Consider the following 72,089-nt stretch of genomic DNA (forward strand, 5'->3'; position numbering starts at 1 on the left):
ACACATTACACCCATGGAGGGAGGTGTGGATTGTGAATATTGTATTCAATCCCGATGCAATTTATGTGTTTCATCAACACCCTGATAGTCCACAGATTACAGAATGCCACCAGATGTGCATCGGAAACTACTACTGGTCTTCCATGGAACGATCAAAGCGTAGACTGTTTGAGACATTACTCCCGTGGAGGAAAGTGTGCATGGTGACTGTTGTATTCAATCCCGATGCATTTTCTGTTTTTCATCAACACTCTGTAAGTCCATAGATTACAGAATGCCACCAGTTGTGCATCGGAAACCACTACTGGTCTTCCAGGGTACGACCAAAGCGTAGACTGTTTGAGACATTACTCCCATATAGAAAAGTGGGGATTGTGACTGTTGTATTCAATCCCGATGCAATTTCTGTGATTCATCAACACTCTGATCGTCCACAGATTACTGAATGCCACCAGATGTGCATCAGAAACTACTACTGATCTTCCAGGGAACGATCAAAGCGTAGACTCTTTGAGACATTACTCCCATGGAAGAAAGTGTGGATGGTGACTGTTGTATTCAATCCCGATGCAATTGATGTGTTTCATCAACCCTCTGATAGTCCACAGATTACAGAATGCCACCAGATGTGCATCGGAAACTACTATTGGTTTTCCAGGGAACGATCAAAGCGTGGACTTTTTCACACTTTACACCCATGGAGGGAGGTGTGGATTGTGAATATTGTATTCAATCCCGATGCAATTTCTCTGTTTCATCAACACTCAGATAGTCCACAGATTACAGAATGCCACCAGATGTGTATCGGAAACTACTACTGGTCTTCCACGGAACGATCAAAGTGTAGACTGTTTCAGACGTTACTCCCATGGAGAAAAGTGCGGATGGTGACTGTTGTATTCAATCCCAATCCAATTTCTGTGTTTCATCAATACTCTGATGGTCCACAGATTACAGAATGCCGCCAGATGTGCATCGGAAACTACTACTGGTCTTCCAGTGAGCGATCAAATGGTAGACTGTTTGAGAATTACTCCCATGGAGGAAAGTGCGCATGGTGACTGTTGTATTCAATCCCGATGGAATTTCTGTGTTTCATCGACACTCTGATAGTTTACAGATTTCAGAATGCCTCCAGATGTGCATCGGAAACTACTACTGGTCTCCCTGGGAACGATCAAAGCATAGACTGTTTGAGACATTACTCACATGGAGGAAAGTGCGCATGGTGACTGTTGTATTCAATCCCGATGCAATTTCTGTGTTTCATCAACAGTTTGAAGGTCCACAGATTACATAATGCCTCCAGATGTGCATTGGAAACTACTACTGGTCCTCCAGGGAACTATCAAAGCGTAGACTGTTTGAGATACTACTCCCATGGAGGAAAGTGCGCATGGTGACTGTTGTATTCAAACCCGATGCAATTTCTGTGTTTCATCAACACTCTGACAGTCCACAGATTACAGATTGCCTCCAGATGTGCATCGGAAACTACTACTGGTCTTCCAGGGAACGATCAAAGCGTGGACTGTTTGAGAATTTACTCACATGGAGGAAAGTGGGCGTGGTGACTGTTGTATTCAATCCCGATGCAATTTCTGTGTGTCATCAACAGTCTGATAGTCCACAGATTAAAGATAGCCTCCAGATGTGCATCGGAAACTACTACTCGTCTTCCTGGGAACGATCGAAGCGTAGACTGTTTGAGACAATACTCACATGGAGGAAAGTGCGGATGGTGACTGTTGTATTCAATCCCGATGCAATTTCTGTGTTTCATCAATACTCAGGTAGTCCACAGATTACAGAATGCCTTCAGATGTGCATCGGAAACTACTACTGGTCTTCCAGGGAACGATCAAAATCGTAGACTGTTTGAGACATTACTCCCATGGAGGAAAGTTCGCATGGTGACTGTTGTATTCAATCCCGATGTAATTTCTGTGTTTCATCAACACTCTGATAGTCCACAGATTACAGAATGCCACCAGATGTGTACCGGAAACTACTACTGGTCTTCCAGGGAACGATCAAAGCGTAGACTGTTTCAGACGTTACTCCCATGGAGGAAAGTGCGGATGGTGACTGTTGTATTCAATCACGATGCAATTTCTGTGTTTCATCAACACTCAGGTAGTCCACAGATTACAGAATGCCTCCAGATGTGCATCGGAATCTACTACTGGTCTTCCAGGGAACGATCAAGGCGTAAACTGTTTAAGACACTACTCCCGTGGAGGAAAGTGCGCATAATGACTGTTGTTACAATCCCGATGCAAATTCTGTGTTTCATCAACACTCTGATAGTCCACAGATTACAGAATGCCACCAGATGTGCATCGGAAACTACTTCTGGTCTTCCAGTGAACGATCAAAGGATAGACTGTTTGAGAATTACTCCCACGGGGGAAAGTGAGCATGGTGACTGTTGTATTCATTCCCGATGGAATTTCTGTGTTTCATCAACACTCTGATAGTCCACAGATTACAGAATGCCTCCAGATATGCATCGGAAACTACTACTGGTCTTCCAGGGAACGATCAAAACCGTAGACTGTTTGAGACATTACTCCCATGGAGGAAAGTTCGCATGGTGACTGTTGTATTCAATCCCGATGTAATTTCTGTGTTTCATCGACACTCTGATAGTTTACAGATTTCAGAATGCCTCCAGATGTGCATCGGAAACTACTACTGGTCTTCCTGGGAACGATCAAAGCATAGACTGTTTGAGACATTACTCACATGGAGGAAAGTGCGCATGGTGACTGTTGTATTCAATCCCGATGCAATTTCTGTGTTTCATCAACAGTTTGAAGGTCCACAGATTACAGAATGCCTCCAGATGTGCATTGGAAACTACTACTGGTCCTCCAGGGAACTATCAAAGCGTAGACTGTTTGAGATACTACTCCCATGGAGGAAAGTGCGCATGGTGACTGTTGTATTCAAACCCGATGCAATTTCTGTGTTTCATCAACACTCTGACAGTCCACAGATTACAGATTGCCTCCAGATGTGCATCGGAAACTACTACTGGTCTTCCAGGGAACGATCAAAGCGTGGACTGTTTGAGAATTTACTCACATGGAGGAAAGTGGGCGTGGTGACTGTTGTATTCAATCCCGATGCAATTTCTGTGTTTCATCAACAGTCTGATAGTCCACAGATTAAAGATAGCCTCCAGATGTGCATCGGAAACTACTACTCGTCTTCCTGGGAACGATCGAAGCGTAGACTGTTTGAGACAATACTCACATGGAGGAAAGTGCGAATGGTGACTGTTGTATTCAATCCCGATGCAATTTCTGTGTTTCATCAATACTCAGGTAGTCCACAGATTACAGAATGCCTTCAGATGTGCATCGGAAACTACTACTGGTCTTCCAGGGAACGATCAAAATCGTAGACTGTTTTGGACATTACTCCCATGGAGGAAAGTGCGCATGGTGACTGTTGTATTCAATCCCGATGTAATTTCTGTGTTTCATCAACACTCTGATAGTCCACAGAGTACAGAATGCTACCAGATGTGCATCGGAAACTACTACTGGTCTTCCAGGGAACGATCAAAGCGTAGACTGTTTGAGACATTACTCCCGTGGAGGAAAGTGCCCATGGTGACTGATGTATACAATCCCGATGCAATTTTTTGTTTCGTCAACACTCTGACAGTCCACAGATTACAGAATGCCACCAGATGTGTACCGGAAACTACTACTGGTCTTCCAGGGGACGATCAAAGCGTAGACTGTTTCAGACGTTACTCCCATGGAGGAAAGTGCGGATGGTGACTGTTGTATTCAATCACGATGCAATTTCTGTGTTTCATCAACACTCAGGTAGTCCACAGATTACAGAATGCCTCCAGATGTGCATCGGAATCTACTACTGGTCTTCCAGGGAACGATCAAGGCGTAAACTGTTTAAGACATTACTCCCGTGGAGGAAAGTGCGCATAATGACTGTTGTTACAATCCCGATGCAAATTCTGTGTTTCATCAACACTCTGATAGTCCACAGATTACAGAATGCCACCAGATGTGCATCGGAAACTACTTCTGGTCTTCCAGTGAACGATCAAAGGATAGACTGTTTGAGAATTACTCCCACGGAGGAAAGTGAGCATGGTGACTGTTGTATTCATTCCCGATGGAATTTCTGTGTTTCATCAACACTCTGATAGTCCACAGATTACAGTATGCCTCCAGATATGCATCGGAAACTACTACTGGTCTTCCAGGGAACGATCAAAACCGTAGACTGTTTGAGACATTACTCCCATGGAAGAAAGTGTGGATGGTGACTGTTGTATTCAATCCCGATGCAATTTATGTGTTTCATCAACACTCTGATAGTCCACAGATTACAGGATGCCACCAGATGTGCATCGGAGACTACTACTGGTCTTCCAGGGAACGATCTAACCGTAGACTGTTTGAGACATTACTCCCGTGGAGGAAAGTGCGCATGGTGACCGTTGTATTCAATCCTCATGCATTTTCTGTTTTCCATCAAAACTCTTATAGTCCACAGATAACAGAATGCCACCAGTTGTGCATCGGATACCACTCCTGGTCTTCCATTGAACGATCAAAGCGTAGACTGTATGAGATATTACTCCTGTGGAGGAAAGTGCGCATGGTGACTGTTGTATTCAATCCCGATGCAATTTCTGTGTTTCATCAACACTCTGATAGTCCACAGATTACAGAATGCCACCAGATGTGCATCGGAAACAATACTGGTCTTCCAGGGAGAGATCAAGGCGTGGAGTGTTTCAGATATTACTCCCATGGAGGAAAGTGCGGATGGTGACTGTTGTATTATATCCCGATGCAATTTCTGTTTTTCATCAACACTCTATAGTCCACAGATTACAGAATGCCTCCAGATGTGCATCGGAAGCTACTACTGGTCTTCCAGGGAGCGATCAAAGCGTAGACTGTTTGAGACATTACTCCCATGAAGGAAAGTGCGCATGGTGACTGTTGTATTCAATCCCGATGCAATTTCCGTGTTTTTGTCAACACTCTGATAGTCCACAGATTACAGAATGCCACCAGATGTGCATCGGAAACTACTACTGGTTTTCCAGGGAACGATCAAAGCGTGGACTTTTTCACACATTACACCGATGGAGGGAGGTGTGGATTGTGAATATTGTATTCAATCCCGATGCAATTTATGTGTTTCATCAACACCCTGATAGTCCACACATTACAGAATGCCACCAGATGTGCATCGGAAACTACTACTGGTGTTCCATGGAACGATCAAAGCGTAGACTGTTTGAGACATTACTCCCATGAAGGAAAGTGCGCATGGTGACTGTTGTATTCAATCCCGATGCAATTTCTGTGTTTTTGTCAACACTCTGATAGTCCACAGATTACAGAATGCCACCAGATGTGCATCGGAAACTACTACTGGTTTTCCAGGGAACGATCAAAGCGTGGACTTTTTCACACATTACACCCATGGAGGGAGGTGTGGATTGTGAATATTGTATTCAATCCCGATGCAATTTATGTGTTTCATCAACACTCTGTAAGTCCATAGATTATAGAATGCCACCAGTTGTGCATCGGAAACCACTACTGGTCTTCCAGGGTACGACCAAAGCGTAGACTGTTTGAGACATTACTCCCATGGAGAAAAGTGGGGATTGTGACTGTTGTATTCAATCCCGATGCAATTTCTGTGATTCATCAACACTCTGATCGTCCACAGATTACTGAATGCCACCAGATGTGCATCAGAAACTACTACTGATCTTCCAGGGAACGATCAAAGCGTAGACTCTTCGAGACAATACTCCCATGGAGGAATGTGAGGATGGTGACTGTTGTATTCAATCGCGATGCAATTTCTCTGTTTCATCAACACTCAGATAGTCCACAGATTACAGAATGCCACCAGATGTGTATCGGAAACTACTACTGGTCTTCCACGGAACGATCAAATTGTAGACTGTTTCAGACGTTACTCCCATGGAGAAAAGTGCGGATAGTGACTGTTGTATTCAATCCCGATGCAATTTCTGTGTTTCATCAATACTCTGATAGTCCACAGATTACAGAATGCCGCCAGATGTGCATAGGAAACTACTACTGGTCTTCCAGTGAGCGATCAAATGGTAGACTGTTTGAGAATTACTCCCAAGGAGGAAAGTGCGCATGGTGACTGTTGTATTCCATCCCGATGGAATTTCTGTGTTTCATCGACACTCTGATAGTTTACAGATTTCAGAATGCCTCCAGATGTGCATCGGAAACTACTACTGGTCTTCCACGGAACGATCAAATTGTAGACTGTTTCAGACGTTACTCCCATGGAGAAAAGTGCGGATAGTGACTGTTGTATTCAATCCCGATGCAATTTCTGTGTTTCATCAATACTCTGATAGTCCACAGATTACAGAATGCCTCCAGATGTGCATTGGAAACTACTACTGGTCCTCCAGGGAACGATCAAAGCGTGGACTGTTTGAGAATTTACTCACATGGAGGAAAGTGGGCGTGGTGACTGTTGTATTCAATCCCGATGCAATTTCTGTGTTTCATCAACACTCTGATAGTCCACAGATTACAGAATGCCTTCAGATGTGCATCGGAAACTACTACTGGTCTTCCAGGGAACGATCAAAATCGTAGACTGTTTGAGACATTACTCCCATGGAGGAAAGTTCGCATGGTGACTGTTGTATTCAATCCCGATGTAATTTCTGTGTTTTATCAACACTCTGATAGTATACAGATTAAAGAATGCTACCAGATGTGCATCGGAAACTACTACTGGTCGTCCAGGGAACGATCAAAGCGTAGACTGTTTGAGACATTACTCCCGTGGAGGAAAGTGCCCATGGTGACTGATGTATACAATCCCGATGCAATTTTTTGTTTCGTCAACACTCTGACAGTCCACAGATTACAGAATGCCACCAGGTGTGTATCGGAAACTACTACTGGTCTTGCAGGGAACGATCAAAGCGTAGACTGTTTCAGACGTTACTCCCATGGAGAAAAGTGCGGATGGTGACTGTTGTATTCACTCATGATGCAATTTCTGTGTTTCATCAACACTCTGATAGTCCACAGATTACAGGATGCCACCAGATGTGCATCGGAAACTACTACTGGTCTTCCAGGGGACGATCAAAGCGTAGACTGTATGAGACATTACTCCCATGGAGGAAAGTGCGCATGGTGACTGTTGTATTCAATCCCGATGCTATTTCTGTGTTTCATCAACACTCTGATAGTCCACAGATTGCAAGATGGTGCCAGATGTGCATCGGAAACTACTACTGGTCTTCCTGGGAACGATCAAAGCATAGACTGTTTGAGACATTACTCCCATGGAGGAAATTGCGCATGGTGACTGTTGTATTCAATCCCGATGGAATTTCTGTGTTTCATCAACACTCTGTTAGTTTACAGATTTCAGAATGCCTCCAGATGTGCATCGGAAACTACTACTGGTCTTCCTGGGAACGATCAAAGCATAACCTCATTTAGACATTACGCACATGGAGGAAAGTGCGCATGGTGACTGTTGTATTCAATCCCGATGCAATTTCTGTGTTTCAACAACACTTTGAAGGTCCACAGACTACACATTGCCTACAGATGTGCATCGGAAACTACTACTGGTCTTCCTGGGAACGATCGAATCGTAGATTGTTTGAGACAATACTCCGATGGAGGAAAGTGCGGATGGTGACTGTTGTATTCAATCCCGATGCAATTTCTGTGTTTCATCAACACTCAGGTAGTCCACAGATTACAGAATGCCTCCAGATGTGCATCGGAATCTACTACTGGTCTTCCAGGGAACGATCAAGGCGTAAACTGTTTGAGACATTACTCCCGTGGAGGAATGTGCGCATAATGACTGTTGTTACAATCCCGATGCAAATTCTGTGCTTCATCAACACTCTGATAGTCCACAGATTACAGAATGCCACCAGATGTGCATCGGAAACTACTTCTGGTCTTCCTGTGAACGATCAAAGGGTAGACTGTTTGAGAATTACTCCCACGGAGGAATGTGCGCATGGTAACTGTTGTATTCATTCCCGATGGAATTTCTGTGTTTCATCAACACTCTGATAGTCCACAGATTACAGAATGGCACAAGATGTGCATCGGAGACTACTACTGGTCTCCCAGGGAACGATCTAACGGTAGACTGTTTGAGACATTACTCCCGTGGAGGAAAGTGCGCATGGTGACTGTTGTATTCAATCCCGATGCATTTTCTGTTTTCCATCAACACTCCGATAGTCCACAGATAACAGAATGCCACCAGTTGTGCATCGAATACCACTACTTGTCTTCCATTGAACGATCAAAGCGTAGACTGTATGAGATATTAGTCCTGTGGAGGAAAGTGCGCATGGTGACTGTTGTATTCAATCCCGATGCAATTGCTGTGTTTCATCAACACTTTGAGGTCCACAGATTACAGAATGGCTCCAGATGGTCATCGGAAACTACTACTGGTCTTCCAGGGAACGATCAAAGCATAGACTGTTTGAGACATTACTCCCGTGGAGGAAAGTGCGAATGGTGAATTTTGTATTCAATCCCGATGCAATTTTTGTGTTTCATCAACAATCTGATAGTCCACAGATTGCAGATTGCCTCCAGATTTGCATCGGAAACTACTACTGGCCTTCCAGGGAACGATCAAAGCATAGACTGTTTGAGACATTACTCTCATTTAGGAAAGTGCGCATGGTGACTGTTGTATTCAATCCCGATGCAATTTCTGTGTTTTTGTCAACACTCTGATAGTCCACAGATTACAGAATGCCACCAGATGTGCATCGGAAACTACTACTGGTTTTCCAGGGAACGATCAAAGCGTGGACTGTTTCACACATTACACCCATGGAGGGAAGTGTGGATTGTGAATATTGTATTCAATCCCGATGCAATTTGTGTATTTCATCAACACCCTGATAGTCCACAGATTACAGAATGCCACCAGATGTGCATCGGATACTACTACTGGTCTTCCATGGAACGATCAAAGCGTAGACTGTTTGAGACATTACTCCCGTGGAGGAAAGTGCGCATGGTGACTGTTGTATTCAATCCCGATGCATTTTCTGTTTTTCATCAACACTCTGATAGTCCATAGATTACAGAATGCCACCAGTTGTGCATCGGAAACCACTACTGGTCTTCCAGGGTACGACCAAAGCGTAGACTGTTTGAGACATTACTCCCATGGAGAAAAGTGGGGATGGTGACTGTTGTATTCAATCACGATGCAATTTCTGTGATTCATCAACACTCTGATCGTCCACAGATTACAGAATGCCACCAGATGTGCATCAGAAACTACTACTGATCTTCCAGGGAACGATCAAAGCGTAGACTCTTTGAGACAATACTCCCATGGAGGAAAGTTAGGATGGTGACTGTTGTATTCAATCGCGATGCAATTTCTCTTTTTCATCAACACTCAGATAGTCCACAGATTACAGAATGCCACCAGATGTGTATCGGAAACTACTACTGGTCTTCCACGGAACGATCAAAATGTAGACTGTTTCAGACGTTACTCCCATGGAGAAAATTGCGGATGGTGACTGTTGTATTCAATCCCGATGGAATTTCTGTGTTTCATCAACACTCTGATAGTTTACAGATTTCAGAATGCCTCCAGATGTGCATTGGAAACTACTACAGGTCTTCCTGGGAACGATCAAAGCATAAACTGACTGAGACATTACTCACATGGAGGAAAGTGCGCATGGTGACTGTTGTATTCAATCCCGATGCAATTTCTGTGTTTCATCAACACTTTGAAGGTCCACAGATTACAGAATGCCTCCAAATGTGCATTGGAAACTACTACTGGTCCTCCAGGGAACTATCAAAGCGTAGACTGTTTGAGACATTACTCCCATGGAGGAAAGTGCGCATGGTAACTGTTGTATTCAAACCCGATGCAATATCTGTGTTTCATCAACACTCTGACAGTCCACAGATTACAGATTGCCTCCAGATGTGCATCGGAAACTACTACTGGTCTTCCAGGGAACGATCAAAATCGTAGACTGTTTGAGACATTACTCCTATGGAGGAAAGTTCGCATGGTGACTGTTGTATTCAATCCCGATGTAATTTCTGTGTTTCATCAACACTCTGATAGTCCACAGATTACAGAATGCTACCATATGTGCATCGGAAACTACTACTGGTCTTCCAGGGAACGATCAAAGCGTAGACTGTTTGAGACATTACTCCCGTGGAGGAAAGTGCCCATGGTGACTGTTGTATACAATCCCGATGCAATTTTTTGTTTCGTCAACACTCTGATGGTCCACAGATTTCAGAATGCCACCAGATGTGCATCGGAAACTACTGCTGGTCTTCCAGGGAACGATCAAAGCCTGGACTGTTTCAGACATTACTCCCATGGAGGAAAGTGCGCATGGTGACTGTTGTATTCAATCCCGATGCATTTTCTGTTTTCCATCAACACCCTGATAGTCCACAGATTACAGAATGCCACCAGTTCTGCAACGGAAACCACTACTGGTCTTCCAATGAACGATCAAAGCGTAGACTGTATGAGATATTACTCCTGTGGAGGAAAGTGCGCATGGTGACTGTTGTATTCAATCCCGATGCAATTTCTGTATTTCATCAACACTCAGGTAGTCCACAGATTACAGAATGCCTTTAGATGTGCATCGGAAACTACTACTGGTTTTCCAGGGAACGATCAAAGCGTGGACTGTTTCACACATGACACCCATTGAGGAAAGTGTGGATTGTGAATATTGTATTCAATCCCGATGCAATTTATGTGTTTCGTCAACACCCTGATAGTCCACAGATTACAGAATGCCACCAGATGTGCATCGGAAACTACTACTGGTCTTCTAGGGAACGATCAAAGCGTAGACTGTTTGAGACATTACTCCCGTGGAGGAAAGTGCGCATGGTGACTGTTGTATTCAATCCTGATGCATTTTCTGTTTTTCATCAACACTCTGATAGTCCATAGATTACAGAATGCCACTAGTTGTGCATCAGAAACTACTACTGGTCATCCAGGGAACGATCAAAGCGTAGACTCTTTGAGACAATACTCCCATGGAGGAAAGTGACGATGGTGACTGTTGTATTCAATCGCGATGCAATTTCTCTGTTTCATCAACACTCAGATAGTCCACAGATTACAGAATGCAACCAGATGTGTATCGGAAACTACTTCTGGTCTTCCACGGAACGATCAAAGCGTAGACTGTTTCAGACGTTACTCACATGGAGAAAAGTGCGGATGGTGACTGTTGTATTCAATCCCAATGCAATTTCTGTGTTTCATCAACACTCAGGTAGTAAACAGATTACAGAATGCCTTCAGATGTGCATCGGAAGCTACTACTGGTCTTCCAGTGAGCGATCAAATGGTAGACTGTTTGAGACTTACTCCCATGGAGGAAAGTGGGGATGGTGACTGTTGTATTCAATCCCGATGCAATTTCTGTGATTCATCAACACTCTGATCGTCCACAGATTACAGAATGCCACCAGATGTTCATCAGAAGCTACTACTGGTCTTCCTGGGAACGATCGAAGCGTATTCTGTTTGAGACAATACTCACATGGAGGAAAGTGCGGATGGTGACTGTTGTATTCAATCCCGATGCAATTTCTGTGTTTCATCAACACTCAGGTAGTCCACAGATTACAGAATGCCTCCTGATGTGCATCGGAAACTACTACTGGTCTTCCAGGGAACGATCAAGGCGTAAACTGTTTGAGACATTACTCCCGTGGAGGAAAGTGCGCATAATGACTGTTGTTACAATCCCGATGCAAATTCTGTGTTACATAAACACTCTGATAGACAACAGATTACAGAATGCCACCAGATGTGCATCGGAAACTACTTCTGGTCTTCCAAGGAACGTTCAAAGGGCAGACTGTTTGAGAATTACTCCCACGGAGGAAAGTGAGCATGGTGACTGTTGTATTTATTCCCGATGGAATTTCTGTGTTTCATCAACACTCTGATAGTCTACAGATTACAGAATGCCTCCAGATGTGCATCGGAAACTACTACTGGTCTTCCAGGGAACGATCAAAATCGTAGACTGTTTGAGACATTACTCCCATGGAGGAAAGTTCGCATGGTGACTGTTGTATTCAATCCCGATGTAATTTCTGTGTTTCATCAACACTCTGATAGTCCACAGATTACAGAATTCTACCAGATGTGCGTTGGAAACTACTACTGGTCTTCCAGGGAACGATCAAAGCGTGGACTGTTTCAGACATTACTCCCATGATGGAAAGTGCGCATGGTGACTGTTGTATTCAATCCCGATACAATTTCTGTGTTTTTGTCAACACTCTGATAGTCCATAGATTACAGAATGCCACCAGTTGTGAGTCGGAAACCACTACTGGTCTTCCAGGGTACGACCAAAGCGTAGACTGTTAGAGACATTACTCCCATGGAGAAAAGTGGGGATAGTGACTGTTTTATTCAATCCCGATGCAATTTCTGTGATTCATCAACACTCTGATCGTCCACAGATTACAGAATGCCACCAGATGTGCATCAGAAACTACTACTGGTCTTCCATGGAACGATCAAAGCGTAGACTGTTAGAGACATTACTCCCGTGGAGGAAAGTGCGCATGGTGACTGTTGTATTCAATCCCGATGCATTTTCTGTTTTTCATCAACACTCTGATAGTATATAGATTACAGAATGCCACCAGTTGTGCATCGGTAACCACTACTGGTCTTCCAGGGTACGACCAAAGCGTAGACTGTTTGAGACATTACTCCCATGGAGAAAAGTGGGGATGGTGACTGTTGTATTCAATCCCGATGCAATTTCTGTGTTTCATCAATACTCAGGTAGTCCACAGATTACAGAATGCCTTCAGATGTGCATCGGAAACTACTACTGGTCTTCCAGGGAACGATCAAAATCGTAGACTGTTTGAGACATTACTCCCATGGAGGAAAGTTCGCATGGTGACTGTTGTATTCAATCGCGATGCAATTTCTCTGTTTCATCAACACTCAGATAGTCCACAGATTACAGAATGCTACCATATGTGCATCGGAAACTACTACTGGTCTTCCAGTGAACGATCAAAGCGTAGACTGTTTGAGACACTACTCCCGCGGAGGAAAGTGCCCATGGTGACTGATGTATGCAATCCCGATGCAATTTTTTGTTTCGTCAACACCCTGATGGTCCACAGATTTCAGAATGCCACCAGATGTGCATCGGAAACTACTGCTGGTCTTCCAGGGAACGATCAAAGCCTGGACTGTTTCAGACATTACTCCCATGGAGGAAAGTGTGGATGGTGACTGTTGTATTCAATCCCGATGCAATTTATGTGTTTTATCAACACTCTGATCGTCCACAGATTACAGAATGCCACCAGATGTTCATCAGAAACTACTACTGGTCTTCCAGGGAACGATCAAAGCGTAGACTCTTTGAGAGAATACTCCCATGGAGGAAAGTGAGGATGGTGACTGTTGTATTCAATCCCGATGCAATTTCTGTGTTTCATCAATACTCAGGTAGTCCACAGATTACAGAATGCCTTCAGATGTGCATCGGAAACTACTACTGGTCTTCCAGGGAACGATCAAAATCGTAGACTGTTTGAGACATTACTCCCATGGAGGAAAGTTCGCATGGTGACTGTTGTATTCAATCGCGATGCAATTTCTCTGTTTCATCAACACTCAGATAGTCCACAGATTACAGAACGCTACCATATGTGCATCGGAAACTACTACTGGTCTTCCAGGGAACGATCAAAGCGTAGACTGTTTGAGACACTACTCCCGTGGAGGAAAGTGCCCATGGTGACTGATGTATGCAATCCCGATGCAATTTTTTGTTTCGTCAACACCCTGATGGTCCACAGATTTCAGAATGCCACCAGATGTGCATCGGAAACTACTGCTGGTCTTCCAGGGAACGATCAAAGCCTGGACTGTTTCAGACATTACTCCCATGGAGGAAAGTGTGGATGGTGACTGTTGTATTCAATCCCGATGCAATTTATGTGTTTTATCAACACTCTGATCGTCCACAGATTACAGAATGCCACCAGATGTTCATCAGAAACTACTACTGGTCTTCCAGGGAACGATCAAAGCGTAGACTCTTTGAGAGAATACTCCCATGGAGGAAAGTGAGGATGGTGACTGTTGTATTCAATCGCGATGCAATTTCTCTGTTTCATCAACACTCAGATAGTCCACAGATTACAGAATGCAACCAGAAGTGTATCGGAAACTACTTCTGGTCTTCCACGGAACGATCAAAGCGTAGACTGTTTCAGACGTTACTCACATGGAGAAAAGTGCGGATGGTGACTGTTGTATTCAATCCGGATGCAATTTCTGTGTTTCATCAACACTCAGGTAGTAAACAGATTACAGAATGCCTTCAGATGTGCATCGGAAGCTACTACTGGTCTCCCAGTGAGCGATCAAATGGTAGACTGTTTGAGAATTACTCCCATGGAGGAGAGTGGGGATGGTGACTGTTGTATTCAATCCCGATGCAATTTCTGTGATTCATCAACACTCTGATCGTCCACAGATTACAGAATGCCACCAGATGTTCATCAGAAACTACTACTGGTCTTCCTGGGAACGATCGAAGCGTATTCTGTTTGAGACAATACTCACATGGAGGAAAGTGCGGATGGTGACTGTTGTATTCAATCCCGATGCAATTTCTGTGTTTCATCAACACTCAGGTAGTCCACAGATTACAGAATGCCTCCAGATGTGCATCGGAAACTACTACTGGCCTTCCAGGGAACGATCAAGGCATAAACTGTTTGAGACATTACTCCCGTGGAGGAAAGTGCGCATAATGACTGTTGTTACAATCCCGATGCAAATTCTGTGTTTCATAAACACTCTGATAGTCCACAGATTACAGAATGCCACCAGATGTGCATCGGAAACTACTTCTGGTCTTCCAGTGAACGTTCAAAGGGTAGACTGTTTGAGAATTACTCCCACAAAGGAAAGTGAGCATGGTGACTGTTGTATTTATTCCCGATGGAATTTCTGTGTTTCATCAACACTCTGATAGTCTACAGATTACAGAATGCCTCCAGATGTGCATCGGAAACTACTACTGGTCTTCCAGGGAACGATCAAAATCGTAGACTGTTTGAGACATTACTCCCATGGAGGAAAGTTCGCATGGTGACTGTTGTATTCAATCCCGATGTAATTTCTGTGTTTCATCAACACTCTGATAGTCCACAGATTACAGAATGCCACCAGATGTGCATCGGAGACTACTACTGGTCTCTCAGGGAACGATCTAACCGTAGACTGTTTGAGACATTACTCCCGTGGAGGAAAGTGCGCATGGTGACCGTTGTATTCAATCCTGATGCATTTTCTGTTTTCCATCAACACTCTGATAGTCCACAGATAACAGAATGCCACCAGTTGTGCATCGGATACCACTACTGGTCTTCCATTGAACGATCAAAGCGTAGACTGTATGAGATATTACTCCTGTGGAGGAAAGTGCGCATGGTGACTGTTGGGTTCAATCCCGATGCAATTTCTGTGTTTCATCAACACTCTGATAGTCCACAGAATACAGAATGCCACCAGATGTGCATCGGAAGCAAATACTGGTCTTTTAGGGAGAGATCAAGGCGTGGAGTGTTTCAGATATTACTCCCATGGAGGAAAGTGCGGATGGTGACTGTTGTATTCAATCCCGATGCAATTTCTGTGTTTCATCAAAACTCTGATAGTCCACAGATTACAGATTGATTCCAGATATGCATCGGAAACTACTACTGGTCTTCCAGGGAACGATCAAAGCGTAGACTGTTTGAGACATTACTCCCATGATGGAAAGTGCGCATGGTGACTGTTGTATTCAATACCGATGCAATTTCTGTGTTTTTGTCAACACTCTGATAGTCCATAGATTACAGAATGCCACCAGTTGTGAGTCGGAAACCACTACTGGTCTTCCACGGTACGACCAAAGCGTAGACTGTTTGAGACATTACTCCCATGGAGAAAAGTGGGGATGGTGACTGTTGTATTCAATCCCGATGCAATTTCTGTGATTCATCAACACTCTGATCGTCCACAGATTACAGAATGCCTCCAGATGTGCATCAGAAACTACTACTGGTCTTCCATGGAACGATCAAAGCGTAGACTGTTTGAGACGTTACTCCCATGGAGGAAAGTTCGCATGGTGACTGTTGTATTCAATCCCGATGTAATTTCTGTGTTTCATCAACACTCTGATAGTCCACAGATTACAGAATTCTACCAGATGTGCGTTGGAAACTACTACTGGTCTTCCAGGGAACGATCAAAGCGTGGACTGTTTCAGACATAACTCCCATGATGGAAAGTGCGCATGGTGACTGTTGTATTCAATCCCGATACAATTTCTGTGTTTTTGTCAACACTCTGATAGTCCATAGATTACAGAATGCCACCAGTTGTGAGTCGGAAACCACTACTGGTCTTCCAGGGTACGACCAAAGCGTAGACTGTTAGAGACATTACTCCCATGGAGAAAAGTGGGGATAGTGACTGTTTTATTCAATCCCGATGCAATTTCTGTGATTCATCAACACTCTGATCGTCCACAGATTACAGAATGCCACCAGATGTGCATCAGAAACTACTACTGGTCTTCCATGGAACGATCAAAGCGTAGACTGTTAGAGACATTACTCCCGTGGAGGAAAGTGCGCATGGTGACTGTTGTATTCAATCCCGATGCATTTTCTGTTTTTCATCAACACTCTGATAGTCCATAGATTACAGAATGCCACCAGTTGTGCATCGGTAACCACTACTGGTCTTCCAGGGTACGACCAAAGCGTAGACTGTTTGAGACATTACTCCCATGGAGAAAAGTGGGGATGGTGACTGTTGTATTCAATCCCGATGCAATTTCTGTGATTCATCAACACTCTGATCGTCCACAGATTACAGAATGCCACCAGATGTGCATTAGAAACTACTACTGATCTTCCAGGGAACGATCAAAGCGTAGACTCTTTAAGACAATACTCCCATGGAGGAAAGTGAGGATGGTGACTGTTGTATTCAATCGCGATGCAATTTCTCTGTTTCATCAACACTCAGATAGTCCACAGATTACAGAATGCTACCATATGTGCATTGGAAACTACTACTGGTCTTCCAGGGAACGATCAAAGCGTAGACTGTTTGAGACACTACTCCCGTGGAGGAAAGTGCCCATGGTGACTGATGTATGCAATCCCGATGCAATTTTTTGTTTCGTCAACACCCTGATGGTCCACAGATTACAGAATGCCACCAGATGTGCATCGGAAACTACTACTGGTTTTCCAGGGAACGATCAAAGCGTGGACTGTTTCACACATTACACCCATGGAGGGAAGTGTGGATTGTGAATATTGTATTCAATCCCGATGCAATTTATGTGTTTCATCAACACCCTGATAGTCCACAGATTACAGAATGCCACCAGATGTGCATCGGATACTACTACTGGTCTTCCATGGAACGATCAAAGCGTAGACTGTTTGAGACATTACTCCCGTGGAGGAAAGTGCGCATGGTGACTGTTGTATTCAATCCCGATGCATTTTCTGTTTTTCATCAACACTCTGATAGTCCATAGATTACAGAATGCCACCAGTTGTGCATCGGTAACCACTACTGGTCTTCCAGGGTACGACCAAAGCGTAGACTGTTTGAGACATTACTCCCATGGAGAAAAGTGGGGATGGTGACTGTTGTATTCAATCCCGATGCAATTTCTGTGATTCATCAACACTCTGATCGTCCACAGATTACAGAATGCCACCAGATGTGCATTAGAAACTACTACTGATCTTCCAGGGAACGATCAAAGCGTAGACTCTTTAAGACAATACTCCCATGGAGGAAAGTGAGGATGGTGACTGTTGTATTCAATCGCGATGCAATTTCTCTGTTTCATCAACACTCAGATAGTCCACAGATTACAGAATGCTACCATATGTGCATCGGAAACTACTACTGGTCTTCCAGGGAACGATCAAAGCGTAGACTGATTGAGACACTACTCCCGTGGAGGAAAGTGCCCATGGTGACTGATGTATGCAATCCCGATGCAATTTTTTGTTTCGTCAACACCCTGATGGTCCACAGATTTCAAAATGCCACCAGATGTGCATCGGAAACTACTGCTGGTCTTCCAGGGAACGATCAAAGCCTGGACTGTTTCAGACATTACTCCCATGGAGGAAAGTGTGGATGGTGACTGTTGTATTCAATCCCGATGCAATTTATGTGTTTCATCAACACTCTGATCGTCCACAGATTACAGAATGCCACCAGATGTTCATCAGAAACTACTACTGGTCTTCCAGGGAACGATCAAAGCGTAGACTCTTTGAGAGAATACTCCCATGGAGGAAAGTGAGGATGGTGACTGTTGTATTCAATCGCGATGCAATTTCTCTGTTTCATCAACACTCAGATAGTCCACAGATTACAGAATGCAACCAGAAGTGTATCGGAAACTACTTCTGGTCTTCCACGGAACGATCAAAGCGTAGACTGTTTCAGACGTTACTCACATGGAGAAAAGTGCGGATGGTGACTGTTGTATTCAATCCGGATGCAATTTCTGTGTTTCATCAACACTCAGGTAGTAAACAGATTACAGAATGCCTTCAGATGTGCATCGGAAGCTACTACTGGTCTTCCAGTGAGCGATCAAATGGTAGACTGTTTGAGAATTACTCCCATGGAGGAGAGTGGGGATGGTGACTGTTGTATTCAATCCCGACGCAATTTCTGTGATTCATCAACACTCTGATCGTCCACAGATTACAGAATGCCACCAGATGTTCATCAGAAACTACTACTGGTCTTCCTGGGAACGATCGAAGCGTATTCTGTTTGAGACAATACTCACATGGAGGAAAGTGCGGATGGTGACTGTTGTATTCAATCCCGATGCAATTTCTGTGTTTCATCAACACTCAGGTAGTCCACAGATTACAGAATGCCTCCAGATGTGCATCGGAAACTACTACTGGTCTTCCAGGGAACGATCAAGGCATAAACTGTTTGAGACATTACTCCCGTGGAGGAAAGTGCGCATAATGACTGTTGTTACAATCCCGATGCAAATTCTGTGTTTCATAAACACTCTGATAGTCCACAGATTACAGAATGCCACCAGATGTGCATCGGAAACTACTTCTGGTCTTCCAGTGAACGTTCAAAGGGTAGACTGTTTGAGAATTACTCCCACAAAGGAAAGTGAGCATGGTGACTGTTGTATTTATTCCCGATGGAATTTCTGTGTTTCATCAACACTCTGATAGTCTACAGATTACAGAATGCCTCCAGATGTGCATCGGAAACTACTACTGGTCTTCCAGGGAACGATCAAAATCGTAGACTGTTTGAGACATTACTCCCATGGAGGAAAGTTCGCATGGTGACTGTTGTATTCAATCCCGATGTAATTTCTGTGTTTCATCAACACTCTGATAGTCCACAGATTACAGAATGCCACCAGATGTGCATCGGAGACTACTACTGGTCTCTCAGGGAACGATCTAACCGTAGACTGTTTGAGACATTACTCCCGTGGAGGAAAGTGCGCATGGTGACCGTTGTATTCAATCCTGATGCATTTTCTGTTTTCCATCAACACTCTGATAGTCCACAGATAACAGAATGCCACCAGTTGTGCATCGGATACCACTACTGGTCTTCCATTGAACGATCAAAGCGTAGACTGTATGAGAAATTACTCCTGTGGAGGAAAGTGCGCATGGTGACTGTTGTATTCCATCCCGATGCAATTTCTGTGTTTCATCAACACTCTGATAGTCCACAGAATACAGAATGCCACCAGATGTGCATCGGAAGCAAATACTGGTCTTTTAGGGAGAGATCAAGGCGTGGAGTGTTTCAGATATTACTCCCATGGAGGAAAGTGCGGATGGTGACTGTTGTATTCAATCCCGATGCAATTTCTGTGTTTCATCAAAACTCTGATAGTCCACAGATTACAGATTAATTCCAGATATGCATCGGAAACTACTACTGGTCTTCCAGGGAACGATCAAAGCGTAGACTGTTTGAGACATTACTCCCATGATGGAAAGTGCGCATGGTGACTGTTGTATTCAATACCGATGCAATTTCTGTGTTTTTGTCAACACTCTGATAGTCCATAGATTACAGAATGCCACCAGTTGTGAGTCGGAAACCACTACTGGTCTTCCACGGTACGACCAAAGCGTAGACTGTTTGAGACATTACTCCCATGGAGAAAAGTGGGGATGGTGACTGTTGTATTCAATCCCGATGCAATTTCTGTGATTCATCAACACTCTGATCGTCCACAGATTACAGAATGCCACCAGATGTGCATCAGAAACTACTACTGGTCTTCCATGGAACGATCAAAGCGTAGACTCTTTGAGACATTACTTCCATGGAGGAAAGTTCGCATGGTGACTGTTGTATTCAATCCCGATGTAATTTCTGTGTTTCATCAACACTCTGATAGTCCACAGATTACAGAATTCTACCAGATGTGCGTTGGAAACTACTACTGGTCTTCCAGGGAACGATCAAAGCGTGGACTGTTTCAGACATTACTCCCATGATGGAAAGTGCGCATGGTGACTGTTGTATTCAATCCCGATACAATTTCTGTGTTTTTGTCAACACTCTGATAGTCCATAGATTACAGAATGCCACCAGTTGTGAGTCGGAAACCACTACTGGTCTTCCAGGGTACGACCAAAGCGTAGCCTGTTAGAGACATTACTCCCATGGAGAAAAGTGGGGATAGTGACTGTTTTATTCAATCCCGATGCAATTTCTGTGATTCATCAACACTCTGATCGTCCACAGATTACAGAATGCTACCAGATGTGCATCAGAAACTACTACTGGTCTTCCATGGAACGATCAAAGCGTAGACTGTTAGAGACATTACTCCCGTGGAGGAAAGTGCGCATGGTGACTGTTGTATTCAATCCCGATGCATTTTCTGTTTTTCATCAACACTCTGATAGTCCATAGATTACAGAATGCCACCAGTTGTGCATCGGTAACCACTACTGGTCTTCCAGGGTACGACCAAAGCGTAGACTGTTTGAGACATTACTCCCATGGAGAAAAGTGGGGATGGTGACTGTTGTATTCAATCCCGATGCAATTTCTGTGATTCATAAACACTCTGATCGTCCACAGATTACAGAATGCCACCAGATGTGCATTAGAAACTACTACTGATCTTCCAGGGAACGATCAAAGCGTAGACTCTTTAAGACAATACTCCCATGGAGGAAAGTGAGGATGGTGACTGTTGTATTCAATCGCGATGCAATTTCTCTGTTTCATCAACACTCAGATAGTCCACAGATTACAGAATGCTACCATATGTGCATCGGAAACTACTACTGGTCTTCCAGGGAACGATCAAAGCGTAGACTGTTTGAGACACTACTCCCGTGGAGGAAAGTGCCCATGGTGACTGATGTATGCAATCCCGATGCAATTTTTTGTTTCGTCAACACCCTGATGATCCACAGATTTCAGAATGCCACCAGATGTGCATCGGAAACTACTGCTGGTCTTCCAGGGAACGATCAAAACCTGGACTGTTTCAGACATTACTCCCATGGAGGAAAGTGTGGATGGTGACTGTTGTATTCAATCCCGATGCAATTTATGTGTTTCATCAACACTCTGATCGTCCACAGATTACAGAATGCCACCAGATGTTCATCAGAAACTACTACTGGTCTTCCAGGGAACGATCAAAGCGTAGACTCTTTGAGACAATACTCCCATGGAGGAAAGTGAGGATGGTGACTGTTGTATTCAATCGCGATGCAATTTCTCTGTTTCATCAACACTCAGATAGTCCACAGATTACAGAATGCAACCAGAAGTGTATCGGAAACTACTTCTGGTCTTCCACGGAACGATCAAAGCGTAGACTGTTTCAGACGTTACTCACATGGAGAAAAGTGCGGATGGTGACTGTTGTATTCAATCCGGATGCAATTTCTGTGTTTCATCAACACTCAGGTAGTAAACAGATTACTGAATGCCTTCAGATGTGCATCGGAAGCTACTACTGGTCTTCCAGTGAGCGATCAAATGGTAGACTGTTTGAGAATTACTCCCATGGAGGAAAGTGGGAATGGTGACTGTTGTATTCAATCCCGATGCAATTTCTGTGATTCATCAACACTCTGATCGTCCACAGATTACAGAATGCCACCAGATGTTCATCAGAAACTACTACTGGTCTTCCTGGGAACGATCGAAGCGTATTCTGTTTGAGACAATACTCACATGGAGGAAAGTGCGGATGGTGACTGTTGTATTCAATCCCGATGCAATTTCTGTGTTTCATCAACACTCAGGTAGTCCACAGATTACAGAATGCCTCCAGATGTGCATCGGAAACTACTACTGGTCTTCCAGGGAACGATCAAGGCATAAACTGTTTGAGACATTACTCCCGTGGAGGAAAGTGCGCATAATGACTGTTGTTACAATCCCGATGGAATTTCTGTGTTTCATCAACACTCTGATAGTCTACAGATTACGGAATGCCTCCAGATGTGCATCGGAAACTACTACTGGTCTTCCAGGGAACGATCAAAATCGTAGACTGTTTGAGACATTACTCCCATGGAGGAAAGTTCGCATGGTGACTGTTGTATTCAATCCCGATGTAATTTCTGTGTTTCATCAACACTCTGATAGTCCACAGATTACAGAATGCTACCAGATGTGCATCGGAAACTACTACTGGTCTTCCAGGGAACGATCAAAGCGTGGACTGTTTCAGACATTACTCCCATGGAAGAAAGTGTGGATGTTGACTGTTGTATTCAATCCCGATGCAATTTATGTGTTTCATCAACACTCTGATAGTCCACAGATTACAGAATGCCACCAGATGTGCATCGGAGACTACTACTGGTCTACCAGGGAACGATCTAACCGTAGACTGTTTGAGACATTACTCCCGTGGAGGAAAGTGCGCATGGTGACCGTTGTATTCAATCCTGATGCATTTTCTGTTTTCCATCAACACTCTGATAGTCCACAGATAACAGAATGCCACCAGTTGTGCATCGGATACCACTACTGGTCTTCCATTGAACGATCAAAGCGTAGACTTTATGAGATATTACTCCTGTGGAGGAAAGTGCGCATGGTGACTGTTGTATTCAATCCCGATGCAATTTCTGTGTTTCATCAACACTCTGATAGTCCACAGAATACAGAATGCCACCAGATGTGCATCGGAAGCAAATACTGGTCTTTTAGGGAGAGATCAAGGCGTGGAGTGTTTCAGATATTACTCCCATGGAGGAAAGTGCGGATGGTGACTGTTGTATTCAATCCCGATGCAATTTCTGTGTTTCATCAAAACTCTGATAGTCCACAGATTACAGATTGATTCCAGATATGCATCGGAAACTACTACTGGTCTTCCAGGGAACGATCAAAGCGTAGACTGTTTGAGACATTACTCCCATGATGGAAAGTGCGCATGGTGACTGTTGTATTCAATACCGATGCAATTTCTGTGTTTTTGTCAACACTCTGTTAGTCCATAGATTACAGAATGCCACCAGTTGTGAGTCGGAAACCACTACTGGTATTCCAGGGTACGACCAAAGCGTAGACTGTTTGAGACATTACTCCCATGGAGAAAAGTGGGGATGGTGACTGTTGTATTCAATCCCGATGCAATTTCTGTGATTCATCAACACTCTGATCGTCCACAGATTACAGAATGCCACCAGATGTGCATCAGAAAGTACTACTGGTCTTCCATGGAACGATCAAAGCGTAGACTGTTTGAGACATTACTCCCGTGGAGGAAAGTGCGCATGGTGGCTGTTGTATTCAATCCCGATGCATTTTCTGTTTTTCATCAACACTCTGATAGTCCATAGATTACAGAATGCCACCAGTTGTGCATCGGAAACCACTACTGGTCTTCCAGGGCACGACCAAAGCGTAGACTGTTTGAGACATTACTCCCATGGAGAAAAGTGGGGATGGTGACTGTTGTATTCAATCCCGATGCAATTTCTGTGATTCATCAACACTCTGATCGTCCACAGATTACAGAATGCCACCAGATTTGCATTAGAAACTACTACTGATCTTCTAGGGAACGATCAAAGCGTAGACTCTTTGAGACAATACTCCCATGGAGGAAAGTGAGGATGGTGACTGTTGTATTCAATCGCGATGCAATTTCTCTGTTTCATCAACACTCAGATAGTCCACAGATTACAGGATGCTACCATATGTGCATCGGAAACTGCTACTGGTCTTCCAGGGAACGATCAAATCGTAGACTGTTTGAGACATTACTCCCGTGGAGGAAAGTGCCCATGGTGACAGATGTATACAATCCCGATGCAATTTTTTGTTTCGTCAGCACTCTGATGGTCCACAGATTTCAGAATGCCACCAGATGTGCATCGGAAACTACTGCTGGTCTTCCAGGGAACGATCAAAGCCTGGACTGTTTCAGACATTACTCCCATGGAGGAAAGTGTGGATGGTGACTGTTGTATTCAATCCCGATGCAATTTCTGTATTTCATCAACACTCAGGTAGTCCACAGATTACAGAATGTCTTTAGATGTGCATCGGAAACTACTACTGGTTTTCCAGGGAACGATCAAAGCGTGGACTGTTTCACACATGACACCCATGGAGGAAAGTGTGGATTGTGAATATTGTATTCAATCCCGATGCAATTTATGTGTTTCGTCAACACCCTGATAGTCCACAGATTACAGAATGCCACCGGATGTGCATCGGAAACTACTACTGGTCTTCCAGGGAACGATCAAATCGTAGACTGTTTGAGACATTACTCCCGTGGAGGAATGTGCGCATGGTGACTGTTGTATTCAATCCCGATGCATTTTCTGTTTTTCATCAACACTCTGCTAGTCCATAGATTACAGAATGCCACCAGTTGTGCATCGGAAACCACTACTGGTCTTCCAGGGTACGACCAAAGCGTAGACTGTTTGAGACCTTACTCCCATGGAGAAAAGTGGGGATGGTGACTGTTGTATTCAATCCCGATGCAATTTCTGTAATTCTTCAACACTCTGATCGTCCACAGATTACAGAATGCCACCAGATGTTCATCAGAAACTACTACTGGTCTTCCAGGGAACGATCAAAGCGTAGACTCTTTGAGACAATACTCCCATGGAGGAAAGTGAGGATGGTGACTGTTGTATTCAATCGCGATGCAATTTCTCTGTTTCATCAACACTCAGACAGTCCACAGATTACAGAATGCAACCAGATGTGTATCGGAAACTACTTCTGGTCTTCCACGGAACGATCAAAGCGTAGACTGTTTCAGACGTTACTCACATGGAGAAAAGTGCGGATGGTGACTGTTGTATTGAATCCCGATGCAATTTCTGTGTTTCATCAACACTCAGGTAGTAAACAGATTACAGAATGCCTTCAGATGTGCATCGGAAGCTACCACTGGTCTTCCAGTGAGCAATCAAATGGTAGACTGTTTGAGAATTACTCCCATGGAGGAAAGTGCGCATGGTGACTGTTGTATTCAATCCCGATGCATTTTCTGTTTTTCATCAACACTCTGCTAGTCCACAGATTACAGAATGCCACCAGATGTGCATTAGAAACTACTACTGGTCTTCCATGGAACGATCAAAGCGTAGACTGTTTGAGACATTACTCCCATGGAGGAAAGTTCGCATGGTGACTGTTGTATTCAATCCCGATGTAATTTCTGTGTTTCATCAACACTCTGATAGTCCACAGATTACAGAATTCTACCAGATGTGCGTTGGAAACTACTACTGGTCTTCCAGGGAACGATCAAAGCGTGGACTGTTTCAGACATTACTCCCATGATGGAAAGTGCGCATGGTGACTGTTGTATTCAATCCCGATACAATTTCTGTGTTTTTGTCAACACTCTGATAGTCCATAGATTACAGAATGCCACCAGTTGTGAGTCGGAAACCACTACTGGTCTTCCAGGGTACGACCAAAGCGTAGACTGTTAGAGACATTACTCCCATGGAGAAAAGTGGGGATAGTGACTGTTTTATTAAATCCCGATGCAATTTCTGTGATTCATCAACACTCTGATCGTCCACAGATTACAGAATGCCACCAGATGTGCATCAGAAACTACTACTGGTCTTCCATGGAACGATCAAAGCGTAGACTGTTAGAGACATTACTCCCGTGGAGGAAAGTGCGCATGGTGACTGTTGTATTCAATCCCGATGCATTTTCTGTTTTTCATCAACACTCTGATAGTCCATAGATTACAGAATGCCACCAGTTGTGCATCGGTAACCACTACTGGTCTTCCAGGGTACGACCAAAGCGTAGACTGTTTGAGACATTACTCCCATGGAGAAAAGTGGGGATGGTGACTGTTGTATTCAATCCCGATGCAATTTCTGTGATTCATCAACACTCTGATCGTCCACAGATTACAGAATGCCACCAGATGTGCATTAGAAACTACTACTGATCTTCCAGGGAACGATCAAAGCGTAGACTCTTTAAGACAATACTCCCATGGAGGAAAGTGAGGATGGTGACTGTTGTATTCAATCGCGATGCAATTTCTCTGTTTCATCAACACTCAGATAGTCCACAGATTACAGAATGCTACCATATGTGCATCGGAAACTACTACTGGTCTTCCAGGGAACGATCAAAGCGTAGACTGTTTGAGACACTACTCCCGTGGAGGAAAGTGCCCATGGTGACTGATGTATGAATCCCGATGCAATTTTTTGTTTCGTCAACACCCTGATGGTCCACAGATTACAGAATGCCACCAGATGTGCATCGGAAACTACTACTGGTTTTCCAGGGAACGATCAAAGCGTGGACTGTTTCACACATTACACCCATGGAGGGAAGTGTGGATTGTGAATATTGTATTCAATCCCGATGCAATTTATGTGTTTCATCAACACCCTGATAGTCCACAGATTACAGAATGCCACCAGATGTGCATCGGATACTACTACTGGTCTTCCATGGAACGATCAAAGCGTAGACTGTTTGAGACATTACTCCCGTGGAGGAAAGTGCGCATGGTGACTGTTGTATTCAATCCCGATGCATTTTCTGTTTTTCATCAACACTCTGATAGTCCATAGATTACAGAATGCCACCAGTTGTGCATCGGAAACCACTACTGGTCTTCCAGGGTACGACCAAAGCGTAGACTGTTTGAGACATTACTCCCATGGAGAAAAGTGGGGATGGTGACTGTTGTATTCAATCACGATGCAATTTCTGTGATTCATCAACACTCTGATCGTCCACAGATTTCAGAATGCCACCAGATGTGCATCAGAAACTACTACTGATCTTCCAGGGAACGATCAAAGCGTAGACTCTTTGAGACAATACTCCCATGGAGGAAAGTTAGGATGGTGACTGTTGTATGAAATCGCGATGCAATTTCTCTTTTTCATCAACACTCAGATAGTCCACAGATTACAGAATGCCACCAGATGTGTATCGGAAACTACTACTGGTCTTCCACGGAACGATCAAAATGTAGACTGTTTCAGACGTTACTCATATGGAGAAAATTGCGGATGGTGACTGTTGTATTCAATCCCGATGGAATTTCTGTGTTTCATCAACACTCTGATAGTTTACAGATTTCAGAATGCCTCCAGATGTGCATTGGAAACTACTACAGGTCTTCCTGGGAACGATCAAAGCATAAACTGATTGAGACATTACTCACATTCAGGAAAGTGCGCATGGTGACTGTTGTATTCAATCCCGATGCAATTTCTGTGTTTCATCAACACTTTGAAGGTCCACAGATTACAGAATGCCTCCAAATGTGCATTGGAAACTACTACTGGTCCTCCAGGGAACTATCAAAGCGTAGACTGTTTGAGACATTACTCCCATGGAGGTAAGTGCGCATGGTAACTATTGTATTCAAACCCGATGCAATTTCTGTGTTTCATCAACACTCTGACAGTCCACAGATTACAGATTGCCTCCAGATGTGCATCGGAAACTACTACTGGTCTTCCAGGGAACGATCAAAATCGTAGACTGTTTGAGACATTACTCCTATGGAGGAAAGTTCGCATGGTGACTGTTGTATTCAATCCCGATGTAATTTCTGTGTTTCATCAACACTCTGATAGTCCACAGATTACAGAATGCTACCATATGTGCATCGGAAACTACTACTGGTCTTCCAGGGAACGATCAAAGCGTAGACTGTTTGAGACATTACTCCCGTGGAGGAAAGTGCCCATGGTGACTGTTGTATACAATCCCGATGCAATTTTTTGTTTCGTCAACACTCTGATGGTCCACAGATTTCAGAATGCCACCAGATGTGCATCGGAAACTACTGCTGGTCTTCCAGGGAACGATCAAAGCGTAGACTCTTTGAGACAATACTCCCATGGAGGAAAGTGCGCATGGTGACTGTTGTATTCAATCCCGATGCATTTTCTGTTTTCCATCAACACCCTGATAGTCCACAGATTACAGAATGCCACCAGTTCTGCAACGGAAACCACTACTGGTCTTCCAATGAACGATCAAAGCGTAGACTGTATGAGATATTACTCCTGTGGAGGAAAGTGCGCATGGTGACTGTTGTATTCAATCCCGATGCAATTTCTGTATTTCATCAACACTCAGGTAGTCGACAGATTACAGAATGCCTTTAGATGTGCATCGGAAACTACTACTGGTTTTCCAGGGAACGATCAAAGCGTGGACTGTTTCACACATGACACCCATGGAGGAAAGTGTGGATTTTGAATATTGTATTCAATCCCGATGCAATTTATGTGTTTCGTCAACACCCTGATAGTCCACAGATTACAGAATGCCACCAGATGTGCATCGGAAACTACTACTGGTCTTCCAGGGAACGATCAAAGCGTAGACTGTTTGAGACATTACTCCCGTGGAGGAAAGTGACGATGGTGACTGTTGTATTCAATCCCGATGCAATTTCTGTGATCCATCAACACTCTGATCGTCCACAGATTACAGAATGCCACCAGATGTTCATCAGAAACTACTACTGGTCTTCCTGGGAACGATCGAAGCGTATTCTGTTTGAGACAATACTCACATGGAGGAAAGTGCGGATGGTGACTGTTGTATTCAATCCCGATGCAATTTCTGTGTTTCATCAACACTCAGGTAGTCCACAGATTACAGAATGCCTCCTGATGTGCATCGGAAACTACTACTGGTCTTCCAGGGAACGATCAAGGCGTAAACTGTTTGAGACATTACTCCCGTGGAGGAAAGTGCGCATAATGACTGTTGTTACAATCCCGATGCAAATTCTGTGTTACATAAACACTCTGATAGGCCACAGATTACAGAATGCCACCAGATGTGCATCGGAAACTACTTCTGGTCTTCCAAGGAACGTTCAAAGGGTAGACTGTTTGAGAATTACTCCCACGGAGGAAAGTGAGCATGGTGACTGTTGTATTTATTCCCGATGGAATTTCTGTGTTTCATCAACACTCTGATAGTCTACAGATTACAGAATGCCTCCAGATGTGCATCGGAAACTACTACTGGTCTTCCAGGGAACGATCAAAATCGTAGACTGTTTGAGACATTACTCCCATGGAGGAAAGTTCGCATGGTGACTGTTGTATTCAATCCCGATGTAATTTCTGTGTTTCATCAACACTCTGATAGTCCACAGATTACAGAATTCTACCAGATGTGCGTTGGAAACTACTACTGGTCTTCCAGGGAACGATCAAAGCGTGGACTGTTTCAGACATTACTCCCATGATGGAAAGTGCGCATGGTGACTGTTGTATTCAATCCCGATACAATTTCTGTGTTTTTATCAACACTCTGATAGTCCATAGATTACAGAATTCCACCAGTTGTGAGTCGGAAACCACTACTGGTCTTCCAGGGTACGACCAAAGCGTAGACTGTTAGAGACATTACTCCCATGGAGAAAAGTGGGGATAGTGACTGTTTTATTCAATCCCGATGCAATTTCTGTGATTCATCAACACTCTGATCGTCCACAGATTACAGAATGCCACCAGATGTGCATCAGAAACTACTACTGGTCTTCCATGGAACGATCAAAGCGTAGACTGTTAGAGACATTACTCCCGTGGAGGAAAGTGCGCATGGTGACTGTTGTATTCAATCCCGATGCATTTTCTGTTTTTCATCAACACTCTGATAGTCCATAGATTACAGAATGCCACCAGTTGTGCATCGGTAACCACTACTGGTCTTCCAGGGTACGACCAAAGCGTAGACTGTTTGAGACATTACTCCCATGGAGAAAAGTGGGGATGGTGACTGTTGTATTCAATCCCGATGCAATTTCTGTGATTCATCAACACTCAGATAGTCCACAGATTACAGAATGCTACCATATGTGCATCGGAAACTACTACTGGTCTTCCAGGGAACGATCAAAGCGTAGACTGTTTGAGACACTACTTCCGTGGAGGAAAGTGCCCATGGTGACTGATGTATGCAATCCCGATGCAATTTTTTGTTTCGTCAACACCCTGATGGTCCACAGATTTCAGAATGCCACCAGATGTGCATCGGAAACTACTGCTGGTCTTCCAGGGAACGATCAAAGCCTGGACTGTTTCAGACATTACTCCCATGGAGGAAAGTGTGGATGGTGACTGTTGTATTCAATCCCGATGCAATTTATGTGTTTCATCAACACTCTGATCGTCCACAGATTACAGAATGCCACCAGATGTTCATCAGAAACTACTACTGGTCTTCCAGGGAACGATCAAAGCGTAGACTCTTTGAGAGAATACTCCCATGGAGGAAAGTGAGGATGGTGACTGTTGTATTCAATCGCGATGCCATTTTTCTGTTTCATCAACACTCAGATAGTCCACAGATTACAGAATGCAACCAGAAGTGTATCGGAAACTACCTCTGGTCTTCCACGGAACTATCAAAGCGTAGACTGTTTCAGACGTTACTCACATGGAGAAAAGTGCGGATGGTGACTGTTGTATTCAATCCGGATGCAATTTCTGTGTTTCATCAACACTCAGGTAGTAAACAGATTACAGAATGCCTTCAGATGTGCATCGGAGGCTACTACTGGTCTTCCAGTGAGCGATCAAATGGTAGACTGTTTGAGAATTACTCCCATGGAGGAGAGTGGGGATGGTGACTGTTGTATTCAATCCCGATGCAATTTCTGTGATTCATCAACACTCTGATCGTCCACAGATTACAGAATGCCACCAGATGTTCATCAGAAACTACTACTGGTCTTCCTGGGAACGATCGAAGCGTATTCTGTTTGAGACAATACTCACATGGAGGAAAGTGCGGATGGTGACTGTTGTATTCAATCCCGATGCAATTTCTGTGTTTCATCAACACTCAGGTAGTCCACAGATTACAGAATGCCTCCAGATGTGCATCGGAAACTACTACTGGTCTTCCAGGGAACGATCAAGGCATAAACTGTTTGAGACATTACTCCCGTGGAGGAAAGTGCGCATAATGACTGTTGTTACAATCCCGATGCAAATTCTGTGTTTCATAAACACTCTGATAGTCCACAGATTACAGAATGCCACCAGATGTGCATCGGAAACTACTTCTGGTCTTCCAGTGAACGTTCAAAGGGTAGACAGTTTGAGAATTACTCCCACAAAGGAAAGTGAGCATGGTGACTGTTGTATTTATTCCCGATGGAATTTCTGTGTTTCATCAACACTCTGATAGTCTACAGATTACAGAATGCCTCCAGATGTGCATCGGAAACTACTACTGGTCTTCCAGGGAACGATCAAAATCGTAGACTGTTTGAGACATTACTCCCATGGAGGAAAGTTCGCATGGTGACTGTTGTATTCAATCCCGATGTAATTTCTGTGTTTCATCAACACTCTGATAGTCCACAGATTACAGAATGCCACCAGATGTGCATCGGAGACTACTACTGGTCTACCAGGGAACGATCTAACCGTAGACTGTTTGAGACATTACTCCCGTGGAGGAAAGTGCGCATGGTGACCGTTGTATTCAATCCTGATGCATTTTCTGTTTTCCATCAACACTCTGATAGTCCACAGATAACAGAATGCCACCAGTTGTGCATCGGATACCACTACTGGCCTTCCATTGAACGATCAAAGCGTAGACTGTATGAGATATTACTCCTGTGGAGGAAAGTGCGCATGGTGACTGTTGTATTCAATCCCGATGCAATTTCTGTGTTTCATCAACACTCTGATAGTCCACAGAATACAGAATGCCACCAGATGTGCATCGGAAGCAAATACTGGTCTTTTAGGGAGAGATCAAGGCGTGGAGTGTTTCAGATATTACTCCCATGGAGGAAAGTGCGGATGGTGACTGTTGTATTCAATCCCGATGCAATTTCTGTGTTTCATCAAAACTCTGATAGTCCACAGATTACAGATTGATTCCAGATATGCATCGGAAACTACTACTGGTCTTCCAGGGAACGATCAAAGCGTAGACTGTTTGAGACATTACTCCCATGATGGAAAGTGCGCATGGTGACTGTTGTATTCAATACCGATGCAATTTCTGTGTTTTTGTCAACACTCTGATAGTCCATAGATTACAGAATGCCACCAGTTGTGAGTCGGAAACCACTACTGGTCTTCCACGGTACGACCAAAGCGTAGACTGTTTGAGTCATTACTCCCATGGAGAAAAGTGGGGATGGTGACTGTTGTATTCAATCCCGATGCAATTTCTGTGATTCATCAACACTCTGATCGTCCACAGATTACAGAATGCCACCAGATGTGCATCAGAAACTACTACTGGTCTTCCATGGAACGATCAAAGCGTAGACTGTTTGAGACATTACTCCCATGGAGGAAAGTTCGCATGGTGACTGTTGTATTCAATCCCGATGTAATTTCTGTGTTTCATCAACACTCTGATAGTCCACAGATTACAGAATTCTACCAGATGTGCGTTGGAAACTACTACTGGTCTTCCAGGGAACGATCAAATCGTGGACTGTTTCAGACATTACTCCCATGATGGAAAGTGCGCATGGTGACTGTTGTATTCAATCCCGATACAATTTCTGTGTTTTTGTCAACACTCTGATAGTCCATAGATTACAGAATGCCACCAGTTGTGAGTCGGAAACCACTACTGGTTTTCCAGGGTACGACCAAAGCGTAGACTGTTAGAGACATTACTCCCATGGAGAAAAGTGGGGATAGTGACTGTTTTATTCAATCCCGATGCAATTTCTGTGATTCATCAACACTCTGATCGTCCACAGATTACAGAATGCTACCAGATGTGCATCAGAAACTACTACTGGTCTTCCATGGAACGATCAAAGCGTAGACTGTTAGAGACATTACTCCCGTGGAGGAAAGTGCGCATGGTGACTGTTGTATTCAATCCCGATGCATTTTCTGTTTTTCATCAACACTCTGATAGTCCATAGATTACAGAATGCCACCAGTTGTGCATCGGTAACCACTACTGGTCTTCCAGGGTACGACCAAAGCGTAGACTGTTTGAGACATTACTCCCATGGAGAAAAGTGGGGATGGTGACTGTTGTATTCAATCCCGATGCAATTTCTGTGATTCATAAACACTCTGATCGTCCACAGATTACAGAATGCCACCAGATGTGCATTAGAAACTACTACTGATCTTCCAGGGAACGATCAAAGCGTAGACTCTTTAAGACAATACTCCCATGGAGGAAAGTGAGGATGGTGACTGTTGTATTCAATCGCGATGCAATTTCTCTGTTTCATCAACACTCAGATAGTCCACAGATTACAGAATGCTACCATATGTGCATCGGAAACTACTACTGGTCTTCCAGGGAACGATCAAAGCGTAGACTGTTTGAGACACTACTCCCGTGGAGGAAAGTGCCCATGGTGACTGATGTATGCAATCCCGATGCAATTTTTTGTTTCGTCAACACCCTGATGGTCCACAGATTTCAGAATGCCACCAGATGTGCATCGGAAACTACTGCTGGTCTTCCAGGGAACGATCAGAGCCTGGACTGTTTCAGACATTACTCCCATGGAGGAAAGTGTGGATGGTGACTGTTGTATTCAATCCCGATGCAATTTATGTGTTTCATCAACACTCTGATCGTCCACAGATTACAGAATGCCACCAGATGTTCATCAGAAACTACTACTGGTCTTCCAGGGAACGATCAAAGCGTAGACTCTTTGAGACAATACTCCCATGGAGGAAAGTGAGGATGGTGACTGTTGTATTCAATCGCGTTGCAATTTCTCTGTTTCATCAACACTCAGATAGTCCACAGATTACAGAATGCAACCAGAAGTGTATCGGAAACTACTTCTGGTCTTCCACGGAACGATCAAAGCGTAGACTGTTTCAGACGTTACTCACATGGAGAAAAGTGCGGATGGTGACTGTTGTATTCAATCCGGATGCAATTTCTGTGTTTCATCAACACTCAGGTAGTAAACAGATTACTGAATGCCTTCAGATGTGCATCGGAAGCTACTACTGGTCTTCCAGTGAGCGATCAAATGGTAGACTGTTTAAGAATTACTCCCATGGAGGAAAGTGGGGATGGTGACTGTTGTATTCAATCCCGATGCAATTTCTGTGATTCATCAACACTCTGATCGTCCACAGATTACAGAATGCCACCAGATGTTCATCAGAAACTACTACTGGTCTTCCTGGGAACGATCGAAGCGTATTCTGTTTGAGACAATACTCACATGGAGGAAAGTGCGGATGGTGACTGTTGTATTCAATCCCGATGCAATTTCTGTGTTTCATCAACACACAGGTAGTCCACAGATTACAGAATTCCTCCAGATGTTCATCGGAAACTACTACTGGTCTTCCAGGGAACGATCAAGGCATAAACTGTTTGAGACATTACTCCCGTGGAGGAAAGTGCGCATAATGACTGTTGTTACAATCCCGATGCAAATTCTGTGTTTCATAAACACTCTGATAGTCCACAGATTACAGAATGCCACCAGATGTGCATCGGAAACTACTTCTGGTCTTCCAGTGAACGTTCAAAGGGTAGACTGTTTGAGAATTACTCCCACGGAGGAAAGTGAGCATGGTGACTGTTGTATTTATTCCCGATGGAATTTCTGTGTTTCATCAACACTCTGATAGTCTACAGATTACAGAATGCCTCCAGATGTGCATCGGAAACTACTACTGGTCTTCCAGGGAACGATCAAAACCGTAGACTGTTTGAGACATTACTCCCATGGAGGAAAGTTCGCATGGTGACTGTTGTATTCAATCCCGATGTAATTTCTGTGTTTCATCAACACTCTGATAGTCCACAGATTACAGAATGCTACCAGATGTGCATCGGAAACTACTACTGGTCTTCCAGGGAACGATCAAAGCGTGGACTGTTTCAGACATTACTCCCATGGAAGAAAGTGTGGATGTTGACTGTTGTATTCAATCCCGATGCAATTTATGTGTTTCATCAACACTCTGATAGTCCACAGATTACAGAATGCCACCAGATGTGCATCGGAGACTACTACTGGTCTACCAGGGAACGATCTAACCGTAGACTGTTTGAGACATTACTCCCGTGGAGGAAAGTGCGCATGGTGACCGTTGTATTCAATCCTGATGCATTTTCTGTTTTCCATCAACACTCTGATAGTCCACAGATAACAGAATGCCACCAGTTGTGCATCGGATACCACTACTGGTCTTCCATTGAACGATCAAAGCGTAGACTGTATGAGATATTACTCCTGTGGAGGAAAGTGCGCATGGTGACTGTTGTATTCAATCCCGATGCAATTTCTGTGTTTCATCAAAACTCTGATAGTCCACAGATTACAGATTGATTCCAGATATGCATCGGAAACTACTACTGGTCTTCCAGGGAACGATCAAAGCGTAGACTGTTTGAGACATTACTCCCATGATGGAAAGTGCGCATGGTGACTGTTGTATTCAATACCGATGCAATTTCTGTGTTTTTGTCAACACTCTGTTAGTCCATAGATTACAGAATGCCACCAGTTGTGAGTCGGAAACCACTACTGGTCTTCCAGGGTACGAACAAAGCGTAGACTGTTTGAGACATTACTCCCATGGAGAAAAGTGGGGATGGTGACTGTTGTATTCAATCCCGATGCAATTTCTGTGATTCATCAACACTCTGATCGTCCACAGATTACAGAATGCCACCAGATGTGCATCAGAAACTACTACTGGTCTTCCATGGAACGATCAAAGCGTAGACTGTTTGAGACATTACTCCCGTGGAGGAAAGTGCGCATGGTGGCTGTTGTATTCAATCCCGATGCATTTTCTGTTTTTCATCAACACTCTGATAGTCCATAGATTACAGAATGCCACCAGTTGTGCATCGGTAACCACTACTGGTCTTCCAGGGTACAACCAAAGCGTAGACTGTTTGAGACATTACTCCCATGGAGAAAAGTGGGGATGGTGACTGTTGTATTCAATCCCGATGCAATTTCTGTGATTCATAAACACTCTGATCGTCCACAGATTACAGAATGCTACCAGATGTGCATCAGAAACTACTACTGGTCTTCCATGGAACGATCAAAGCGTAGACTGTTAGAGACATTACTCCCGTGGAGGAAAGTGCGCATGGTGACTGTTGTATTCAATCCCGATGCATTTTCTGTTTTTCATCAACACTCTGATAGTCCATAGATTACAGAATGCCACCAGTTGTGCATCGGTAACCACTACTGGTCTTCCAGGGTACGACCAAAGCGTAGACTGTTTGAGACATTACTCCCATGGAGAAAAGTGGGGATGGTGACTGTTGTATTCAATCCCGATGCAATTTCTGTGATTCATAAACACTCTGATCGTCCACAGATTACAGAATGCCACCAGATGTGCATTAGAAACTACTACTGATCTTCCAGGGAACGATCAAAGCGTAGACTCTTTAAGACAATACTCCCATGGAGGAAAGTGAGGATGGTGACTGTTGTATTCAATCGCGATGCAATTTCTCTGTTTCATCAACACTCAGATAGTCCACAGATTACAGAATGCTACCATATGTGCATCGGAAACTACTACTGGTCTTCCAGGGAACGATCAAAGCGTAGACTGTTTGAGACACTACTCCCGTGGAGGAAAGTGCCCATGGTGACTGATGTGTGCAATCCCGATGCAATTTTTTGTTTCGTCAACACCCTGATGGTCCACAGATTTCAGAATGCCACCAGATGTGCATCGGAAACTACTGCTGGTCTTCCAGGGAACGATCAAAGCCTGGACTGTTTCAGACATTACTCCCATGGAGGAAAGTGTGGATGGTGACTGTTGTATTCAATCCCGATGCAATTTATGTGTTTCATCAACACTCTGATCGTCCACAGATTACAGAATGCCACCAGATGTTCATCAGAAACTACTACTGGTCTTCCAGGGAACGATCAAAGCGTAGACTCTTTGAGACAATACTCCCATGGAGGAAAGTGAGGATGGTGACTGTTGTATTCAATCGCGATGCAATTTCTCTGTATCATCAACACTCAGATAGTCCACAGATTACAGAATGCAACCAGAAGTGTATCGGAAACTACTTCTGGTCTTCCACGGAACGATCAAAGCGTAGACTGTTTCAGACGTTACTCACATGGAGAAAAGTGCGGATGGTGACTGTTGTATTCAATCCGGATGCAATTTCTGTGTTTCATCAACACTCAGGTAGTAAACAGATTACTGAATGCCTTCAGATGTGCATCGGAAGCTACTACTGGTCTTCCAGTGAGCGATCAAATGGTAGACTGTTTGAGAATTACTCCCATGGAGGAAAGTGGGGATGGTGACTGTTGTATTCAATCCCGATGCAATTTCTGTGATTCATCAACACTCTGATCGTCCACAGATTACAGAATGCCACCAGATGTTCATCAGAAACTACTACTGGTCTTCCTGGGAACGATCGAAGCGTATTCTGTTTGAGACAATACTCACATGGAGGAAAGTGCGGATGGTGACTGTTGTATTCAATCCCGATGCAATTTCTGTGTTTCATCAACACTCAGGTAGTCCACAGATTACAGAATGCCTCTAGATGTGCATCGGAAACTACTACTGGTCTTCCAGGGAACGATCAAGGCATAAACTGTTTGAGACATTACTCCCGTGGAGGAAAGTGCGCATAATGACTGTTGTTACAATCCCGATGCAAATTCTGTGTTTCATAAACACTCTGATAGTCCACAGATTACAGAATGCCACCAGATGTGCATCGGAAACTACTTCTGGTCTTCCAGTGAACGTTCAAAGGGTAGACTGTTTGAGAATTACTCCCACGGAGGAAAGTGAGCATGGTGACTGTTGTATTTATTCCCGATGGAATTTCTGTGTTTCATCAACACTCTGATAGTCTACAGATTACAGAATGCTTCCAGATGTGCATCGGAAACTACTACTGGTCTTCCAGGGAACGATCAAAATCGTAGACTGTTTGAGACATTACTCCCATGGAGGAAAGTTCGCATGGTGACTGTTGTATTCAATCCCGATGTAATTTCTGTGTTTCATCAACACTCTGATAGTCCACAGATTACAGAATGCTACCAGATGTGCATCGGAAACTACTACTGGTCTTCCAGGGAACGATCAAAGCGTGGACTGTTTCAGACATTACTCCCATGGAAGAAAGTGTGGATGTTGCCTGTTGTATTCAATCCCGATGCAATTTATGTGTTTCATCAACACTCTGATAGTCCACAGATTACAGAATGCCACCAGATGTGCATCGGAGACTACTACTGGTCTACCAGGGAACGATCTAACCGTAGACTGTTTGAGACATTACTCCCGTGGAGGAAAGTGCGCATGGTGACCGTTGTATTCAATCCTGATGCATTTTCTGTTTTCCATCAACACTCTGATAGTCCACAGATAACAGAATGCCACCAGTTGTGCATCGGATACCACTACTGGTCTTCCATTGAACGATCAAAGCGTAGACTGTATGAGATATTACTCCTGTGGAGGAAAGTGCGCATGGTGACTGTTGTATTCAATCCCGATGCAATTTCTGTGTTTCATCAAAACTCTGATAGTCCACAGATTACAGATTGATTCCAGATATGCATCGGAAACTACTACTGGTCTTCCAGGGAACGATCAAAGCGTAGACTGTTTGAGACATTACTCCCATGATGGAAAGTGCGCATGGTGACTGTTGTATTCAATACCGATGCAATTTCTGTGTTTTTGTCAACACTCTGTTAGTCCATAGATTACAGAATGCCACCAGTTGTGAGTCGGAAACCACTACTGGTCTTCCAGGGTACGAACAAAGCGTAGACTGTTTGAGACATTACTCCCATGGAGAAAAGTGGGGATGGTGACTGTTGTATTCAATCCCGATGCAATTTCTGTGATTCATCAACACTCTGATCGTCCACAGATTACAGAATGCCACCAGATGTGCATCAGAAACTACTACTGGTCTTCCATGGAACGATCAAAGCGTAGACTGTTTGAGACATTACTCCCGTGGAGGAAAGTGCGCATGGTGGCTGTTGTATTCAATCCCGATGCATTTTCTGTTTTTCATCAACACTCTGATAGTCCATAGATTACAGAATGCCACCAGTTGTGCATCGGAAACCACTACTGGTCTTCCAGGGTACGACCAAAGCGTAGACTGTTTGAGACATTACTCCCATGGAGAAAAGTGGGGATGGTGACTGTTGTATTCAATCCCGATGCAATTTCTGTGATTCATCAACACTCTGATCGTCCACAGATTACAGAATGCCACCAGATTTGCATTAGAAACTACTACTGATCTTCTAGGGAACAATCAAAGCGTAGACTCTTTGAGACAATACTCCCATGGAGGAAAGTGAGGATGGTGACTGTTGTATTCAATCGCGATGCAATTTCTCTGTTTCATTAACACTCAGATAGTCCACAGATTACAGAATGCTACCATATGTGCATCGGAAACTGCTACTGGTCTTCCAGGGAACGATCAAAGCGTAGACTGTTTGAGACATTACTCCCGTGGAGGAAAGTGCCCATGGTGACTGATGTATACAATCCCGATGCAATTTTTTGTTTCGTCAGCACTCTGATGGTCCACAGATTTCAGAATGCCACCAGATGTGCATCGGAAACTACTGCTGGTCTTCCAGGGAACGATCAAAGCCTGGACTGTTTCAGACATTACTCCCATGGAGGAAAGTGTGGATGGTGACTGTTGTATTCAATCCCGATGCAATTTATGTGTTTCATCAACACTCTGATAGTCCACAGATTACAGAATGCCACCAGATGTGCATCGGAGACTATTACTGGGCTTCCAGGGAACGATCTAACCGTAGACTGTTTGAGACATTACTCCCGTGGAGGAAAGTGCGCATGGTGACTGTTGTATTCAATCCCGATGCATTTTCTGTTTTCCATCAACACTCTGATAGTCCACAGATTACAGAATGCCACCAGTTCTGCAACGGAAACCACTACTGGTCTTCCAATGGACGATCAAAGCGTAGACTGTATGAGATATTACTCCTGTGGAGGAAAGTGCGCATGGTGACTGTTGTATTCAATCCCGATGCAATTTCTGTATTTCATCAACAGTCAGGTAGTCCACAGATTACAGAATGCCTTTAGATGTGCATCGGAAACTACTACTGGTTTTCCAGGGAACGATCAAAGCGTGGACTGTTTCACACATGACACCCATGGAGGAAAGTGTGGATTGTGAATATTGTATTCAATCCCGATGCAATTTATGTGTTTCGTCAACACCCTGATAGTCCACAGATTACAGAATGCCACCAGATGTGCATCGGAAACTACTACTGGTCTTCCAGGGAACGATCAAATCGTAGACTGTTTGAGACATTACTCCCGTGGAGGAATGTGCGCATGGTGACTGTTGTATTCAATCCCGATGCATTTTCTGTTTTTCATCAACACTCTGCTAGTCCATAGATTACAGAATGCCACCAGTTGTGCATCGGAAACCACTACTGGTCTTCCAGGGTACGACCAAAGCGTAGACTGTTTGAGACCTTACTCCCATGGAGAAAAGTGGGGATGGTGACTGTTGTATTCAATCCCGATGCAATTTCTGTAATTCATCAACACTCTGATCGTCCACAGATTACAGAATGCCACCAGATGTTCATCAGAAACTACTACTGGTCTTCCAGGGAACGATCAAAGCGTAGACTCTTTGAGACAATACTCCCATGGAGGAAAGTGAGGATGGTGACTGTTGTATTCAATCGCGATGCAATTTCTCTGTTTCATCAACACTCAGATAGTCCACAGATTACAGAATGCAACCAGATGTGTATCGGAAACTACTTCTGGTCTTCCACGGAACGATCAAAGCGTAGACTGTTTCAGACGTTACTCACATGGAGAAAAGTGCGGATGGTGACTGTTGTATTGTATCCCGATGCAATTTCTGTGTTTCATCAACACTCAGGTAGTAAACAGATTACAGAATGCCTTCAGATGTGCATCGGAAGCTACCACTGGTCTTCCAGTGAGCGATCAAATGGTAGACTGTTTGAGAATTACTCCCATGGAGGAAAGTGCGCATGGTGACTGTTGTATTCAATCCCGATGGAGTTTCTGTGTTTCATCAACACTCTGATAGTTTACAGATTTCAGAATGCCTCCAGATGTGCATCAGAAACTACTACTGGTCTTCCTGGGAACGATCAAAGCGTGGACTGTTTCAGGCATTACTCCTATGGAAGAAAGTGTGGATGTTGACTGTTGTATTCAATCCCGATGCAATTTATGTGTTTCATCAACACTCTGATAGTCCACAGATTACACAATGCCACCAGATGTGCATCGGAGACTACTACTGGTCTTCCAGGGAACGATCTAACCGTAGGCTGTTTGAGACATTACTCCCGTGGAGGAAAGTTCGCATGGTGACCGTTGTATTCAATCCTGATGCATTTTCTGTTTTCCATCAACACTCTGATAGTCCACAGATTACAGAATGCCACCAGTTGTGCATCGGATACCACTACTGGTCTTCCATTGAACGATCAAAGCGTAGACTGTATGAGATATTACTCCTGTGGAGGAAAGTGCGCATGGTGACTGTTGTATTCAATCCCGATGCAATTTCTGTGTTTCATCAACACTCTGATAGTCCACAGATTACAGAATGCCACCAGATGTACATCGGAAGCAAATACTGGTCTTCCAGGGAGAGATCAAGGCGTGGAGTGTTTCAGATATTACTCCCATGGAGGAAAGTGCGGATGGTGACTGTTGTATTCAATCCCGATGCAATTTCTGTGTTTCATCAAACCTCTGATAGTCCACAGATTACAGATTGATTCCAGATATGCATCGGAAACTACTACTGGTCTTCCAGGGAACGATCAAAGCGAAGACTGTTTGAGACATTACTCCCATGATGGAAAGTGCGCATGGTGACTGTTGTATTCAATCCCGATGCAATTTATGTGTTTTTGTCAACACTCTGATAGTCCATAGATTACAGAATGCCACCAGTTGTGAGTCGGAAACCACTACTGGTCTTCCAGGGTACGACCAAAGCGTAGACTGTTTGAGACATTACTCCCATGGAGAAAAGTGGGGATGGTGACTGTTGTATTCAATCCCGATGCAATTTCTGTGATTCATCAACACTCTGATCGTCCACAGATTACAGAATGCCACCAGATGTGCATCAGTAACTACTACTGGTCTTCCATGGAACGATCAAAGCGTAGACTGTTTGAGACATTACTCCCGTGGAGGAAAGTGTGCATGGTGACTGTTGTATTCAATCACGATGCATTTTCTGTTTTTCATCAACACTCTGATAGTCCATAGATTACAGAATGCCACCAGTTGTGCATCGGAAACCACTACTGGTCTTCCAGGGTACGACCAAAGCGTAGACTGTTTGAGACATTACTCCCATGGAGAAAAGTGGGGATGGTGACTGTTGTATTCAATCCCGATGCAATTTCTGTGATTCATTAACACTCTGATCGTCCACAGATTACAGAATGCCACCAGATGTGCATTAGAAACTACTACTGATCTTCTAGGAAACGATCAATGCGTAGACTCTTTGAGACAATACTCCCATGGAGGAAAGTGAGGATGGTGACTGTTGTATTCAATCGCGATGCAATTTCTCTGTTTCATCAACACTCAGATAGTCCACAGATTACAGAATGCTACCATATGTGCATCGGAAACTACTACTGGTCTTCCAGGGAACGATCAAAGCGTAGACTGTTTGAGATATTACTCCCGTGGAGGAAAGTGCCCATGGTGACTGATGTATACAATCCCGATGCAATTTTTTGTTTCGTCGACACTCTGATGGTCCACAGATTTCAGAATGCCACCAGATGTGCATCGGAAACTACTGCTGGTCTTCCAGGGAACGATCAAAGTGTGGACTGTTTGAGACATTACTCCCGTGGAGGAAAGTGCGCATGGTGACCGTTGTATTCAATCCTGATTCATTTTCTGTTTTCCGTCAACACTCTGATAGTCCACAGATAACAGAATGCCACCAGTTGTGCATCGGATACCACTACTGGTCTTCCATTGAACGATCAAAGCGTAGACTGTATCAGATATTACTCCTGTGGAGGAAAGTGCGCATGGTGACTGTTGTATTCAATCCCGGTGCAATTTCTGTGTTTCATCAACACTCTGATAGTCCACAGATTACAGAATGCCACCAGATGTGCATCGGAAGCAAATACTGTCCTCCCAGGGAGAGATCAAGGCGTGGAGTGTTTCAGATATTACTCCCATGGAGGAAAGTGCGGATGGTGACTGTTGTATTCAATCCCGATGCAATTTCTGTGTTTCATCAAAACTCTGATAGTCCACAGATTACAGATTGATTCCAGATATGCATCGGAAACTACTACTGGTCTTCTTGGGAACGATCAAAGCATAGACTGTTTGAGACATTACTCCCATGGAGGAAAGTGCGCATGGTGACTGTTGTATTCAATCCCGATGCAATTTCTGTGATTCATCAACACTCTGATCGTCCACAGATTACAGAATGCCACCAGATGTGCATCAGAAACTACTACTGGTCTTCCATGGAACGATCAAAGCGTAGACTGTTTGAGACATTACTCCCGTGGAGGAAAGTGTGCATGGTGACTGTTGTATTCAATCCCGATGCATTTTCTGTTTTTCATCAACACTCTGATAGTCCATAGATTACAGAATGCCACCAGTTGTGCATCGGAAACCACTACTGGTCTTCCAGGGTACGACCAAAGCGTAGACTGTTTGAGACATTACTCCCATGGAGAAAAGTGGGGATGGTGACTGTTGTATTCAATCCCGATGCAATTTCTGTGATTCATTAACACTCTGATCGTCCACAGATTACAGAATGACACCAGATGTGCATTAGAAACTACTACTGATCTTCTAGGAAACGATCAAAGCGTAGACTCTTTGAGACAATACTCCCATGGAGGAAAGTGAGGATGGTGACTGTTGTATTCAATCGCGATGCAATTTCTCTGTTTCATCAACACTCAGATAGTCCACAGATTACAGAATGCTACCATATGTGCATCGGAAACTACTACTGGTCTTCCAGGGAACGATCAAAGCGTAGACTGTTTGAGATATTACTCCCGTGGAGGAAAGTGCCCATGGTGACTGATGTATACAATCCCGATGCAATTTTTTGTTTCGTCAACACTCTGATGGTCCACAGATTTCAGAATGCCACCAGATGTGCATCGGAAACTACTGCTGGTCTTCCAGGGAACGATCAAAGTGTGGACTGTTTGAGACATTACTCCCGTGGAGGAAAGTGCGCATGGTGACCGTTGTATTCAATCCTGATTCATTTTCTGTTTTCCGTCAACACTCTGATAGTCCACAGATAACAGAATGCCACCAGTTGTGCATCGGATACCACTACTGGTCTTCCATTGAACGATCAAAGCGTAGACTGTATCAGATATTACTCCTGTGGAGGAAAGTGCGCATGGTGACTGTTGTATACAATCCCGGTGCAATTTCTGTGTTTCATCAACACTCTGATAGTCCACAGATTACAGATTGCCACCAGATGTGCATCGGAAGCAAATACTGGCCTCCCAGGGAGAGATCAAGGCGTGGAGTGTTTCAGATATTACTCCCATGGAGGAAAGTGCGGATTGTGACTGTTGTATTCAATCCCGATGCAATTTCTGTGTTTCATCAAAACTCTGATAGTCCACAGATTACAGATTGATTCCAGATATGCATCGGAAACTACTACTGGTCTTCTTGGGAACGATCAAAGCATAGACTGTTTGAGACATTACTCCCATGGAGGAAAGTGCGCATGGTGACTGTTGTATTCAATCCTGATGCAATTTCTGTGTTTCATCAACTCTCTATAGTCCACAGATTACAGAATGCCTCCAGATGTGCATCGGAAGCTACTACTGGTCTTCCAGGGAACGATCAAAGCGTAGACTGTTTAAAACATTACTCCCATGATGGAAAGTGCGCATGGTGACTGTTGTATTGAATCCCGATGCAATTTCTGTGATTCATCAACACTCTGATCGTCCACAGATTACAGAATGCCACCAGATGTTTATCAGAAACTACTACTGGTCTTCCAGGGAACGATCAAAGCGTAGACTCTTTGAGACAATACTCCCATGGAGGAAAGTGAGGATGGTGACTGTTGTATTCAATCGCAATGCAATTTCTCTGTTTCATCAACACTCAGATAGTCCACAGATTACAGAATGCAACCAGATGTGTATCGGAAACTACTTCTGGTCTTCCACGGAACGATCAAAGCGTAGACTGTTTCAGACGTTACTCACATGGAGAAAAGTGCGGATGGTGACTGTTGTATTCAATCCCGATGCAATTTCTGTGTTTCATCAACACTCAGGTAGTAAACAGATTACAGAATGCCTTCAGATGTGCATCGGAAGCTACTACTGGTCTTCCAGTGAGCGATCAAATGGTAGACTGTTTGAGAATTACTCCCTTGGAGGAAAGTGGGGATGGTGACTGTTGTATTCAATCCCGATGCAATTTCTGTGATTCATCAACACTCTGATCGTCCACAGATTACAGAATGCCACCAGATGTTCATCAGAAACTACTACTGGTCTTCCTGGGAACGATCGAAGCGTATTCTGTTTGAGACAATACTCACATGGAGGAAAGTGCAGATGGTGACTGTTGTATTCAATCCCGATGCAATTTCTGTGTTTCATCAACACTCAGGTAGTCCACAGATTACAGAATGCCTCCTGATGTGCATCGGAAACTACTACTGGTCTTCCAGGGAACGTTCAAAGGGTAGACTGTTTGAGAATTACTCCCACGGAGGAAAGTGAGCATGGTGACTGTTGTATTTATTCCCGATGGAATTTCTGTGTTTCATCAACACTCTGATAGTCTACAGATTACAGAATGCCTCCAGATGTGCATCGGAAACTACTACTGGTCTTCCAGGGAACGATCAAAATCGTAGACTGTTTGAGACATTACTCCCATGGAGGAAAGTGCGCATGGTGACTGTTGTATTCAATCCCGATACAATTTCTGTGTTTTTGTCAACACTCTGATAGTCCATAGATTACAGAATGCCACCAGTTGTGAGTCGGAAACCACTACTGGTCTTCCAGGGTACTACCAAAGCGTAGACTGTTAGAGACATTACTCCCATGGAGGAAAGTTGGGATAGTGACTGTTGTATTCAATCCCGATGCAATTTCTGTGATTCATCAACACTCTGATCGTCCACAGATTACAGAATGCCACCAGATGTGCATCAGAAACTACTACTGGTCTTCCATGGAACGATCAAAGCGTAGACTGTTAGAGACATTACTCCCGTGGAGGAAAGTGCGCATGGTGACTGTTGTATTCAATCCCGATGCATTTTCTGTTTTTCATCAACACTCTGATAGTCCATAGATTACAGAATGCCACCAGTTGTGCATCGGTAACCACTACTGGTCTTCCAGGGTACGACCAAAGCGTAGACGGTTTGAGACATTACTCCCATGGAGAAAAGTGGGGATGGTGACTGTTGTATTCAATCCCGATGCAATTTCTGTGATTCATCAACACTCTGATCGTCCACAGATTACAGAATGCCACCAGATGTGCATTAGAAACTACTACTGATCTTCCAGGGAACGATCAAAGCGTAGACTCTTTAAGACAATACTCCCATGGAGGAAAGTGAGGATGGTGACTGTTGTATTCAATCGCGATGCAATTTCTCTGTTTCATCAACACTCAGATAGTCCACAGATTACAGAATGCTACCATATGTGCATCGGAAACTACTACTGGTCTTCCAGGGAACGATCAAAGCGTAGACTGTTTGAGACATTACTCCCGTGGAGGAAAGTGCCCATGGTGACTGATGTATGCAATCCCGATGCAATTTTTTGTTTCGTCAACACCCTGATGGTCCACAGATTTCAGAATGCCTCCAGATGTGCATCGGAAACTACTGCTGGTCTTCCAGGGAACGATCAAAGCCTGGACTGTTTCAGACATTACTCCCATGGAGGAAAGTGTGGATGGTGACTGTTGTATTCAATCCCGATGCAATTTCTGTGATTCATCAACACTCTGATCGTCCACAGATTACAGAATGCCACCAGATGTTCATCAGATACTACTACTGGTCTTCCAGGGAACGATCAAAGCGTAGAATCTTTGAGACAATACTCCCATGGAGGAAAGTGAGGATGGTGACTGTTGTATTCAATCGCGATGCAATTTCTCTGTTTCATCAACACTCAGATAGTCCACAGATTACAGAATGCAACCAGAAGTGTATCGGAAACTACTTCTGGTCTACCACAGAACGATCAAAGCGTAGACTGTTTCAGACGTTACTCACATGGAGAAAAGTGCGGATGGTGACTGTTGTATTCAATCCGGATGCAATTTCTGTGTTTCATCAACACTCAGGTAGTAAACAGATTACAGAATGCCTTCAGATGTGCATCGGAAGCTACTACTGGTCTTCCAGTGAGCGATCAAATGGTAGACTGTTTGAGAATTACTCCCATGGAGGAAAGTGGGGATGGTGACTGTTGTATTCAATCCCGATGCAATTTCTGTGATTCATCAACACTCTGATCGTCCACAGATTACAGAATGCCACCAGATGTTCATCAGAAACTACTACTGGTCTTCCTGGGAACGATCGAAGCGTATTCTGTTTGAGACAATACTCACATGGAGGAAAGTGCGGATGGTGACTGTTGTATTCAATCCCGATGCAATTTCTGTGTTTCATCACCACTCAGGTAGTCCACAGATTACAGAATGCCTCCAGATGTGCATCGGAAACTACTACTGGTCTTCCAGGGAACGATCAAGGCGTAAACTGTTTGAGACATTACTCCCGTGGAGGAAAGTGCGCATAATGACTGTTGTTACAATCCCGATGCAAATTCTGTGTTTCATAAACACTCTGATAGTCCACAGATTACAGAATGCCACCAGATGTGCATCGGAAACTACTTCTGGTCTTCCAGTGAACGTTCAAAGGGTAGACTGTTTGAGAATTACTCCCACGGAGGAAAGTGAGCATGGTGACTGTTGTATTTATTCCCGATGGAATTTCTGTGTTTCATCAACACTCTGATAGTCCACAGAATACAGAATGCCACCAGATGTGCATCGGAAGCAAATACTGGTCTTTTAGGGAGAGATCAAGGCGTGGAGTGTTTCAGATATTTCTCCCATGGAGGAAAGTGCGGATGGTGACTGTTGTATTCAATCCCGATGCAATTTCTGTGTTTCATCAAAACTCTGATAGTCCACAGATTACAGATTGATTCCAGATATGCATCGGAAACTACTACTGGTCTTCCAGGGAACGATCAAAGCGTAGACTGTTTGAGACATTACTCCCATGATGGAAAGTGCGCATGGTGACTGTTGTATTCAATACCGATGCAATTTCTGTGTTTTTGTCAACACTCTGATAGTCCTTAGATTACAGAATGCCACCAGTTGTGAGTCGGAAACCACTACTGGTCTTCCAGGGTACGACCAAAGCGTAGACTGTTTGAGACATTACTCCCATGGAGAAAAGTGGGGATGGTGACTGTTGTATTCAATCCCGATGCAATTTCTGTGATTCATCAACACTCTGATCGTCCACAGATTACAGAATGCCACTAGATGTGCATCAGAAACTACTACTGGTCTTCCATGGAACGATCAAAGCGTAGACTGTTTGAGACATTACTCCCGTAGAGGAAAGTGCGCATGGTGGCTGTTGTATTCAATCCCGATGCATTTTCTGTTTTTCATCAACACTCTGATAGTCCATAGATTACAGAATGCCACCAGTTGTGCATCGGAAACCACTACTGGTCTTCCAGGGTACGACCAAAGCGTAGACTGTTTGAGACATTACTCCCATGGAGAAAAGTGGGGATGGTGACTGTTGTATTCAATCCCGAAGCCATTACTGTGATTCATCAACACTCTGATCGTCCACAGATTACAGAATGCCACCAGATGTGCATTAGAAACTACTACTGATCTTCTAGGGAACGATCAAAATCGTAGACTCTTTGAGACAATACTCCCATGGAGGAAAGTGAGGATGGTGACTGTTGTATTCAATCGCGATGCAATTTCTCTGTTTCATCAACACTCAGATAGTCCACAGATTACAGAATGCTACCATATGTGCATCGGAAACTGCTACTGGTCTTCCAGGGAACGATCAAAGCGTAGACTGTTTGAGACATTACTCCCGTAGAGGAAAGTGCCCATGGTGACTGATGTATACAATCCCGATGCAATTTTTTGTTTCGTCAACACTCTGATGGTCCACAGATTTCAGAATGCCACCAGATGTGCATCGGAAACTACTGCTGGTCTTCCAGTGAACGATCAAAGCCTGGACTGTTTCAGACATTACTCCCATGGAGGAAAGTGTGGATGGTGACTGTTGTATTCAATCCCGATGCAATTTATGTGTTTCATCAACACTCTGATAGTCCACAGATTACAGAATGCCACCAGATGTGCATCGGAGACTACTACTGGGCTTCCAGGGAACGATCTAACCGTAGACTGTTTGAGACATTACTCCCGTGGAGGAAAGTGCGCATGGTGACTGTTGTATTCAATCCCGATGCATTTTCTGTTTTCCATCAACACTCTGATAGTCCACAGATTACAGAATGCCACCAGTTCTGCAACGGAAACCACTACTGGTCTTCCAATGGACGATCAAAGCGTAGACTGTATGAGATATTACTCCTGTGGAGGAAAGTGCGCATGGTGACTGTTGTATTCAATCCCGATGCAATTTCTGTATTTCATCAACACTCAGGTAGTCCACAGATTACAGAATGCCTTTAGATGTGCATCGGAAACTACTACTGGTTTTCCAGGGAACGATCAAAGCGTGGACTGTTTCACACATGACACCCATGGAGGAAAGTGTCGATTGTGAATATTGTATTCAATCCCGATGCAATTTATGTGTTTCGTCAACACCCTGATAGTCCACAGATTACAGAATGCCACCAGATGTGCATCGGAAACTACTACTGGTCTTCCAGGGAACGATCAAAGCGTAGACTGTTTGAGACATTACTCCCGTGGAGGAATGTGCGCATGGTGACTGTTGTATTCAATCCCGATGCATTTTCTGTTTTTCATCAACACTCTGCTAGTCCATAGATTACAGAATGCCACTAGTTGTGCATCGGAAACCACTACTGGTCTTCCAGGGTACGACCAAAGCGTAGACTGTTTGAGACCTTACTCCCATGGAGAAAAGTGGGGATGGTGACTGTTGTATTCAATCCCGATGCAATTTCTGTAATTCATCAACACTCTGATCGTCCACAGATTACAGAATGCCACCAGATGTTCATCAGAAACTACTACTGGTCTTCCAGGGAACGATCAAAGCGTAGACTCTTTGAGACAATACTCCCATGGAGGAAAGTGAGGATGGTGACTGTTGTATTCAATCGCGATGCAATTTCTCTGTTTCATCAACACTCAGATAGTCCACAGATTACAGAATGCAACCAGATGTGTATCGGAAACTACTTCTGGTCTTCCACGGAACGATCAAAGCGTAGACTGTTTCAGACGCTACTCACATGGAGAAAAGTGCGGATGGTGACTGTTGTATTGAATCCCGATGCAATTTCTGTGTTTCATCAACACTCAGGTAGTAAACAGATTACAGAATGCCTTCAGACGTGCATCGGAAGCTACCACTGGTCTTCCAGTGAGCGATCAAATGGTAGACTGTTTGAGAATTACTCCCATGGAGGAAAGTGCGCATGGTGACTGTTGTATTCAATCCCGATGGAATTTCTGTGTTTCATCAACACTCTGATAGTTTACAGATTTCAGAATGCCTCCAGATGTGCATCGGAAACTACTACTGGTCTTCCTGGGAACGATCAAAGCGTGGACTGTTTCAGGCATTACTCCTATGGAAGAAAGTGTGGATGTTGACTGTTGTATTCAATCCCGATGCAATTTATGTGTTTCATCAACACTCTGATAGTCCACAGATTACAGAATGCCACCAGATGTGCATCGGAGACTACTACTGGTCTTCCAGGGAACGATCTAACCGTAGACTGTTTGAGACATTACTCCCGTGGAGGAAAGTTCGCATGGTGACCGTTGTATTCAATCCTGATGCATTTTCTGTTTTCCATCAACACTCTGATAGTCCACAGATAACAGAATGCCACCAGTTGTGCATCGGATACCACTACTGGTCTTCCATTGAACGATCAAAGCGTAGACTGTATGAGATATTACTCCTGTGGAGGAAAGTGCGCATGGTGACTGTTGTATTCAATCCCGATGCAATTTCTGTGTTTCATCAACACTCTGATAGTCCACAGATTACAAAATGCCACCAGATGTACATCGGAAGCAAATACTGGTCTTCCAGGGAGAGTTCAAGGCGTCGAGTGTTTCAGATATTACTCCCATGGAGGAAAGAGCGGATGGTGACTGTTGTATTCAATCCCGATGCAATTTCTGTGTTTCATCAAACCTCTGATAGTCCACAGATTACAGATTGATTCCAGATATGCATCGGAAACTACTACTGACCTTCCAGGGAACGATCAAAGCGAAGACTGTTTGAGACATTACTCCCATGATGGAAAGTGCGCATGGTGACTGTTGTATTCAATCCCGATGCAATTTATGTGTTTTTGTCAACACTCTGATAGTCCATAGATTACAGAATGCCACCAGTTGTGAGTCGGAAACCACTACTGGTCTTCCAGGGTACGACCAAAGCGTAGACTGTTTGAGACATTACTCCCATGGAGAAAAGTGGGGATGGTGACTGTTGTATTCAATCCCGATGCAATTTCTGTGATTCATCAACACTCTGATCGTCCACAGATTACAGAATGCCACCAGATGTGCATCAGAAACTACTACTGGTCTTCCTGGGAACGATCAAAGCGTAGACTGTTTGAGACATTACTCCCATGGAGGAAAGTGTTCATGGTGACTGTTGTATTCAACCCCGATGCAATATCTGTGTTTCATCATCACTCTGATACCCCAAAGATTACAGAATGCCACCAGATGTGCATCGGAAACCACTACTGGTCTTCCAGGGTACGACCAAAGCGTAGACTGTTTGAGACATTACTCCCATGGAGAAAAGTGGGGATGGTGACTGTTGTATTCAATCCCGATGCAATTTCTGTGATTCATTAACACTCTGATCGTCCACAGATTACAGAATGCCACCAGATGTGCATTAGAAACTACTACTGATCTTCTAGGAAACGATCAAAGCGTAGACTCTTTGAGACAATACTCCCATGGAGGAAAGTGAGGATGGTGACTGTTGTATTCAATCGCGATGCAATTTCTCTGTTTCATCAACACTCAGATAGTCCACAGATTACAGAATGCTACCATATGTGCATCGGAAACTACTACTGGTCTTCCAGGGAACGATCAAAGCGTAGACTGTTTAAGACATTACTCCCGTGGAGGAAAGTGCCCTTGGTGACTGATGTATACAATCCCGATGCAATTTTTTGTTTCGTCAACACTCTAATGGTCCACAGATTTCAGAATGCCACCAGATGTGCATCGGAAACTACTGCTGGTCTTCCAGGGAACGATCAAAGCGTGGACTGTTTGAGACATTACTCCCGTGGAGGAAAGTGCGCATGGTGACCGTTGTATTCAATCCTGATGCATTTTCTGTTTTCCATCAACACTCTGATAGTCCACAGATAACAGAATGCCACCAGTTGTGCATCGGATACCACTACTGGTCTTCCATTGAACGATCAAAGCGTAGACTGTATCAGATATTACTCCTGTGGAGGAAAGTGCGCATGGTGACTGTTGTATTCAATCCCGGTGCAATTTCTGTGTTTCATCAACACTCTGATAGTCAACAGATTACAGAATGCCACCAGATGTGCATCGGAAGCAAATACTGGCCACCCAGGGAGAGATCAAGGCGTGGAGTGTTTCAGATATTACTCCCATGGAGGAAAGTGCGGATGGTGACTGTTGTATTCAATCCCGATGCAATTTCTGTGTTTCATCAAAACTCTGATAGTCCACAGATTACAGATTGATTCCAGATATGCATCGGAAACTACTACTGGTTTTCTTGGGAACGATCAAAGCATAGACTGTTTGAGACATTACTCCCATGGAGGAAAGTGCGCATGGTGACTGTTGTATTCAATCCTGATGCAATTTCTGTGTTTCATCAACTCTCTATAGTCCACAGATTACAGAATGCCTCCAGATGTGCATCGGACGCTACTACTGGTCTTCCAGGGAACGATCAAAGCGTAGACTGTTTGAGACATTACTCCCGTGGAGGAAAGTGCCCATGGTGAGTGATGTATACAATCCCGATGCAATTTTTTGTTTCGTCAACACTCTGATGGTCCACAGATTTCAGAATGCCACCAGATGTGCATCGGAAACTACTGCTGGTCTTCCAGGGAACGATCAAAGCGTGGACTGTTTCAGACATTACTCCCATGGAGGAAAGTGTGGATGGTGACTGTTGTATTCAATCCCGATGCAATTTATGTGTTTCATCAACACTCTGATGGTCCTCAGATTACAGAATGCCGCCAGATGTGCATCGGAAACTACTACTGGTCTTCCAGTGAGCGATCAAGTGGTAGACTGTTTGAGAATTACCCCCATGGAGGAAAGTGCGCTTGGTGACTGTTGTATTCAATCCCGATGGAATATCTGTGTTTCATCAACACTCTGATAGTTTACAGATTTCAGAATGCCTCCAGATGTGCATCGGAAACTACTACTGGTCTTCCTGGGAACGATCAAAGCATAGACTGTTTGAGACATTACTCACATAGAGGAAAGTGCGCATGGTGACTGTTGTATTCAATCCCGATGCAATTTCTGTCTTTCATCAACACTCTACAGTCCACAGATTACAGAATGCCTCCGGATGTGCATTGGAAACTACTACAGGTCCTCCAGGGAACTATCAAAGCGTAGACTGTTTGAGAATTACTCCAATGGAGGAAAGTGCGCATGGTGACTGTTGTATTCAAACCCGATGCAATTTCTGTGTTTCATCAACACTCTGACAGTCCACAAATTACAGATTGCCTCCAGAGGTGCATCGGACACTACTACTGGTCTTTCAGGGAACGATCAAAGCGTGGACTCTTTGAGAATTTACTCACATGGAGGAAAGCGGGCCTGGTGACTGTTGTATTCAATCCCGATGCAATTTCTGTGTTTCATCAACACTCTGATAGTCCACAGATTAAAGATTGCCTCCAGATGTGCATCGTAAACTACTACTCGTCTTCCTGGGAACGATCGAAGCGTAGACTGTTTGAGACAATACTCACATGGAGGAAAGTGCGGATGGTGACTGTTGTATTCAATCCTGATGCAATTTCTGTGTTTCATCAACACTCAGGTAGTCCACAGATTACAGAACGCCCTCAGATGTGCATCGGAAGCTACCACTGGTCTTCCAGGGAACGATCAAAATCGTAGACTGTTTCAGACATTACTCCCATGGAGGAAAGTTCGCATGGTGACTGTTGTATTCAATCCCGATGTAATTTCTGTGTTTCATCAACACTCTGATAGTTCACAGATTACAGAATGCTACCAGATGTGCATCGGAAACTACTACTGGTCTTCCAGGGAACGATCAAAGCTTAGACTGTTTGAGACATTACTCCCGTGGAGGAAAGTGCCCATGGTGACTAATGTATACAATCCCGATGCAATTTTTTGTTTCGTCAACACTCTGATGGTCCACAGATTTCAGAATGACACCAGATGTGCATCGGAAACTACTGCTGGTCTTCCAGGGAACGATGAAAGCGTGGACTGTTTCAGACATTACTCCCATGGAGGAAAGTGTGGATAGTGACTGTTGTAATCAATCCCGATGGAATTTCTGTGTTTCATCAACACTCTGATAGTCCACAGATTACAGAATGCCATTAGATGTGCATCGGAAATTACTACTGGTCTACCAGGGAACGATCAAAGCGTAGACTGTTTCAGATATTACTCCCATGGAGGAAAATGCGGATGGTGAGTGTTGTATTCAATCCCGATGCATTTTCTGTTTTCCATCAACACTCTGATAGTCCACAGATTACAGAATGCCACCAGTTCTGCATCGTAAACCACTACTGGTCTTCCAATGAACGATCAAAGCGTAGACTGTATGAGATATTACTCCTGTGGAGGAAAGTGCGCATGATGACTGTTGTATTCAATCCCGATGCCATTTCTGTGTTTCATCAACACTCTGATAGTCCACAGATTACAGAATGCCACCAGATGTGCATCGGAAGCAAATACTGGTCTTCCAGGGAGAGAACAAGGCGTGGAATGTTTCAGTTATTACTCCCATGGAGGAAAGTGCGGATGGTGACTGTTGTATTCAATCCCGATGGAATTTCTGTGTTTCATCAACACTCTATAGTCCACAGATTACAGAATGCCTCCAGATGTGCATCGGAAACTACTACTGGTCTTCCAGGGAACGATCAAAGCATAGACTGTTTGAGACATTACTCCCATGGAGGAAAGTGCGCATGGTGACTGTTGTATTCAATCCTGATGCAATTTCTGTGTTTCATCAACTCTCTATAGTCCACAGATTACAGAATGCCTCCAGATGTGCATCGGAAGCTACTACTGGTCTTCCAGGGAACGATCAAAGCGTAGACTGTTTAAAACATTACTCCCATGATGGAAAGTGCGCATGGTGACTGTTGTATTCAATCCCGATGCAGTTTCTGTGTTTTTGTCAACACTCTGATAGTCCATAGTTTACAGAATGCCACCAGTTGTGAGTCAGAAACCACTACTGGTCTTAAAGGCTACGACCAAAGCGTAGACTGTTTGAGACATTACTCCCATGGAGAAAAGTGGGGATGGTGACTGTTGTATTCAATCCCGATGCAATTTCTGTGATTCATCAACACTCTGATCGTCCACAGATTACAGAATGCCACCAGATGTGCATCAGAAACTACTACTGGTCTTCCATGGAACGATCAAAGCGTAGACTGTTTGAGACAATACTCACATGGAGGAAAGTGCGGATGGTGACTGTTGTATTCAATCCCGATGCAATTTCCGTGTTTCATCAACACTCTATAGTCCACAGATTACAGAATGCCTCCAGATGTGCATTGGAAACTATTACTGGTCTTCCAGGGAACGATCTAAGCGTAGACTGTTTGAGACATTACTCCCATGAAGGAAAGTGCGCATGGTGACTGTTGTATTCAATCCCGATGCAATTTCTGTGTTTGTCGTCAACACTCTGATAGTCCACAGGTTACAGAATGCCACCAGATGTGTATCGGAAACTAATACTTGTGTTCCAGGGAACGATCAAAGCGTAGACTGTTTCAGACGTTACTCTTATGGAGAAAAGTGCAGATTATGACTGTTGTATTCACTCCCGATGCAAATTCTGTGTTTCATCAACACTTTGAAGGTCCACAGATTACAGAATGCCTCCAGATGTGCATTGGAAACTACTACTGGTCTTCCAGGGAACGATCAAAGCGTAGATTGTGTTAGACATTACTCCCATGGAGGAAAGTGCGCATGGTGACTGTTGTATTCAAACCCGATGCAATTTCTGTGTTTCATCAACACTCTGACAGTCCAGAGATTACAGACTGCCTCCAGATGTGCATCGGAAACTACTACTGGTCTTTCAGGGAACGATCAAAGCGTGGACTGTTTGAGAATTTACTCACATGGAGGAAAGTGGCCGTGGTGACTGTTGTATTCAATCCCGATATAATTTCTGTGTTTCATCAACACTCTGATAGTCCACAGATTAAAGATTGCCTCCAGATGTGCATCGGAAACTACTACTGGTCTTCCTGGGAACGATCGAAGCGTACACTGTTTGAGACAATACTCACATGGAGGAAAGTGCGGATGGTGACTGTGTATTCAATCCCGATGCAATATCTGTGTTTCATCAATACTCAGGTAGTCCACAGATTACAGAATGCCTTCAGATGTGCATCGGAAACTACTACTGGTCTTCCAGTTAACGATCAAATTCGTAGACTGTTCGAGACATTACTCCCATGGAGGAAAGTTCGCATGGTGACTGTTGTATTCAATCCCGATGTAATTTCTGTGTTTCATCAACACTCTGATAGTCCACAGATTACAGAATGCTACCAGATGTGCATCGGAAACTACTACTGGTCTTCCAGGGAACGATCAAAGCGTAGACTGTTTGTGACATTACACCCGTGGAGGAATGTGCCCATGGTGACTGATGTATACAATCCCGATGCAATTTTTTGCTTCGTCAACACTCTGATGGTCCACAGATTTCAGAATGCCACCAGATGTGCATCGGAAACTACTGCTGGTCTTCCAGGGAACGATCAAAGCGTGGACTGTTTCAAACATTACTCCCATGGAGGAAAGTGTGGATGGTGACTGTTGTATTCAATCCCGATGCAATTTATGTGTTTCGTCAACACTCTGATGGTCCACAGATTTCAGAATGCCACCAGATGTGCATCGGAAACTACTGCTGGTCTTCCAGGGAACGATCAAAGCGTGGGCTGTTTCAGACATTACTCCCATGGAGGAAAGTGTGGATGGTGACTGTTGCATGCAATCCAGATGCAATTTCTTTGTTTCATCAACACTCTGATAGTCCACAGATTACAGAATGCCACCAGATGTGCATCGGAAGCAAATACTGGTCTTCTTGGGAACGATCAAAGCATTGACTGTTTGAGACTTTACTCCCTTGGAGTAAAGTGCGCATGGTGACTGTTATATTCAATCCCGATGCAATTTCTGTGTTTCATCAACACTTTGAAGGTCCACAGATTACACAATGCCTTCAGATGTGCATCGGAAACTACTACTGTCTTCGAGGGAACGATCAAAGCGTAGACTGTTTGAGACATTACTCCCGTGGAGGAAAGTGCGAATGGTGAATTCTGTATTCAATCCCGATGCAATTTCTGTGTTTCATCAACAATCTGATAGTCCACAGATAACAGATTGCCTCCAGATGTGCATCGGAAACTACTACTCGCCTTCCTGGGAACGATCAAAGCATAGACTGTTTGAGACATTACTCCCATTTAGGAAAGTGCGCATGGTGACTGTTGTATTCAATCCCGATGGAATTTCTGTGTTTCATCAACACTCTATAGTCCACAGATTACAGAATGCCTCTAGATGTGCATCGGAAACTACTACTGGTCTTCCAGGGAACGATCTAAGCGTAGACTGTTTGAGACATTACTCCCATGAAGGAAAGTGCGCATGGTGACTGTTGTATTCAATCCCGAAGCAATTTATGTGTTTTTCGTCAACACTCTGATAGTCCACAGGTTACAGAATGCCACCAGATGTGTATCGGAAACTACTACTTGTCTTCCAGTGAACGATCAAAGCTTAGACTGTTTCAGACGTTACTCTTATGGAGAAAAGTGCGGATTATGACTGTTGTATTCACTCCCGATGCAAATTCTGTGTTTCATCAACACTTTGAAGGTCCACAGATTACAGAATTCCTCCAGAAGTGCATCGGAAACTACTACTGGTCTTCTAGGGAATGATCAAAGCGTAGACTGTGTGAGACATTACTCTCATGGAGGAAAGTGCGCATGGTGACTGTTGTATTCAATCCCGATGCATTTTCTGTTTTCCATCAACACTCTGATAGTCCACAGATTACAGAATGCCACCAGTTCTGCATCGGAAACCACTACTGGTCTTCCAATGAACGATCAAAGCATAGACTGTATGAGATATTACTCCTGTGGAGGAAAGTGCGCATGGTGACTGTTGTATTCAATCTCGATGCAATTTCTGTGTTTCATCAACACTCTGATAGTCCACAGATTACAGAATGCCACCAGATGTGCATCGGAGACTACTACTGGTCTTCCAGGGAACGATCTAACCGTAGACTGTTTGAGACATTACTCCCGTGGAGGAAAGTGCGCATGGTGACTGTTGTATTCAATCCCGATGCATTTTCTGTTTTCCATCAACACTCTGATAGTCCACAGATTACAGAATGCCACCAGTTCTGCATCGGAAACCACTACTGGTCTTCCAATGAACGACCAAAGCGTAGACTGTATGAGATATTACTCCTGTGGAGGAAAGTCGCATGGTGACTGTAGTATTCAATCCCGATGCAATTTCTGTGTTTCATCAACACTCTGATAGTCCACAGATTACAGAATGCCACCAGATGTGCATCGGAAGCAAATACTGGTCGTCCAGGGATAGATCAAGGCGTGGACTGTTTCAGATATTACTCCCATGGAGGAAAGTGCGGATGGTGACTGTTGTATTCAATCCCGATGCAATTTCTGTGTTTCATCAACACTCTGATAGTCCACAGATTACAGATTGTTTCCAGATATGCATCGGAAACTACTACTGGTCTTCTTGGGAACGATCAAAGCATAGACTGTTTGAGACATTACTCCCTTGGAGGAAAGTGCGCATGGTGACTGTTGTATTCAATACCGATGCAATTTCTGTGTTTCATCAACACTTTGAAGGTCCACAGATAACAGAATGCCTCCAGATGTGCATCGGAAACTGCTACTGGTCTTATAGGGAACGATCAAAGCGTAGACTGTTTGAGACATTTCTCCCGTGGAGGGAAGTGCGAATGGTGAATTTTGTATTCAATCCCAATGCAATTTCTGTGTTTCATCAACAATCTGATAGACCACAGATTACAGATTGCCTGCAGATGTGCATCGGAATCTACTACTGGCCTTCCTGGGAACGATCAAAGCATTGACTGTTTGAGACATTACTCCCATTTAGGAAAGTGCGCATGGTGACTGTTATATTCAATCCCGATGGAATTTCTGTGTTTCATCAACACTCTATAGTCCACAGATTACAGAATGCCTCCAGATGTGCATCGGAAACTACTACTGGCCTTCCAGGGAACGATCTAAGCGTAGACTGTTTGAGACATTACTCCCATGAGGGAAAGTGCGCATGGTGACTGTTGTATTCAATCCCGATGCAATTTCTGTGTTTTTCGTCAACACTCTGATAGTCCACAGGTTACAGAATGCCACCAGATGTGTATCGGAAACTACTACATGCCTTCCAGGGAACGTTCAAAGCGTAGACTGTTTCAGACGTTACTCTTATTGAGAAATGTGCGGATTATGACTGTTGGATTCACTCCCGATGCAAATTCTGTGGTTCATCAACACTTTGAAGGTCCACAGATTACAGAATTCCTACAGATGTGCATCGGAAACTACTTCTGGTCTTCTAGGGAATGATCAAAGCGTAGACTGTTTCAGATATTACTCCCATGGAGAAAATTGCGGATAGTGACTGTTGTATTCCATCCCGATGGAGTTTCTGTGTTTCATCAACACTCTATAGTCCACAGATTACAGAAAGCCTCCAGATGTACATCGGAAACTACTAGTGGTCTTCCAGGGAACGATCAAAGCGTAGACTGTTTGAGACATTACTCCCATGGAGGAAAGTGCGATTGGTCACTGTTGTATTCAATCCCGATGCTATTTCTGTGTTTCATCAAAACTCTAATAGTCCACAGATTACAGAATGCCACCAGATGTGCATCGGAGATTACTACTGGTCTTCCAGGGAACGATCAAAGCGTAGACTGTTTCAGACATTACTCCCATGGAGGAAAGTGCGCATGGTGACTGTTGTATTCAATCCCGATGCATTTTCTGTTTTCCATCAACACTCTGATAGTCCACAGAATACAGAATGCCACCAGTTCTGCATCGGAAACTACTACTGGTCTTCCAATGAACGATCAAAGCGTAGACTGTATGAGATATTACTCCTGTGGAGGAAAGTGCGCATGGTGACTGTTGTATTCAATCCCGATGCAATTTCTGTGTTTCATCAACACTCTGATGGTCCACAGATTACAGAATGCCACCAGTTCTGCATCGGAAACCACTACTGGTCTTCCAATGAACGATCAAAGCGTAGACTGTATGAGATATTACTCCTGTGGAGGAAAGTGCGCATGGTGACTGTTGTATTCAATCCCGATGCAATTTCTGTGTTTCATCAACACTCTGATGGTCCACAGATTACAGAATGCCGCCAGATATGCATCGGAAACTATTACTGGTCTTCCAGTGAGCGATCAAATGGTAGACTGTTTGAGAATTACTCGAATGGAGGAATGTGCGCATGGTGACTGTTGTATTCAATCCCGATGGAATTTCTGTGTTTCATCAACACTCTGATAGTTTACAGATTTCAGAATGCCTCCAGATGTGCATCGGAAACTACCACTGGTCTTCCTGGGAACGATCGAAGCGTAGACTGTTTGAGACAATACTCACATGGAGGACAGTGCGGATGGTGACTGTTGTATTCAATCCCGATGCAATTTCTGTGTTTCATCAACACTCAGGTAGTCCACAGATTACAGAATGCCTTCAGATGTGCATCGGAAACTACTACTGGTCTTCCGGGGAACGATCAAAATCGTAGACTGTTTGAGACATTACTCCCATGGAGGAAAGTTCGCATGGTGACTGTTGTATTCAATCCCGATGTAATTTCTGTGTTTCATCAACACTCTGATAGTCCACAGATTACAGAATGCTACCAGATGTGCATCGGAAACTACTACTGGTCTTCCAGGGAACGATCAAAGCGTAGACTGTTTGAGACATTACTCCCGTGGAGGAAAGTCCCCATGGTGACTGATGTATACAATCCCGATGCAATTTTTTGTTTCGTCAACACTCTGATGGTCCACAGATTTCAGAATGCCACCAGATGTGCATCGGAAACTACTGCTGGTCTTCCAGGGAACGATCAAAGCGTGCACTGTTTCAGACATTACTCCCATGGAGTAAAGTGTGGATGGTGACTGTTGTATTCAATCCCGATGCAATTTATATGTTTCATCAACACTCTGATAGTCCACAGATTACAGAATGCCACCAGATGTGCATCGGAGACTACTACTGGTCTTCCATGGAACGATCTAAACGTAGACTGTTTGAGATATTACTCCTGTGGAGGAAAGTGCGCATGGTGTCTGTTGTATTCAATCCCGATGCAATTTCTTTGTTTCATCAACACTCTGATAGTCCACAGATTACTGAATGCCACCAGATGTGCATCGGAAGCAAATACTGGTCTTCCAGGGAGAGATCAAGGCGTGGACTGTTTCAGATATTACTCCCATGGAGGAAAGTGCGGATGGTGACTGTTGTATTCAATCCCGATGCAATTTCTGTGTTTTATCAACACTCTATAGTCCACAGATTACAGAATACCTCCAGATGTGCATCGGAAACCACTACTGGTCTTCCCGGGAACGATTTAAGCGTAGACTGTTTGAGACATTACTCCCATGAAGGAAAGTGCGCATGGTGACTGTTGTATTCAATCCCGATGCAATTTCTGTGTTTTTCGTCAACACTCTGATAGTCCACAGGTTACAGAATGCCACCAGATGTGTATTGGAAACTACTACTTGTCTTCCAGGGAACGATCAAAGCGTAGACTGTTTCAGACGTTACTCTTATGGAGAAAAGTGCGGATTATGACTGTTGTATTCACTCCCGATGCAAATTCTGTGTTTCATCAACACTTTGAAGGTCCACAGATTACAGAATTCCTCCAGATGTGCATCGGAAGCAAATACTGGTCTTCCGGGGAGAGATCAAGGCGTGGACTGTTTCAGATATTACTCCCATGGAGGAAAGTGCGGATGGTGACTGTTGTATTCAATCCCGATGCAATTTCTGTGTTTCATCAACACACTGATAGTCCACAGATTACAGATTGTTTCCAGATATGCATCGGAAACTACTACTGGTCTTCTTGGGAACGATCAAAGCATAGACTGTTTGAGACATTACTCCCATGGAGGAAAGTGCGCATGGTGACTGTTGTATTCAATCCCGATGCAATTTCTGTGTTTCATCAACTCTTTGAAGGTCCACAGATTACAGAATGCCAGCAGATGTGCATCGGAGACTACTACTGGTCTTCCAGGGAACGAACAAAGCGTAGACTGTGTGAGACATTACTCCCATGGAGGAAAGTGCGCATGGTGACTGTTGTATTCAATCCCGATGCATTATCTGTTTTCCATCAACACTCTGATAGTCCACAGATTACAGAATGCCACCAGTTCTGCATCGAAAACCACTACTGGTCTTCCAATGAACGATCAAAGCGTAGACTGTATGAGATATTACTCCTGTGGAGGAAAGTGCGCATGGTGACTGTTGTATTCAATCCCGATGCAATTTCTTTGTTTCATCAACACTCTGATAGTCCACAGATTACAGAATGCCACCAGATGTGCATCGGAAGCAAATACTGGTCTTCCAGGGAGAGATCAAGGCGTGGACTGTTTCAGATATTACTCCCATGGAGGAAAGTGCGGATGGTGACTGTTGTATTCAATCCCGAAGCAATTTCTGTGTTTCATCAACACACTGATAGTCCACAGATTACAGATTGTTTCCAGATATGTATCGGAAACTACTACTGGTCTTCTTGGGAACGATCAAATCATAGACTGTTTGAGACATTACTCCCATGGAGGAAAGTGCGCATGGTGACTGTTATATTCAATCCCGATGCAATTTCTGTGTTTCATCAACACTTTGAAGGTCCACAGATTACAGAATGCCTTCAGATGCGCATCGGAAACTACTACTGGTCTTCCAGGGAACGATCAAAGCGTAGACTGTTTGAGACATTACTCCTGTGGACGAAAGTTCGCATGGTGACTGTTGTATTCAATCCCGATGCAATTTCTGTGTTTTTCGTCAACACTCTGATAGTCCACAGGTTACAGAATGCCACCAGATGTGTATCGGAAACTACTACTTGTCTTCCAGGGAACGATCAAAGCGTAGACTGTTTCAGACGTTACTCTTATGGAGAAAAGTGCGGGTTATGCCTAATGTATTCACTCCCGATGCAAATTCTGTGTTTCATCAACACTTTGAAGGTCCACAGATTACAGAATTCCTCCAGATGTGCATCGGAAACTACTACTGGTCTTCTAGGGAATGATCAAAGCGTAGACTGTTTCAGATATTACTCCCATGCAGAAAATTGCGGATCGTGACTGTTGTATTCCATCCCGATGGAATTTCTGTGTTTCATCAACAATCTGATAGTCCACAGATTACAGATTGCCTCCAGATATTTATCGCAAACTACTACTGGCCTTCCTGGGAACAATCAAAGCATAGACTGTTTGAGACATTACTCCCATTTAGGAAAGTGCGCATGGTGACTGTTGTATTCAATCGCGATGCAATTTCTGTGTTTGATCAACACTCTATAGTCCACAGATTACAGAATGCCTCCAGATGTGCATCGGAAACCACTACTGGTCTTCCAGGGAACGATTTAAGCGTAGACTGTTTGAGACATTACTCCCATGAAGGAAAGTGCGCATGGTGACTGTTGTATTCAATCCCGATGCAATTTCTGTGTTTTTCGTCAACACTCTGATAGTCCACAGGTTACAGAATGCCACCAGATGTGTATTGGAAACTACTACTTGTCTTCCAGGGAACGATCAAAGCGTAGACTGTTTCAGACGTTACTCTTATGGAGAAAAGTGCGGATTATGACTGTTGTATTCACTCCCGAGGCAAATTCTGTGTTTCATCAACACTTTGAAGGTCCACAGATTACAGAATTCCTCCAGATGTGCATCGGAAGCAAATACTGGTCTTCCAGGGAGAGATCAAGGCGTGGACTGTTTCAGATATTACTCCCATGGAGGAAAGTGCGGATGGTGACTGTTGTATTCAATCCCGATGCAATTTCTGTGTTTCATCAACACACTGATAGTCCACAGATTACAGATTGTTTCCAGATATGCATCGGAAACTACTACTGGTCTTCTTGGGAACGATCAAAGCATAGACTGTTTGAGACATTACTCCCATGGAGGAAAGTGCGCATGGTGACTGTTGTATTCAATCCCGATGCAATTTCTGTGTTTCATCAACACTTTGAAGGTCCACAGATTACAGAATGCCAGCAGATGTGCATCGGAGACTACTACTGGTCTTCCAGGGAACGAACAAAGCGTAGACTGTGTGAGACATTACTCCCATGGAGGAAAGTGCGCATGGTGACTGTTGTATTCAATCGCGATGCATTTTCTGTTTTCCATCAACACTCTGATAGTCCACAGATTACAGAATGCCACCAGATGTGTATTGGAAACTACTACTTGTCTTCCAGGGAACGATCAAAGCGTAGACTGTTTCAGACATTACTCCTGTGGACGAAAGTTCGCATGGTGACTGTTGTATTCAATCCCGATGCAATTTCTGTGTTTTTCGTCAACACTCTGATAGTCCACAGGTTACAGAATGCCACCAGATGTGTATCGGAAACTACTACTTGTCTTTTAGGGAACGATCAAAGCGTAGACTGTTTCAGACATTACTCCTGTGGACGAAAGTTCGCATGGTGACTGTTGTATTCAATCCCGATGCAATTTCTGTGTTTTTCGTCAACACTCTGATAGTCCACAGGTTACAGAATGCCACCAGATGTGTATCGGAAACTACTACTTGTCTTTTAGGGAACGATCAAAGCGTAGACTGTTTCAGACGTTACTCTTATGGAGAAAAGTGCGGATTATGACTGTTGTATTCACTCCCGATGCAAATTCTGTGTTTCATCAACACTTTGAAGGTCCACAGATTACAGAATTCCTCCTGATGTGCATCGGAAACTGCTACTGGTCTTCTAGGGAATGATCAAAGCGTAGACTGTTTCAGATATTACTCCCATGGAGAAAATTGCGGATGGTGACTGTTGTATTCCATCCCGATGGAATTTCTGTGTTTCATCAACACTCTATAGTCTACAGATTACAGAATGCCTCCAGATGTGCATCGGAAACTACAACTGGTCTTCCAGGGAACGATCAAAGCGTAGACTGTTTGAGACATTACTCCCGTGGAGGAAAGTGCGCATGGTGACTGTTGTATTCAATCCCGATGCAATTTCTGTGTTACGTCAACACTCAGATAGTCCACAGATTACATAATGTCACCAGATGTGAATCGGAAACTACTACTGGTTTTCCAGGGAACGATCAAAGCGTGGACTGTTTCACACATTACACCCATGGAGGAAAGTGTGGATTGTGAATGTTGTATTCAATCCCGAAGCAATTTATGTGTTTCATTACACTCTGATAGTCCACAGATTACAGAATGCCACCAGATGTGCATCGGAGACTACTACTGGTCTTCCAGGGAACGATCAAAGCGTAGACTGTTTGAGACATTACTCCCGTGGAGGAAAGTCCCCATGGTGACTGATGTATACAATCCCGATGCAATTTTTTGTTTCGTCAACACTCTGATGGTCCACAGATTTCAGAATGCCACCAGATGTGCATCGGAAACTACTGCTGGTCTTCCAGGGAACGATCAAAGCGTGCACTGTTTCAGACATTACTCCCATGGAGTAAAGTGTGGATGGTGACTGTTGTATTCAATCCCGATGCAATTTATATGTTTCATCAACACTCTGATAGTCCACAGATTACAGAATGCCACCAGATGTGCATCGGAGACTACTACTGGTCTTCCATGGAACGATCTAAACGTAGACTGTTTGAGATATTACTCCTGTGGAGGAAAGTGCGCATGGTGTCTGTTGTATTCAATCCCGATGCAATTTCTTTGTTTCATCAACACTCTGATAGTCCACAGATTACTGAATGCCACCAGATGTGCATCGGAAGCAAATACTGGTCTAACAGGGAGAGATCAAGGCGTGGACTGTTTCAGATATTACTCCCATGGAGGAAAGTGCGGATGGTGACTGTTGTATTCAATCCCGATGCAATTTCTGTGTTTCATCAACACTCTGATAGTCCACAGATTACAGATTGTTTCCAGATATGCATCGCAAACTACTACTGGCCTTCCTGGGAACAATCAAAGCACAGACTGTTTGAGACATTACTCCCATTTAGGAAAGTGCGCATGGTGACTGTTGTATTCAATCGCGATGCAATTTCTGTGTTTTATCAACACTCTATAGTCCACAGATTACAGAATGCCTCCAGATGTGCATCGGAAACCACTACTGGTCTTCCAGGGAACGATTTAAGCGTAGACTGTTTGAGACATTACTCCCATGAAGGAAAGTGCGCATGGTGACTGTTGTATTCAATCGCGATGCAATTTCTGTGTTTTTCGTCAACACTCTGATAGTCCACAGGTTACAGAATGCCACCAGATGTGTATTGGAAACTACTACTTGTCTTCCAGGGAACGATCAAAGCGTAGACTGTTTCAGACGTTACTCTTATGGAGAAAAGTGCGGATTATGACTGTTGTATTCACTCCCGAGGCAAATTCTGTGTTTCATCAACACTTTGAAGGTCCACAGATTACAGAATTCCTCCAGATGTGCATCGGAAGCAAATACTGGTCTTCCAGGGAGAGATCAAGGCGTGGACTGTTTCAGATATTACTCCCATGGAGGAAAGTGCGGATGGTGACTGTTGTATTCAATCCCGATGCAATTTCTGTGTTTCATCAACACACTGATAGTCCACAGATTACAGATTGTTTCCAGATATGCATCGGAAACTACTACTGGTCTTCTTGGGAACGATCAAAGCGTAGACTGTTTGAGACATTACTCCCATGGAGGAAAGTGCGCATGGTGACTGTTGTATTCAATCCCGATGCAATTTCTGTGTTTCATCAACACTTTGAAGGTCCACAGATTACAGAATGCCAGCAGATGTGCATCGGAGACTACTACTGGTCTTCCAGGGAACGAACAAAGCGTAGACTGTGTGAGACATTACTCCCATGGAGGAAAGTGCGCATGGTGACTGTTGTATTCAATCCCGATGCATTTTCTGTTTTCCATCAACACTCTGATAGTCCACAGATTACAGAATGCCACCAGTTCTGCATCGGAAACCACTACTGGTCTTCCAATGAACGATCAAAGCGTAGACTGTATGAGATATTACTCCTGTGGAGGAAAGTGCGCATGGTGACTGTTGTATTCAATCCCGATGCAATTTCTTTGTTTCATCAACACTCTGATAGTCCACAGATTACAGAATGCCACCAGATGTGCATCGGAAGCAAATACTGGTCTTCCAGGGAGAGATCAAGGCGTGGACTGTTTCAGATATTACTCCCATGGAGGAAAGTGCGGATGGTGACTGTTGTATTCAATCCCGATGCAATTTCTGTGTTTCATCAACACACTGATAGTCCACAGATTACAGATTGTTTCCAGATATGCATCGGAAACTACTACTGGTCTTCTTGGGAACGATCAAATCATAGACTGTTTGAGACATTACTCCCATGGAGGAAAGTGCGCATGGTGACTGTTGTATTCAATCCCGATGCAATTTCAGTGTTTCATCAACACTTTGAAGGTCCACAGATTACAGAATGCCTCCAGATGCGCATCGGAAACTACTACTGGTCTTCCAGGGAACGATCAAAGCGTAGACTGTTTGAGACATTACTCCTGTGGACGAAAGTTCGCATGGTGACTGTTGTATTCAATCCCGATGCAATTTCTGTGTTTTTCGTCAACACTCTGATAGTCCACAGGTTACAGAATGCCACCAGATGTGTATCGGAAACTACTACTTGTCTTCCAGGGAACGATCAAAGCGTAGACTGTTTCAGACGTTACTCTTATGGAGAAAAGTGCGGGTTATGTCTAATGTATTCACTCCCGATGCAAATTCTGTGTTTCATCAACACTTTGAAGGTCCACAGATTACAGAATACCTCCAGATGTGCATCGGAAACCACTACTGGTCTTCCATGGAACGATCTAAACGTAGACTGTTTGAGATATTACTCCTGTGGAGGAAAGTGCGCATGGTGTCTGTTGTATTCAATCCCGATGCAATTTCTTTGTTTCATCAACACTCTGATAGTCCACAGATTACTGAATGCCACCAGATGTGCATCGGAAGCAAATACTGGTCTTCCAGGGAGAGATCAATACGTGGACTGTTTCAGATATTACTCCCATGGAGGAAAGTGCGGATGGTGACTGTTGTATTCAATCCCGATGCAATTTCTGTGTTTTATCAACACTCTATAGTCCACAGATTACAGAATACCTCCAGATGTGCATCGGAAACCACTACTGGTCTTCCCGGGAACGATTTAAGCGTAGACTGTTTGAGACATTACTCCCATGAAGGAAAGTGCGCATGGTGACTGTTGTATTCAATCCCGATGCAATTTCTGTGTTTTTCGTCAACACTCTGATAGTCCACAGGTTACAGAATGCCACCAGATGTGTATTGGAAACTACTACTTGTCTTCCAGGGAACGATCAAAGCGTAGACTGTTTCAGACGTTACTCTTATGGAGAAAAGTGCGGATTATGACTGTTGTATTCACTCCCGATGCAAATTCTGTGTTTCATCAACACTTTGAAGGTCCACAGATTACAGAATTCCTCCAGATGTGCATCGGAAGCAAATACTGGTCTTCCGGGGAGAGATCAAGGCGTGGACTGTTTCAGATATTACTCCCATGGAGGAAAGTGCGGATGGTGACTGTTGTATTCAATCCCGATGCAATTTCTGTGTTTCATCAACACACTGATAGTCCACAGATTACAGATTGTTTCCAGATATGCATCGGAAACTACTACTGGTCTTCTTGGGAACGATCAAAGCATAGACTGTTTGAGACATTACTCCCATGGAGGAAAGTGCGCATGGTGACTGTTGTATTCAATCCCGATGCAATTTCTGTGTTTCATCAACTCTTTGAAGGTCCACAGATTACAGAATGCCAGCAGATGTGCATCGGAGACTACTACTGGTCTTCCAGGGAACGAACAAAGCGTAGACTGTGTGAGACATTACTCCCATGGAGGAAAGTGCGCATGGTGACTGTTGTATTCAATCCCGATGCATTATCTGTTTTCCATCAACACTCTGATAGTCCACAGATTACAGAATGCCACCAGTTCTGCATCGAAAACCACTACTGGTCTTCCAATGAACGATCAAAGCGTAGACTGTATGAGATATTACTCCTGTGGAGGAAAGTGCGCATGGTGACTGTTGTATTCAATCCCGATGCAATTTCTTTGTTTCATCAACACTCTGATAGTCCACAGATTACAGAATGCCACCAGATGTGCATCGGAAGCAAATACTGGTCTTCCAGGGAGAGATCAAGGCGTGGACTGTTTCAGATATTACTCCCATGGAGGAAAGTGCGGATGGTGACTGTTGTATTCAATCCCGAAGCAATTTCTGTGTTTCATCAACACACTGATAGTCCACAGATTACAGATTGTTTCCAGATATGTATCGGAAACTACTACTGGTCTTCTTGGGAACGATCAAATCATAGACTGTTTGAGACATTACTCCCATGGAGGAAAGTGCGCATGGTGACTGTTATATTCAATCCCGATGCAATTTCTGTGTTTCATCAACACTTTGAAGGTCCACAGATTACAGAATGCCTTCAGATGCGCATCGGAAACTACTACTGGTCTTCCAGGGAACGATCAAAGCGTAGACTGTTTGAGACATTACTCCTGTGGACGAAAGTTCGCATGGTGACTGTTGTATTCAATCCCGATGCAATTTCTGTGTTTTTCGTCAACACTCTGATAGTCCACAGGTTACAGAATGCCACCAGATGTGTATCGGAAACTACTACTTGTCTTCCAGGGAACGATCAAAGCGTAGACTGTTTCAGACGTTACTCTTATGGAGAAAAGTGCGGGTTATGCCTAATGTATTCACTCCCGATGCAAATTCTGTGTTTCATCAACACTTTGAAGGTCCACAGATTACAGAATTCCTCCAGATGTGCATCGGAAACTACTACTGGTCTTCTAGGGAATGATCAAAGCGTAGACTGTTTCAGATATTACTCCCATGCAGAAAATTGCGGATCGTGACTGTTGTATTCCATCCCGATGGAATTTCTGTGTTTCATCAACAATCTGATAGTCCACAGATTACAGATTGCCTCCAGATATTTATCGCAAACTACTACTGGCCTTCCTGGGAACAATCAAAGCATAGACTGTTTGAGACATTACTCCCATTTAGGAAAGTGCGCATGGTGACTGTTGTATTCAATCGCGATGCAATTTCTGTGTTTGATCAACACTCTATAGTCCACAGATTACAGAATGCCTCCAGATGTGCATCGGAAACCACTACTGGTCTTCCAGGGAACGATTTAAGCGTAGACTGTTTGAGACATTACTCCCATGAAGGAAAGTGCGCATGGTGACTGTTGTATTCAATCCCGATGCAATTTCTGTGTTTTTCGTCAACACTCTGATAGTCCACAGGTTACAGAATGCCACCAGATGTGT

The sequence above is a fragment of the Schistocerca gregaria genome, chromosome 10 (assembly GCF_023897955.1).
Source record: "Schistocerca gregaria isolate iqSchGreg1 chromosome 10, iqSchGreg1.2, whole genome shotgun sequence".
Taxonomy (NCBI): domain Eukaryota; kingdom Metazoa; phylum Arthropoda; class Insecta; order Orthoptera; family Acrididae; genus Schistocerca; species Schistocerca gregaria.